This window comes from Eurypyga helias, unplaced genomic scaffold, assembly GCF_000690775.1.
Source record: "Eurypyga helias isolate BGI_N326 unplaced genomic scaffold, ASM69077v1 scaffold9459, whole genome shotgun sequence".
In the NCBI taxonomy this organism is placed as follows: Eukaryota; Metazoa; Chordata; class Aves; order Eurypygiformes; family Eurypygidae; genus Eurypyga; species Eurypyga helias.
Window position 1 is genome coordinate 20,960 of NW_010271359.1, and position 72,089 is coordinate 93,048.

Consider the following 72,089-nt stretch of genomic DNA (forward strand, 5'->3'; position numbering starts at 1 on the left):
TTCTTGAGACCGCAAAGACTTTTTAGTACTGATGTGTCCTAAGAACCACAAGGAACTCCACTGAGCAGCATCCAAATTAAACAAGATATGTTCCCTGTATGGGAAGTATCCTTGGAATCTTTGGCCTATTTGTGAGCATTATGCCAGCAGTTAAATTTCAGTGTGTTGGTTTATGTTCTGCAGAGCTGTCAGTCATAGGCAGACCCGTAGGAGGTGAAGTTTTGTCTCCATCGGTGGTATCCATTGAGGCAGTACAAATGCACATGGGCTGCTCGTAGATTTCAGGTCAGACATGTTGTTTGCCTTCTACTCCTAAGCACACCATTTTCACATCTCAGTGAATGACATTTGATTTCATGGATTGCATTAGATGATGGTAACATTTTTAATTCCCTGGTCTTCCTCTTTCTTCATGGGATGCCTCTGTGCATACCCCCCACAATTTCAGTGTCACCTAATCCTATTTTTTGTATCTCAGAGCTTTATCCTTTATTCTCTGTTCTTCTTTTATCTTTTGTTTATGCTCCTCCTTTCCCTTTCTTGTTTTGCCTGTTCCATTATCTGAATTTTCTTTAGATCTATTTCGATTCTTTCCAGAACGTAATGAGATCAAGATACGCCGATGGCGAATTGCTACACTGATTTGATATCGACTAACAATAGTAAGCTTTGAATAAGGCATTTTGTTTAAAAAGATTTACATAGCAGGATAAGATTGCTGGGTAGGACTGCAGATTTTTAACACCAAAGCGAGAGTAAGATAACTAAAATGGCAACATTCAAATGACAATCTGCACCCTGGCTCTTACGCCTCCCATTTTGTCTAACAGGACCATGTGGATGTATTAAAAAGGAACCATAGTTTTTCACGTAGTGTAGTAGTTTGAGGCTACCAAATTTTGCGGTTTTTTTGAGAGCTAATTGACTGTTGGTCTGAGTCTGCCTTCCCCAGAGTAATTTCGTGACCATGCATGTGTCCTTTCTGCTCAGATCCAGCATGTCAGTAGCTTCAGAGCTACAGAACCGCTGCATTGCATCTTCAGTGTGTAGCAGTAACTTACACTGTAGTTCCAGGAACAGTTTCAGTGGGCAGTGCAGTCAGGGAAGAAAAGAAGCAGCGGCAGCAGAGGAAGGAGGTGAATCACCCTTGCTGTGTCTGTATTCTCACTGCGAGGGGATGGAGATGAGTTGCTGCTGGTACAGGAGGGGCTAGTGTGCTGCCTGTGTAAAGTGCTTGTGGAACTGCTGGGTTACCACCGGCCCTCTCCTGACTTTCTGGGGTGGTGGGAAGACAAAAGCAGTTCTGAGGTAGTGGTCTAGACATCCAGATAACTCACCCATACGGAGGTTTGTATTAATGCTGCTTTCTGCAGCGGGTGATAAGGACAGAACAGGAAGGATCTAGGTGGTATTGGCAGCAAGAGTGCTGTGCTCTTTGGCATACATCAGAGGGATGGATTGCCAGAATAACCAAACTCCAGGGTTATACTTTTCCATTTTTATATTCCACCTCTTAAAATGCTATGCATAATTTATCTACTTAGCCAGTGGCCACAGGGGTTGTCTCGGTGTTGGTTGAAGTTGTATGTGTGTAAAATCAAATGTACTTTGAGATCTTTGAGGAAGAAAATTTTCTAATTTTCTGACAAGGGGTTGATGGAAATCTAGCAATAATAACAAGCATGGTGAAGACCATCGGAATTCTTAAAGCTTTGTTGGTACAGGCAATGTAGATGGTATGCTATGGTATATGTGCTGTTCTAAAGAGCGTATCCGAACCGGGTAATAATAATATAATCGTAAGTGTGCAATTAAATATTGTAATGACAGCTATTATAACTGCAATTTCAGGGACTACTGGTAGATTAAAACTGGCCTGTACAACAATAACTTATATTAAAGATGTTTATAGCTGTGATAGTTTTTATTAGGAACCCTTACTCATAAAGTTACTCTTCCTTTTATATGGAGATAAGAAGAAACAAATCTGTCCATCTTTGAAGCTTGAAAACTGTATGAAATCTATCTGGGGTTTTGTTCTGAGGGGAAAAAAAAAAAGGCAGGGGAGTGTGTCCCATTCTGGCTAAGGTGATAGGAAGAGATGTTTGTCTTCTTGCCTCCAGATGACCACTCTAATAACACATCAGTAATGTCAGGCTTAGGAATGCTTCCTGCCCGTACCTTTATAACTGCGTGCTTGGAATTTCAATGGAATGGCTAGCTAAGGACATTGCTGGTGAACTGTGTATTGCTGATGGTTTTAATGCAACATTTTGGAGGTGTTACTGACCCTTTATTCAAGCTGAGCTTGCACGCGCACCTATTTCTCCAAAAATTAATAGTTAGCTGTATGCATCTTGAGGAAAGGTCAGTCAGTACATTGAATGCTGTCAACTGAGGCCAGTTCTGTTGGAAAATAAATCGAACTAGTCATGAAGGCAGGCAGATAGTTTTAAAATTTTAAAACACACAGCTAAAGAGACTGCTGTTGCTTTCACAAAAGCTTCTACAAACACAAAGCTTCTGAAAATTTTATTTACCATTTCTAAGTGGTCTGGTTTAATATGCAGCACCCTAGTTAGGTCTCATTTCCAGAGTTTGGAGTGCAAGCACATGCCAGACTGTATCGAGAGATGTGGCAGAGCCCAGCTAGCTGAATGAGCAATGGTAGCGCTGAACTGAGCTCTTCTGGGGAAATAGAAAAAGGGATATATCACCAGTTTCAGTCCCGTACTGTGTCTCTCTCATCTCTGGTGGGTGTTTCTTTTTCATAAGAGACCAACAGTGGGAATAAAAATGCCAGTTTTCTGTGAAGCCCTCCTTATTGGTTTAATTCTTAATTTCATGCTCTGAAATGTTGGTGGTTAACAAATCCTTTTGAAAAATGATTGAACGTGACATGTTGTCACTTAGAACAGAGTTTGTTACAAAATGTACAAGAAAATATTTATGCTCTTTGAGTATGAAAACAGCTGGCAAACATTTTATTCATAAAATCTGTGCCTATTCTTTTACATAGTGAGGTTTGCATGATATTGTGTCCAACTCGTAAACATCCAGTGCATTTCCAAAACATGTAGGTCATTCGTAGGGATGCGTCACTTCAGTGTACGCTCTGGGTTTAAAAGCTCAGCTTGGAGTAAGCCTGTACTGCACCAGCACACTGAATAAGGGTGCTAAAGTGGGGGTATGCTTTTTAATTTTTATGTTAACATCCAGAAATCCAGAATGAATAGATTTTTGAGTCTACTCCCTGGGTAGGAGGTAGTACATATTGATGCTGTCTTCTGTGCACAGTAATGATTGTATAACCCCATAGCAATTGCAGATACTGCATATTTGAAGGTTTTTGGTTTAGAAATGTCATTTTCAATTGTACATCTTGCTTAGTTGCATGAAGTTTTTCTGGAAGGTCCTGTTGCTCTTCTTGATGTTTTTGTACCATATAGATCACAATTCTCGCTGGGTAATGGGGTTTAAAGGTTAGTGAATTCCTCTGAAAATTGGATATACCTTGATCATTCTTTTAATCACAATTAGGATTAAGGGCTTAGATATTCTTGTGATGTAGTCTAAGGTATGCTTTTCTTCTTCAAGGCACTTTGCTAACAACCAATCAATCTTCACAGCAACTCTGCTTTAGTGTCCCTAGTTTTTAGATGTGATAAAAGCGATAGGTTGTATGATATACCCAAAGTCAGGAAGAAAGTAAGTATTGCTCTGAGGACTGGCACCAGTATTTCATGACTCACAATGTTGGACCAAAATACTTTCGGTTGATTTGGCTCCAATTTTATGTCTCTCTTATTTTTAATTGTACATAGCAACAGCACTGCACAAGCGTCTTAGAGAAAAATATCTTTCTTTGGCTTTTGGTGCAACTGTTTAAAGGATTAAAGCATACTGAAAATATTTAGTTGAATACATTGCTGGTAAGTTTTTTAAAAAAAATATTTTACCACTTAAAACAATCGCTGGCATAACTGGAAGGTTAATAATCTCTAAGGTATTGCCCTGGTTTATAGATACTGCTTTTGGAGCAATAAATTTTAACCTTTGAACGTGTGCTTCTGCAAATAAAATCCAGCCTTATTTTGTGTACTTAACAGCTTCTCATTGGAAACACATAGCAACCTATGGCAAGCATGCTTTCAGCAAACTGGAACAGAAATGAGGCAGATCTTCAAAGTGGTCACTTATCTTCCTCAATAACTCTTCTGCATGTAAACAAGATAAACCAGGTCATTTTGCCAGATCCCACTCTCTTTGAATGATGTTTAAATAATTTTAAAGAGAAAGAAGTTATGTTCAGATAAATGTCTGAAAGGGCTTTCTTGAAGGACTTATCTTCTTCTTTCTTTGTAAAATTTTAATACAAAATTAGACTGTGTCATGGAAATGTGATTAAAATAGGTAGCTGTGAACTTGATCCTGCAAAACCCTGGGGCCAGTGTTCTGTGCACTTAGCTAGAACTAGGTCCTAAATTACTGTATATCAGTACAAAAGACAAGGTTTCCCTCTGTGTTCTTACCTTTTGAAAGTCTAAATCTGGAAAATATAATTGATTTTTCTCTGTGTGCAAGCACAGCACACAGTTTAATTGGCCAGTTTGAGGATGATTTTCTCCTTGAACCTTTTTCAGTCTCTATTAAGTTAAATGTATGTGTGTCTGGTAAACTGTAGGTAAAATATCTAGCATTTCCCTCTGTAGACAGAATGACTGTTCTGTGCATTTCCAATGGATTCCTCTTTGGGACACATCCAGTGGATATCTCCTTTGGGATACCAGTGTTTTGATTTGGTTGCCGTGCTCATCACGTGCTGTTTGTCCTGTTGCGCTTTTCATAATGTGTGGAAAGCAGTAGGAGTCTTTTCTGTTGCTGAATTTTGAATTGTAGTTTCTTCATCTCATTTGTATTACCTGTGCAAAGCTTCCAACTGCTGTTGCTAGCACATGGGGCAGCATTGTGAAAGGAAAGAGGGGGATTCCTACCATGTAGATAAGTGTCTATTTTTAAAGTTGGAATTTTATTTAGTAAGAGTCCTTCTCACAGTGACTAAATGATAAATGAAATTAAGAACTAGTGAAAACTGCCAGGTCCCTGAACCGTCCTGGTCTTGCCATTCTCTGCTATTTTTGGTAAGCTTTTTTACCATCATCCTGCTTTTAAGTGTAATATTACAATTCAATTACAAACTAATCATGAAAATCTACATGTTCACTTGCTTCAGTAGCTGATACCACATTGGAAAATGAATATGAAAAAAAGTCATTTATTTTAATGTTCTTTATATACAAAGTAATTTTACATTGCCAACATTTTGATGACCTAATAGTACTATATGTTATAATTAAGGAAAAAAACTCCAAGAATGTAGTGCCTAAATGACTTAATGCTCCTAAGTCTTATTTGTAACATTGAGAGAGAGATTTAGGAGGACACCTTGAAGAAAATTGGTGACGATAGGCATCCTCGATTTCTAAATTGCTTTTGACGCTGAGAGTATAAATTCCCAAATCACTTGCGTGCTTTATAGATTTTCCCTTTGCAGACAAGTTATGCACATGCAATTGCTAGTCATCTCAGGAAGTAAGTATCCGGATTATTCTTACTGATTACCCACCAAATTCTGCTTAGTATGGAAGGGATCAGCACTTCGGGAATTGAGGCCCACTTAAAAAATGCTCAAAGCTTATATTTAAGTGAAATATTTGTTTGCTTCATCTTCTATTAATTTGGCTTCTCAGATTTATGTAGTGTCACAATAGCTCTGAAAACTGGACCAATTTTAAAATTAGTTGAATGCAATTATTGCATCTTTATCCAAGAGCTATACTGTCTCATGAAATACAGTCAGTTTTTAAAACACCCACACTTTTTAAAAGGATTTCCCCCACCCCCCCTTTGCTCTTTCTTTGTGAATACAAAATTACTTTGGCATGATTAATCAGAAATTAACTTGGGCCAAGATTCTTAATTCCAAAATGCTTTTGAAACATTTATGGGAAGATTGAAGAGTGCATGTTATACCAGTGTATGGAGCATTGGAAATCATACCTGTCAAACCCCCAAAATTCCAAAAATCTCATCCCTGACCTTTGCCCTTAGCATGTAGTGAGTGCAATCACCACGGCCCAGGCTTTCCATCGAGTGGGTCAGAACATACAAGCCAGGTTTTCAGTTACCAAGATCCATGTGTGAAGTCCATGAAAGTGAGATTAGTACATGGAACCTGTGTGGAGATCAGAGGAGAAGGAATATACTCTTCCAGGGATGAGGGACAGAGCACTTGTGTACAGCTGCCATTACTGCCTCAGCCATGTTCTATTGCCTGTGGCCCACCGTGCATTTTCCTTGTCTGCCGTGCACTGCGAGAAGTGGCTGTATCTCATCCTCAGCTCGGCTCCTTTCTGGTGCCTACCCACCTTCTGCATGGCTGGGGGGATGCTTGCAGGGTGGCACAGACCGGCATGGCACAGACCTCTTTCAGAGGCTCCCTGCAACGAGGACTCCTGGCACACAGTGATTCCATTGCCCTTGGGAACTTGCGCTATCCTGCAGACCTGGCAAGTGGCTCTTGGTTTACTGTACTTGAAGCTTACGTGCACAGAACTGTGTCGTGCTGGGGACTCCTGCAAACAGCTACGGCTGACCTCTCTCTTCCATACTGTAGTGCTCCGTGTACTAGTAGTTCATAGTGTTCGTTATGCAATAGCTCTTCAGACAGCCTTACTGAGAGGCCACAACCTGCTGCAGGTTCCCGTTGTGCTGCAAACCATTCATGGGAAGTGGAGGTGGAGGAGGTGGAGGTGGGAATAAAGAACTGGACATTTCTGAATGAGTCTGTTGGTCAGGAACTGGCATCGGGCTCACTGAGCCAGAGTCACTCTGCATTGAGCCAAGATTGCTGCCATCAAAATGAGTCATTTTCTTCTTCATTAATTTTCTTTCTTTGGCTCTGCGATTCTGGAACCAGATTTTCACCTGCAGAGGAGGAAAGGAAGAATTTTTCAGTTGCTAATAGAACGCAGTGTGGTCCTTTATGTATACAGTCAAGGTTATAGGTAAGATCAATTACACGAGGACTCACAGTAAAGGCAGTGGCAAACTGAGACAAGAGAGTGATTTGCTTGGTTTTCATACAGGTAATCTTTCCTATCTGATAATAAAACATTGATTAGTAGTTTGATTAAAAGAGTTTTTCAGTGTTAGCTTTGGTTTTAGGATGTATTTTTCTATGGAATGAGCTTTGGGGATTTTTTTTTTTTTTTTAGTACAAATTCTAACAAAACAGAATCTCATGTGTCACAGTGATGGCCAAAAGAATCTGAGTATCTTTATATTGAAAACTGTGCCCTAGTCAGAGCAAGTCAAATCCTGTTACTGGCCTATAAACTGAGGCAACAAAGCTTTCCTGTTGGGATGCTGCATGTGAACTGGTTAGCTCCAGTGTCTAAGCTAATGGAAATACACTTCTGAGCAGAATTTGGCCAGTTCACTACTCAGGGTACACAACATTGCTTCAAAATATTGTATGGGTGGTGACTTAATAGCTAAGTGCCTCTTATTGCATTCATAGATAGAGACAGACCCTGCTGCTGCTTCCCGCGCAGTCCACTGCTTTATACCAGAGTTGTTGCTCTGTCACAGCAACGCAGTCATCCTTTTGAAGCAACGGTGGAAGAGAATACGGGTTTTGATTAGGACAGAACAAGTGAAGACATGAGATGAGATTGATGAGTAATGGTCAATTGAAAATACAGCAGAACTTGTTCAGGCGTGAAAGGGTGAATGTTCTGTGGCGTCTTTGGATGTGAGTCTCCAATGTTGGATTTAAAGCACTGCACAGCAGCTGTTTATCTGTAGAAGTGGCTTTGCATTATGTCTAGCCAGTGTAATGAGTCAAGCTACCTCATCCACATATGTTGTGTTTTCTTGTTGGTGCTCAGATGACAAATACCTTTGTCACCATTTTCTATAACCCAAAGAGAAATCAATGGTTTGCTGAGAAATACTGATTTGTGTTGTTATCCTTTGCTAGAAGCTAGAAAGGAAAAGAGAATGATGCAGGTAAAACAGTAAGAGGTGATAACATCTGTGGCTACTAGGTTGTGTTTTAAAAGAAAACCAGTGGTGAAATCCCCACAAAACATCTTAAGGAGTCTCTGTGACAGTCTCAGTGTACTTATCCTTAAGGCATTGCTATTCCCATTTTACAATAGGAGAATTCGGATACACACCAAGTTGTGGAAATTTGTACTAGGTCTCTGAAATCCCAGGCTATAATCTGAGACATCTGGCAGTTCATTTGTTGTCTCAGTTTCTAGAATATCATTTCAGTACCAAATTATGGTCCAGTAAACCAGTCTCAAACACTCATATCTCTTGCATTCTGATTATGCTGAGGTGATCTCATTTCATCCATGCATTTGCCAAATGCAGTCTAAAATGCAGTCTAAAAACCAAACTAACATCTGTTTCAGAATTACCCTCTGGCTTCAGTGTTCATACCTGCTTTTGAACTTAGGTTTTTGTTCTGGTTTCTGTTAAACAAGGGATGCTGATCTGCAGCGGTGATCCAGAGAGATTTTAGCAGGCACTTCAAGGTCCTATGCCAGTTGTCAAATGGCTACAAGTAACTCCAGGTCTGTAATGTCAGACTAAAAGCTAACGGAGGCAGTTTCATCTGTCTGACTTGGTTTTTACCTGTTGCCTCTTCTCCTTTTCATTTTTTTTCCCCACTGTTCAGTTGTTGTGTGAGTAACTCTTCTCCGAATGCTAATTTTCTCTCATCTTTCTTGTCCTGGTTATCTCCTTTATTTCTGTCTCCTTCTTATATTAACAATGCCTTTGCCTTTTTTTTTCTTTCTTCATTAGATACTACATCTTTCCTTCCGTGTTTAAACAATTATTCTTTTGTCCTTTTGTCTTGATATATTCCTTCCAGTGTCCTGGATGAATTTTGGCAGAGCCTGGAAAAAAGCTTTTCTGGAAAACCATTGCAGGTTTTCGGCTGAGCGCAGTGGAACTTGGGGTAGGACAGTATGTGTTCAGTCATATGCATACGATGGGGTGGTTTAATTTGTATGAAAGCATAGTAGTGTGAGTATAGATGAGGTATTTCTTTCTTAATGTTACATTTTCAAAAGTGACTTTTTGAAAGTCAGCTAGACCAAAAGATGTAGGCTTTACTGATGGAGAGCAAATATTGCAAAAACTGTTGCCATGTTTCCCCAGTGTATGCCAAAGAAATGTATTGTGTCTTTTTTGTATCACCACTTCAAATATACTAGGAAAAAGGTTTAGCTGGAATGGTCACTGAACTAGGAAGTTGCAAGTAAATATTGCTGGTCATTTACCAAAGCATGGTCATAATTTTTAAATTCAGCCTAATGAAGGCAAGTTATTAAGGTTTTAAAAGCCAGCAAAAAGACATAGTGTATTTTTTATCCCCCGTTGAAATAATTGTAATTTTCAATAAATAAATGCTAGCATTCAGCAGAAGGTTGAGAAATATTTGTAAAATGGGTATTTGCTTCTTCATTCCTATAAACTCTTCCAGGGTGTGCTATGTAAGACAAGTTCAAGTTGGAGGAACAGCGCTGCAGCTAGGTGGATTTTGCACTATCCCTGCTCAGCAGAGCCCCTAAAGCAAGAGTGAATCAGACATAATCTGCAGTGAGTGGTACTGAGTAATAATTGACTGAGAAAACAGTGCTGTCATGGTTTGCAAACAGAAAAGTCAGCAAAAGAGCATATTGTGCCCTAAAGTCTATTCAGGGAGATCTTTCAGTAAAGCTTTTAATTTTCTGTTTTGCTGCTTGCTTCAGTGTACTGCATCGAGAAACTCCCAAGTGAATGGGACTGGCTGACCACACGCTCAGCCCACGCAGTGAGTGTCCTTGTGAGGGATCAGGCTTGGCATCTTATCTCTGTGGTTTGCATGAGGCAGCTGAAGTGCTTGAGAGCCAGAGGCCATGTACCTGCTTTGCTCTGGTAGGGAGTGCGTGATTGAGGAACGAAGCACAGAGTGGTTCCAGAGCAAATTGTATGTATCTTTTGGCCAGAAAGGATTGTGTTTTGATAACCTTCTGGGAATAGAAATGGAATTTGCAGGGGGTGGGAGGAAGTAGGGGGAGGAGAAAGGAGTAGCAAGTATGTAGGAAGTCTTTAACAAAAGGTAAAAGGCAGCCAAAGGAACAAATGCCTTCAAGTGTCCTGAACATACTTGAGCACATCACTCTGCTAAGACTGACTTTGTTGAAATTGGTTATAGAATTCCCATTGACTTTAGCAGAACCAGGACGTCTTTTGAAGATTTGGCAGAAATTTCTCCCTGCTACTACTACCGAGTAAACCAGAGAGAAATCTGGGCAGGATTTTGTTGGTACTTTCAGACTCTTGTTTCCCAGAACAGGCCTGTATGTGAGACTGGTACGTGCTTTTTCTATATGCACAGCCCTCTGATGTCATCATGAGAGCTGAAGGGGTGCTGATGAGATATTTAGAAATGAGTGCAAACAGGGCTGTCAGGCCATCCAGCTGGATAGTTTTCGTTCCTACACTGCAAAGGGAACCCAATGGCATTATTTGGTTATTAGAGGCATTAGCATTTTTGTGTTCTTAACCAATACGGTTGTGTCCTCATCAGCAATAAGAAATGCAAAGGAAATCCTGAATGGGTGATCCATACTCTACCTGTCTCTCGGAAAGTCTTAGGTTTGCAGCAAGTTCAGACTTCCTCCTGATTGTAATGTATCTGTTGTAATGAAATTCCTTCTCTAATTCTAATCTCTGATGATCTGTGTAAACCACTCGGTACTTCTCTCTTGTTCTTGTTTTACCTGTTTTGAAAGAAGAACACATTGCTTCAAGCTAGAATTTTTTAACTTTAGTAACACACAATATCTGGCTTTACATTGGAAAATATGTTTGTGATTATTTTAGGCCTGATTCTCTGTGCACTTACCCAGAGTAACTCCCTTGACTGCAGTGGACTCAGTCTTGATTTACAACACAAGATGTTCATACCATCACATTTTGGGTTTGCTCCTGAGTAAATAGACGATAAACAGGTCCTCATATTCTTTATCCCCTTTGTGGCTATCATTTGGGAAAGGGAAGGCATTCTTGTTAAAAACTAGGAGCTGGGAAAACTGGGTTCTGTTCCCAGCTCTTGATGCAGGCTTGCTGCCTGGTGTTGAATTGCTCTATGTCTCTGTCCCTAAAGCTGATACACTGCTACCTGTTTCAGAGGGAAATTCTGAGGCATATTTTCTGCATAGAAAATACTGAGAGCTTCTAAAGTTCCTTGCTTCCTGTTGCTAGAAAACACCATACCATATTGTGATTGTTCCTGAAGGTTGTGTTTTTCCTTCAGGTCTGGCACAGTCTAGCCATGACTTGATAATAGCACAGGGAATAGTAACAGATTTTCAGATGACAGTTAATAAAAAAGAGGAAAAGAAAGCAATAGTACTTAACGAAGGATGTTGAACAACACTGGAACTGCAGCATCTGTTCTTTTGCAAGTGGCACTGCTGCATCCTTTCAGCTGTGGGTACAGCTGACTGGAGCAGACATGGCTCAGCAGTGTCTGAGTCGTTAAAAGGTAATGTCAGATGACATGAGCCAGTGAACACAGATGTAAGTAGCTGAAATTTTATGGATACCATACAGGATATTTTAGAGGACAGCAGATGGCAGTAGTGAAAGAGAATGAAGAATGGGAAAGGCTGCTGATGCCTCATTTCTCACCCTGCTTTCCTCTGTGTTAATGTTCATATGAGGCACTCGATATATCGGAGATCATTATCGGCTTAAAACCGCGGCCCCTGAGCCTACCGTAAGATCTTCCTAGACATTTGAAAGATTGGATCATTGTTGTGTTCAGACCAGTCCCAGTTGCCATGTTTGCTCACCACAGTCTTACTTTTTTTTTTTCTTCTTCCTTGTCCGTCTATCATTATATGGACATTTCTTCAGATGTATCTATTTAGACTGTAAATTGGGAGAGGGAATCTGTTTTTACTTGGTATTTTTTTGCAGTGTGTTCCACTGTGGTACTGTAGGTCATGAATCTTTGAGTCCTTAGTGGTCACTATGGTAGAACAGCCCACTTAGATTCAGGTTCAGATGATGTGTAAAACCCAAGGCGCATTATGGCTTGCTGCCTGGAACACTGCTATTGCTGCAGATGTAGCTTCATGCAATAGCTCATGTTTGCTTAGGGATGTTTATCTGAAACCAATGTGTGAATGCCTAATTCTTCAAAATCATGTTCCTCAAACTCCTACAATTGCACTCCTTATTAATTTTGAATAGATAGGTTTTCAGGCAGTGACATGGTAAACTTTCAGTCTCTGAGTAGATCACCAGGTCACACCGCCCCATAGCAACCAGCTTCCCCCCTGCAGGAGAGCATTGCTTGAGGTTTCCCGTATCAGTGGTGTCAAAGGCCTGATTTCTCCCCAGCCCCTCCTTCCAACTCCCCTTGCTTTTGAAGTTTAAGTAGCACCCAAAGATCAGAATTCAGGGTACAGAACTATAGTAGAATCTTGAAGTACTTTATCTCTTAATTCATGGTTTGGTTTCACAGGTTAATTTTTTTTCCCCATCTGTGGAGAGAGACATGATGTCCCTTTGTTTTCATAGCTGAACATACTTAAAGCGAACATTGCCTTCCACTTGCTGTGTACGCTGTATAGTAATGGCTTGAGAGCTGTATCCAAAATTTGACAGTCAGTACTTTAGTACTTTCAATAATTTTTGGCTCACCAAAGTATTGTTTGTGTTAGGAGGTTCTTCAGGCTCTAATCCTTTTTTGTACTGCTTGTAGAGATCCTAGATACGGAGTTGTTTAGCACTGGAAGGCCTGGTCAGTGCAACGCTGTAAACAAATATCATTACACCTCTGGTTGTGGATAATAAATGATTCACTCTACATGACAGCGTTTCTCTATGACTCTTCCCAAGCTGGTAGAACAAGGTCTAAATCAGAATTTAATCCTTCAACTTCCATGCTCCATGGGAAAGCACAATGCATTAATAGTGAGTTTACAATGCTATGGGCATTTTCCAACTGTCTTGAGGCCATGAGTCTGTTTACGTGGAATATTTCAATAGGGAAAATAGGTGTGTGCATGTTTGTGTTCCTTACGCTGGGGTTTCTGCTCTGTCCGTGCAGCCAAAACCATTTTGACTCAAACCTGTAAACTTCCCTGGGAAGGTTCTGCTGTGCTGTGCTCGGCTGGGGTAGATATATAGGACATTCTCATTTCAGTAGCATTTCCATCATTGCAAAACTGTAGTGAAAGCAGAACTAGCCCGATTATGTTTACACTGATAATCAAGTGAAAAGTGCTGTTAATTTTACAACATTATGGTAAGAATTTTAGAGTGTCTAAAGAACAGCAGTTATTCAGTTCAGTCCACATAAATACAAGGACATTTGTTTTCATTCATTCGAAATGTAAATTGTTTGTTTAACATATGGTCACCTGTGGTGCTTTAATGCCACACTTGATATTTTCAACTTTTGATCTCTCCAGACGGTGGTTTGGTTAGGTTTTTTTCCTCTTTAAATGAGAATTTGGGGTCATCCTATGGGACAAAATGTTTAAAATGTTTCCTTGGTCTCCTTTGTGTTGTTAAGATGGAGTACACAAAAGAGCAACAAGGAGATCTTATCTTGAGCCCTATTCTCATTCAGAAGCCATAGACAAATATCAAATGTTCTTCTATTGCCAAAACAAGGTGGTAAACTTCAAGATAAGCCTTCCTGTTTCTGGTTTGAAGTGCTTAAACCCTTATTATCTGAGTAAGAGAGGGTTGGGTTTTTTGCTTTTTAAACTGAAGAAGAAATTAAACGTGTGTGGAAAACAAAACCTTCTCCCGTAAAATCTTTTATTTTCATGTGGGTAGCTTTCAATTTATTTTTAGTTGGAACGATAAAATCTAGTTTCTTTTTGAAGGAAGATTGGGAGCTTTAACACCTAATTTCTTTCTTTAAAGTAAGTTAAGAGAATAATTTAAGAAGTAGAAAACCAAAAGGGAAACATTTCCTTCCTAAAAGTCAGCAACAACCTGAGAAAAATTCTCTATGATTTGTCACATAAATCTTGTCTTTAATAATTTTAATTTTTTGTGTAGGGTACTACCCTCTGTGAGAGGCAACAGGAGCTGAGATGTGCCAGGGTCTTCTGAGAGGGTGCTTTTAGCTCTGGCAGTCCTGTTTTAGTCTTAAGCCTTTCCCCAGTCTCTCACTGGTGTCAGTGAGAGTCTTCCTATTGCTTTTGTTGGATGCTGCTGCGTTGGCATTAGTCTGCATATGGCATTGCCTTTCAAAGGCAAGGTATGCTCTTCTTCTATTTCCCAGAGTTAACAAACAGCAGCAACAAAACCTATCGCTAAACAGTTTGGGACTTCGGCCTCTAAATTCCATCTGTTAGATGAGTAGATCCACTCTACTGCACTCTGAGCCAAATCTTGAGGACCTTCTACTGTTTTCATACAATGATGTGTTTTATTTCGAGGAGAAGTATTACCTGAGTAAAATTTGAGGTAGGACTAATGGATTCACCCCAGAGACAGCAGAAGGATGTTCTTCACTTCTCAGACTTCTTTAGGAAATAGTGGCAGAATTTTATGATGCAATGATAAAAGTTAATATTTTAATCTAATTCTTTAGTCAAATCCTGCATATTCTACTCATTTTGGCGAGTAAAATTACCAACACTTAACTTCGTACAATCTTAATCTTTTGTTAGTGACAGGTTATCATTATAGTCAGCAATATCGCATCAGTTTTATTGGAAATGTGTTCTGTCGTGGACAGTTACACTGTGGCATCACAAGTGGTTGGAGAGGTTATTAGTTGTGTGGAAGAAAAATGAAACAAAGAGCTTTGAAGCAGCTACCTTTGCTCTATGACGGCCTTTGCGTCGGGGGAGCGGATTTCCTGGTTGTAATGAACTATTTAAGAAAGTGAGTTTTGTCAAAACCTCTTTTGCACATAGTGGCTGTCAAAGAGTACTTTGGAGTAACACAAACTGGGGCATTTCAGACTTGGAAGACTTTCCATGAGATACAGTCTAACAATCCTGTTCTATCACACCCACTCCAGCAATTTTGGTGGCTGGCCAAGTTTTGGCTTGGGGGAAGGGAACAGCTTTCCCATTGGTCATAAAATTCACAGAGCATTTCTTCTGAAGACAATAAAGCTAGGAGAAGGCCTCTTTATTTGCTGTGAAAATCATCACCCTTTCCGGCAATATAACTCCTGAAGAAAAGAGGGAGAAGGAAGAGACAAGACTGCATATCAAAGCAAAGAGAAGTGTTAAAAGGGTCTGTTGCCTCAATATGACAGATAGGCCTCAAAACCTCAGACAATGTAGGCCAGGAAAGGAAAAAAACCCACCATCGGACCTCACAACTAGTTTACAAAGCAAAATAAATTAGCATTAGAACTAGCCCTGGCCCCTTCTTCTGTGCCTCCTCTCTTAACTTTGCAGGAATACTCTTCTTCTGCTGGAATCGGCATCATTCATAAAATCCAGAAGCTACCTGATTTAGACAGAAGATGTCACAGTATAGAATAATGTCAGATTACTGACAAAGCACTGTAATGTGGATTCCATAGTTTAACATTGTTTCAGAGGGAGTTAATGTCTGTACTTGATGACTGGAAGTTAGCTTAAGTCAGCTCTAACGTGAAACAGCTTTCTGGCCTGATGATACGCTCAATTCAAGTCTGCATCTTCATGTTAGCTCAGTATTACGAGAGGGATTGGTGTTAGGTTTTGAATTTATAAAGATACAGACTGCCAGAGATCGTGCCCCAGAGTCTTGTTTTGTTTTAAATTTTGTCTAAATATTTACGCACTTTAAAGGTGTAGGAAAAGAAAGGGGCCAATTCTCCCCAGTGTAATTTCACTGACTTAATTGAAGTTGTGAAGCAAAAGTAATTTTAAAGAAGTCTTGAAAATGGACATTGTGCTGCACATGATGTTCTGTGAAGTTAAATTAACCCTCCTCCCCTGCCCTGTCATTGTATTAGAAAATGTTACATGGATTCAGTCCTTTGTAATATGAGTAATGATATAATAATAAGTTTTAGTGTGATGAATAGGACTATTGATTATTGCAAAGTTGGATGCATAAAGGTTTGTGAAACTGAAATTCTGTTTGTATTTTCTGCTGGGGCTTGATCATTTGTTCCTGTTATACATGTTCAGATGACTCATGCTGTAAAGAACAGAACAGGATCATAGAATTGGAACCTTTCAACAGACTTGAAGAATTTTCCCTTCTGTTCTGTTGCCTTCTATTTAAAATGCTAATGTTTTCAATTGTGAGTATGGTCTGCTATTCGGTAATAAAGCTCATGGGCCAAATTCCGTCCTTCGCTTTGCTAGTGTAAACTTTTCTATTAATCTTCATCATACAGAAGTAACTTAATCCCAAGCAGAGTCATTTTTATCACCTTTAAACAGTGATTGGCCAGACTGGCCTGTATGGATTTTGTTTGGCAGAAGGACCCAACCTGCAGAACATGTAAGTGCATTTCTAAGTGGCGAGGTCAGGGGAAATCCTGTCGCCAGTGACTCTATAGACTAAACCAGGAGTGTGTAACTGCAATTCTTTCCAAGTGCTGTCTGTTCTTCAGTCATTCAGCATTTTGCAGGAATGGCTTCTTAAGGACCTTGTTTCTCTTCCTTAGGTTTGGGGGAATATAACTTCTTCCTTCTTCAAAGGGTAGATGCTAGACATTTACAGTGCCTTTGGTAATGCTATTATCAGCACCTGTCCTCAGCATCAGAAAAACTGTCTTTATGTCTTCAGGGTAAATTTTTATTTAACAAGGATGACAGGAGAGTTGTCATCTATGGGAAATGTCTCTGCTCATAATTAGTTTACCTCTGTTTGAAAACTCCCAGCTTTATGGTAACGTAAGTGCAGATCTTAAGGTGTACCTTATGCTTTGTGACCAAATTCTCATTGCTGCCAGAACTGCTGGGTAGTAAACTGTTCAAACTCATTGTTTTGGGCGCAGTTTTACCACAGGTGTGTGTTGTTTTCTCACAAAGGCAAAAAGTAAAGTCTACTTCTGTGGGAGTGATTGCATACCTCCATAAAAATATTGAAATCAACAGGAGGAGATTTGTACTTGTTCTCAGGTGATTTTACTCTACTTTCCATCAAAGATTTTGCCTGTAATTATGCTTTGTGTGTGGAGTTGCCACCTCAGATCCCTAGTTGGCATGGCTTTGTTCCATCCTCTGTTACGATACGATGGCTAGTTACCTTGGCTTTGCTCACCCTTTCAAAGTGATGGTTTAGGAGGGGGAGGCAGGAAGAGTGTAAGGGTTAGAAGAAGGGACTTTTTCATTGTTGTGTTTGTTGAAAATACAAAGTAGTCAGTGTTTCCTCCTTCATGTGTTCTGAGTCAAAACACATTTGCTTTCTCCTTTATCCTGAACATCCTCAAGAATGCAGTGACTAGGCATTGGATCCTACATACTCTGCATTTAGGATCAAGTCCCAGTCCCTCCTGTTCCAAAACAGGAGGGAGAGACATTCAGATACCCTTCAACAGGGAGAAAATGATGGATGAAAGCCTTATTTGGTCTTTTCTGTGGGAAATGCCTTCAATTAAGACTAGACCAGGATGATAGCCTTGCATTAAATACTGAGATGCTTCAGTGGTTTCCAGCAGCATAACCTCATAAACTTCACTTAGCACCAGTTAAAGACATGGGTTTATATTGGATGGTGTTTTTAAAGTTACAGAGTAAGACTTGAAATTACTTGTTCTTTGGCTCCAGGTTAGTTGTGCAGGTAACAGAGTATCAACAGACCTGAAAGCCATTTCAATAAAGCATTTTGTTTGTCATCTGTCAGGTTGTGAGGCCACAAAGCACCAATTGATGAAGCTAACAGTGAAATTGCTGGAGATGGAAATGTCATTGATTCTGGGCCTTGTTTCTGTAGCCGCTACAAGTCAGACTGCTCACTGTAAGTACACCTTTAGAAAGACTCTCCTGATCCTAAAGGGAGAAGATTACTCAAATGTCTTGTGCACTTTCAGGACTATCTTGCAACAATCACTTGCCTTAATAATTATTGTTTCCAAAGTGAAATAATATTATTATTGATAACTAGTATTTTGCAACAAGTAATGAATGAATAATAAAAATAATTTGTCTAATTATTTTCTGATCTGATAACTTCAGTAAGTCTGAGCCTCAGTTTCCCCATTTTTAAGAGTAGTGGCTCATTCACATGGAATAAGGAAAGCTAATTAACAATCGGTTTGATTCCCTCACCCATGCCTGTATAAAACCTCTAGTGAAATTCATAAAGGTTTTGCAAAGAGGCAGAAGGGTAATGCTCAGTGTATGCAACAGCTGTCAGGATGTAAAAAGCAATGGATTCCATCTAAGAAAACGCTGAGGATTTTCATCATGACCCAGCAAACAGCATTGGTACTTGCAGTTAGTCACACGTTTGAAGTCATTTTGCAACACTTGGGTGCTCAGGACCAAACTCGCTTATGTGCATTGCTGGATCTGACACTGCTGTTAGGGCGCGTTTTAAAAAATGATTTTATTTTTGGGAAATGGGGAAAAACAGAAGCACCCTTACTTTTAAAGAAAAAGAAACCACCTCCTGTGAAGCAGATCTGCTGGCACTGAGCATTCCTGGTGTAGCACAAAAAAAAAAAAAGAGGGGAAGAAGCATCAGGAGAATTACTTATGAAAGGAGTGGATAGGCTCCCACGAATTGCAGAGGGCCTCATGCTGGCCCATGGGTATTTAGGAGGAGATACTCCTATGGCATACTGATTTCTTCAGTTCTTGAGATGAAGATGCTCAATATCTTGCTGGAGCATTCCAGAATGGAGAGACTCCCAACACCTCCTGTGAATGCTCTGACCCTCACAGGCTTGCAGTCGGGAAGTTTAGAAAGCCTTAAACATGCTTCTTAAGCAGGCTGTTACAATGTTAATGTATATATAGATATAATGTATATATATAGAGAGAGAGATATAGAGATGTCCAGATGGAGATATATATATATCTATATATATATATGTCCCTCTATATCATGTTATCCCCCCTATGAAAGGGACAGCACAGACAGATCAGATCAGGTCTATCTCTCAGAGAAGCTGCAGTGTAAATCCACAGGAGCAAGAGGCAGGTAGGTAGAGAAGAGATGAGAAGCAGTGGGATTTTGAGCAAGTATTCTGCCATCTGTAAATCATACGGTTTGTGAGCAATTTCATTGCTCTTGTAAGGACTACTCCAAAGTAAGCTGTAGGTTTTTGTGGAACCAACCCTTTTTTCTTTTTTCTTGAGTAGTATTCAGTAAAGAATATGTATGCTTAAAAAAGCCCAACTACTTTTTTTTTTTTAATCTGCCAAAAATCTTATTCACCCAGAGTAACAACTTACTCTGCTTGTTCTATCAACTTCTATGGACTCTCTATGAATTAAAGTTGTGCTCAGCAGGCGTGAGGATGCCTCAGTCTGTCAATATTATTTAGATGCGTTATTTTAATAAAGACACTTCTGTATATAGTTGCTTTCATTTTTATGAAGTATGTTCTAAGTCATTACTTTCCATCAGAGGTTGATTCAGTTCGTTCTTTGAAAACTATTATTTACAGGCCTGTGCGGAACAGAGCTGGGGCGGGAGGAAGGGCTGAAAGGAAAGGAACCTTCCTGGGATATAACATGGAAATACTATGAGCATCTCTTTAGGGGACGTATTGAGCATCCTTAATTTTACTGATCTCCATCCATGTCAAAGCTGCTCAGCACCTCTGAGGATCAAATACTTTTATACAGCACATTGTGCCTCTGTTCTTTTCAGGCAGTTTTCCCTCTTTTTCTTCTCCTTCTTCCCTTTCTTCTTTCATAGGTTTTTTCTGTTCATACAAGGTACAGATTTTTGTTTTAGAGATGGTCAATATTTATGTTTTTGTCTATTGTTCCTTATCTCAATCAGACAGAACCATTTCCTTGAGTTTCATGACATATTTTTACTGGTTAAATACAATTGTTTTGTACTCATGGACTATTATGCATCAGAGACTGCTCTGTTGCTGTATTAACTGATGTGTTACCATGGATCTTTGTATTCCTGCTTGTTCTGGGGCTACGGCTGCATAGTGAAGCAAGCCTTTCCCTATCATTCCTGATTTTAAAGCATTGGCTCATTCATCTTACAGATCTCATTTCATTTCAGTGTTTAGAGAGGTTGTTTCTAACACAAAGCCTTATTTCCAGCCCCCCCTACTGTATATATTTTACTTGAACTTTTCACATGTACTCTAAAACTTGAGGAAAATAAGCAGAGTGTAGGTGGTACTGAAATACAGTACTTCCATCAGGATTTCTTTCTGCAGGCATGCTTCTTCATTCCCATCTCTAGGACTCCTATTAAAAGCAATTATTGGATATCACAATATTTTTAACATATCTGAAGTGAAAGTACTTCACTGTCAAAGGACATGGCTTTTCATTTGCCTCAGCATTAAAGGTCAAGAAATATAAGAAATAGCCTGCTGATCAAAACAGCATCCAACAATCAAACCACTATTTTACTACTAGCAAGACAATCCTTCAGGGAAATTAGGATCTTTCTTTGTTAAACTGTACACTGCCCTCTAAACAGGGAACCTGGCAAAAAGAACCCCCAACAACTGAAAAAAATGGTGAAATCTCTTCTCAGCATAAAACTTCTGTGCCCTCGTACCTGTAGAAGTGGATTGCACCGTTTTCCTCATCCATTCGTAAGAGCTGTGCCTTTGGCTGTTGGGAGAGATTTGCTGTGCATTAATTGTTTCTGCGGGAGGTAACCCCCCAGATCCAGCGGCATGGAGGGAGCTGTAATCAGCAGAACTGTAGGAGACCTGTCCAGGGGACGAGCCACTGATCTGTGCAGCAGCCACCGTGCTGGAAGGTCCTGGGCCGTAAGCATTCCAGTCCTCCCTCTGTGGGCCATAGTGAGATCCCCAGGTTCCCGCGGGCTGTCCATGGCTGTCCAGAGCTGGCACATGATGATATCCCATGTAATCGGAATAGGGTGGAGTAGACACAAAGTTTTGCACCGGCAGGTTGTTGCTGCTGCACCTTGCAGATCCTGGATACATGCTGGTTTCTTTATCCAAAAGATAACTCACATACATGATGCTCACAGCCTGGCTTTGTCTTGCTGGGACATCCTGCTCCTCACAGTGTGTGTTTGATCCCTCTTCCCCTCCTCTTTCTTTCTCTCTCTTTTCTAGCCCTGCCTGGCTCTATAAATGACTCATGCTAGCCCTGATGTCCCTTTACTACACATGATTAACAATGGTTTTACCAGGTGCTGGTGGTAACAGTTTACTAAGGTCCTGCCTGATGTCACAGATAACTGCCTGCCCCAAAATTACATTTGCATTCAAATGAAGGGCTGACCATGCAGGCAACCCCACCTTGCTGCTAGTTCTAGTGCTTCCTTTCTCACAGCCCCTTTATGTATTACCATCCCGGTTCTATACTTTCTGAATGTAGTTTGAAATGTCGTGGTCTTCAAGCAAAGTCGCCTGCATGGTTAACCAGTAACTGTTCACACAGCAGCAGTAGTATTTCACTTGATCAATACGTGTCAGAATCTAACTTCAGGCACTAGGTTATAGTTAAATCTTGGTATCTGCTAGTCCGGTCGCTCTTTTCTTAGAATGTGCTATACTATTTTTTTAAAAAACTGCAAACAAAGGACCAGTTCAGTCTTTAACTGCAGCTCTTACATAGTTTCTCACATGAGCACTCTTCTTGACTTCAGCTCTTACTCCATGTGGGACAGCACTTACAAACCACAGTAACCCTACTGATTTTAACATTACAAAGGATATACAAGAAGTCTCATAGTCATTTTGAGCATTTGTTCATACGAATAGTCTTGTTGATGTTAGCAAGCCTATTCATGAGCTGGCTGCTTGCCACAGCGATTGAAGTTTCTCCATTCTAACTTAGAATGTTAACAGAAAGAGAATCTCTTATTGAGAGAATGCAAAATTTGTCACTTTCCCTATGCTTACGTCTGGTTTGTGATATTGAAATGAGTCGTAGTTTTCCCTAAAGGTTTTTCTGTTCTCATTGCTGTGCTTGTTCACAATAAGTAACACCTTTTCTTAGAAATATGGGAACAACAACTAGCTTTTTAGCTCAAAATAGCAGTTTCAGGAGCAATCCTGTGCTTGTAAGTAACAAATTCCTATGGGATTATCTTATAAGCAGGAGTGAGGAGAGAAAGTGGTGATTTCTTTTTTTTTGTAATGAGGTAGGTACCTTAGCATTGTCCCTTAATGAGAATTTACTCTGCTTTCATTCCTGTTCCTTTAATGATGTGATACTTAATTGCACCTTTATTAATGAACCAACTTGTTAAAAGGATTTTTTTCTTAAACAGGTGCAAAGTATAATGAGTTTTTTCTTTGTTCAGAGGTGTATTTTTTCTTTGAGGGTCTTTTACACTTAAACACCATTACACTTAGAGGTTCCTCCTGGTTCTCAGGAGGAAGGAATAGTTTCGCACACCTGACAACACCGTTGTTTCCGTTTGTGGGAGAATGGGGACCTTAGGCTCCGTTGACTAGATGGTTTGTAGCTGTAGCTGTGGAAAAACCTTTTTTGAGAGATAATTTCAGGGTATGAGAAGCACAGGATGCCTGCTGTGGGTATTTAAGATTTTCCTACTGTGCACTTTGGTAAAACTTGTGCTCTTTCACATCTTGTTTCTTGGGCGTTTTTGGAGGATGATGTTTTGCTGGCATTATTGTTGAAAGGTATTTTAAAAATAATTGGGTGGAGGGAAGCTGGCAGAAACTTTCTGCTGCTTGCATATGTGATCTTACTCAGTTGCAATTTACACATCTGTGACAGCCGGCTGTTCAGAATGACCCTAGAGCTGCTGGTACAGGCTCCTCAAATCCAGGGCAGTCAGTACTAAGTACATCATGTGTCTGAACAGCTTCGTTCTCCTCTACCAGCAAAATAAATCCTATTCGTCTAATAGGGAATTAGGTGTCTCGCCAGCCAGTGTCTGTAGTTACCAATGCAATGGGATTTAAATGTAGCACGATCTGTTTATACCTCTTTTTTACTGGAGTGTTTCACTGCCTTTCTCAGTCACCTGGAGCAGTGTGGTTGCTTGGTAGCTCTCAAGTTCAGGCTGTAATGAAATAGTTTCAAAGAAAGATTCTTCACAGCTTTTTGTTGTAACTTGATTTCTATTTCATTTCCTCCCTTCAAAACAGTTGAAGGCTCATCCTTTAAGTAGTTCTGTGTCTCTCCTGAAGGCAGGTGTACCAATAAATTAGCCAGAGGAAGAAGCAGCATTTGCTCATTTCCAGTAGCATTAGTTGTAGCCCTCCAGCAGTCTGGAAAATGTTCTAATTATGCTCATCCAACAAAACTTCTCCTGCAGGCCTTAGCTACCTAACACACCAGTGCACAGAACACTGCAGAGGGCTGGCTCTCGCGGCACAGTTTGGATCTTGACCTGCCCTTCTTCAGTGCTGAGGAATGTTGGATACACCAGGCTACAGCCCTGCATCCGTGCTTTAGCCTCATGCAACACTGTCACATGAGAAATGGTTTGATTAATTTTTTTATAATGGTATAATTTAGTTCATGAAGCTACTGAAAGTAGTAAAATAGTGTCTAGTCATGTTTATGAAAAAAAATTAGTAATTACAACATAAAAATACCTTTTTGAAGCTTTCAAGTAGTATGTGTCTATCCTGACATGGATGGAGGCTGGTTTTTTTGTTCCATGCTGCTCAAAGAAAGTACTTTACAATATATGGTTGTTAAACTGACAATACTTCTCTCCTCTGGCCACATGCTGTGGGCGCTAATCAGGATTCCCAAGTACCCTAAGTTGGTCTGATTTCAGCAAGCTGTGTTTTGTTTTCAGTTAGACCAAGGTTTTTATAATTGATTTCACTTGAATCTAACCTATTAGTTGAACCACAGTCTCTAGACTTAGGTTGGTTTTTTTTAAATTGTGGGGGTATGTGAGTAATCACATACTGATACAGTTCATTTGAAAGGGAACAATTCCATAGGTTCTCAAACACAAAGTATGAAGGGATTTGGATTTGCGTTGCTTTTCATACTTTCTAGCAAGAATATGTATTAGTAACAGGTGTGGTCTTGGGGAGATCAGTCTGTATGTATGGCCAATCCTTTATAAATGTGACATTCTTCAGGCAAAGCTGCTTCTGGGAAAAAAAGCCAGTAGTTTCTCCAGCCAGTTGATGCATCTGTGAAGCGTTTGTACATAGTACTGTATGCACTGTACTTGGAGCTACTTATTTTGGTGAATAAAGCTTGAGGTCTGTTAGAATGCACTAACACAGTGCATTCGTATGTGAAAAACAATCACAGTTCACCCATGCATTCAGTAGGTAACCTTTTTGTGAACATTGATATTGCATACAGCAACGTTCAGAATGTGGAACTAAATTGTAGATTTCAAACCGAGAAGAGTTTTGGGTCTGGATTTTAGCCCATTTTAAAGAAAATTGCTAATATATTTTTATATTCTGAACTTTTCCTCTCCAAGTAGGAGAAATTTAGAACTCACATTTTACTTCTTATATAATTTTGCTAATAATCCTGCACTGACAATTCTGAATTTAATTTGCTGTTCTGAATGAAGCCCTCTGCACACATTTTGGTTTAGTGCGTTATGCTTTGACGTGCAGCACTTATAGCTGCCGAGCAGAAGTGAGGACCTTCCACAGCAGAAACTTGAGCTGACAGAGCAGGAATCTGTCACTCAGTTTTCCCTATAACTATATTTTGAAGGATATAGTAATCTGAACTTTTGCTACCCTTCTCATCTTTGCTTGACTGTACCGTAGCAAAGAAGACGGGTAGATTCTGATTTAAATAGCTGACTTGAGTGACAGCTGCCCTTGTGTGATGTACTAGCAGATTCACTGGCTAGAGGGGTGTACTGGGGGCCTGGCACGTAAGAAATGACCTTGCTTAGTCTGATTTTTTAATGAGCAAGTATTATAGAGCAAATAATGGGCCTGATTTACAGAGGCTGAACAAAAAGCAATAAATAGCATCCAAATTCATAACGTACATTTTATTAAGCATGTGCAGACCTTAATCATTCTTCTGTGCGTAGCAACATTAAGGCTAAAAAAGCAATTAAGGTAGAATTAATTGCCTTGTAAAATATTATTCTTCCTTAATAGCATCTATCATGTGATAATAAATCCCAACTATTATCAATATGAAATGAGATTTCTCCAAGTTGATTTGTGAAGAGATCAAACTTGAGATCTTGTAGATCTAACAAATACAGTGACAGTTCTGTTTTCTGGGCTTATGTTGAGAAGACAAATGCTGAATGGGAATGAGAAATTGTCCTGAATTCTCACGAGAGGAAAGAACTTGATGGTTTCGAGGTGAGCCTAAAACACCTTCACCTTATGGTCTCTCTGATATGCATTTTTCCAGTTCTAAATTGGAATAGTTTGTATGTTTGGAGGCTGTAGGAAGTAGCATCCACCATAGGTACTGGTTTGGAAAAATCTCTTAAGGTGGTTTTGCCAGTTACTGCAGATGATGCTGTCGTGGCTGTGGTCAGAGACTGGACAGGAACTTTGGAATACTCCAGTCAACTTTGATTATTCCTATTCTGCTGCATAAATGTGTCTCCAGGGTTTTCTTTTGTCATGTCATAAAGCCGTAGATCTGCTTAGATTGTATCTGTAGCTTTCCATACTGATCTGTCTCAGATGGTAACCACAGCACTGTCCTGGAGTGTAGGCCTTCTTCTACACATCCATTTTCATATCTACAGACTTACAGAACTGTAGTAGCTCGTTTTAATTTCTCTCTGCTTTTCCCCCCTATTTTGGAGGCATGTTTCGTTCCAGTTCCACCACCGATCCTTACTCCTGTGAAGCAATGGGGACAGCTAGTGGTCAGCTGGCTGAATGGCAGGAGAGGTTAAAGCCACATTTTTCAGCCATATGGCCTTACTCAGATTTCAAAGTTTCTGGTCTGTTCTGTTCATTATGGAATAGGAGTGCCGTACGTGATGTGAACCGTGATCATCACATGCCCAGATGCAGGAAGCAGCAAAGCTGGTGAAGACTCCTGGCTTACAGTTTTGGTTATGTTGCTGGGAATTTTGCTATGCTATTCTGTAACGGTAACATCGGTCTTTTGAACCCTGAATACTATTATGGAATATGCCAGGCTTCTTACAGTTAACTTTTACAAGTAGTTTTCTGTTTAATAGAATGTTTAAAGGTCTAAAACGTGCTGCACTACAGAGTTGAGTGAGTGTACCGGGCTGGTCTCTGTTCCACTGGTACCTTGCGGCCCATGTAATCTAATAAGGCACCTAGTCAGAAGGCTCGTGTTTCACACCCACTTCGCACTAGTAGCAATGTCTTACAAGGTGATGACAGTGAAGAGCAAGAGCAGGGCTGTGGTGGTTTAATCTTGTATTCTGTAAGGAGTAGCTGTGTTTCTAATGCATTTTCTTTGTTAATCGGTATACATACTTCTAAAAGAAAGATACCAACTTCCAGGATGGCACTGCGTAGCGCTCTGTTGCGTAGAGAACTGACATACCGGAGTAGCTTGTAAGGTGTAGAGGTGAGGTAGAATGAACGCCGAGACAGGTGATGCTCAGAGCCACCAGTTTGTTTGGCTCAGAGCCACCTTGGGTTAACCAGATAGTGTGTTCCGTATTGATCTGTAAAATAGAAGTAACACTCCTGACCTCATGTGATATGATGGAGTTTAATAAATGCCACAAAAAAGATCTGTATGAGGAGTGCAAAACATGAATTCTCTTTCATCACTTGTGGAGTGCATTAACTAACATGTTGACATGTGTTCAGCCTTTAGGATGGCTGAAGTAAGTGGCGCTCTCATAATCACACTGAAAATGTTGCTAGTTCTGAAGAGAGTATCTCTTCTCCTAACTGTTATTTTCAGGATGCTCTATGCTCTGGATTTTTAACACCTTGCAATGCTCTGGATCTCCTTGTGCTATGTGAGTCATGCCGCTTACGCAGTGTGATTGCAAGTGGTGAAATGCTTGCAGCCAACCTGATAATTCACACCCAACCATAGGAATTCACCAAAGGGGGCTGCTCAATAAGCTTCCCAGAACAAAGTCCAAACAGATCTGACGTTCCTGTTCACTGCTTGCACACTGACATTGTTGTAGGACCTCAGCTCATCATTCGGCTGCCCACAGGGGCGGAAGGGAAAACTTCTCCCATAGGTAAGAAGCTGTCTTTGGTCAGTTCATACCTGACATGGCAGCAGACCTGATGTGTAACAGAAGGTTTTCAGTGCTTTATATCAACTGTAAGATGAATGTTTGGTATGAACTGAGTGGCAAGGAACTTAACTAAAATGATCCCTGGCATTCCAGTATTCTGGTTTTTGTGTGTGTCTTCGGCTGGTGGAAACTCACATGTCTGCAGCTCTTTAAAATTTAGAAAAAACTGTGTTATTTTTAATATATGGTGACACTAAATTAGGGCTGCTTAAATCCTATCTGGTGAAATCCTTTTATGTTAGATAATGGTTTTGAGAGCTGTATGAACACAGGTGTCCAGGAGCAAGTTCTGTTCTTTGCACTGCAGGTACTACTAGGCAGTTAGCTGCTGCCAGAGACTGTATGTGCATTGTTTTAGTCTAATTCTAACTATCATAAAGGATTTTTTTTTTTCTCTTGGGGGATAGTTGCATGCTCTGCCTCCCTTCCCCCCCAGCTTTCTCCTTTAGTAGGGAAAATATCCCTGGATATGACAGAGTGTCTCAGTGTGGGTGACTGAGTGATCTACAGCTACATTTCACATAGCTATATAGTCACTCATGAATTAAAAATGGTCACAGAAATAGCCTCCCATTAAAGTGGAATTTTCCACTAGGTGGCACTTTCAATACATAGCACAGACAAAGCCTACATGGCTGATTAGGTCCCCCTGTTAACTGCTATTCAAATTTGTAGTTAGTAATTGACCAAGCTAAAAAAGGATCAACATAGTGCTGCCTGCAGCAAGTTTCACAGCTCCTCTTAATACCAACATTGATTAAATCCCCAACCCCAACTCGGTGTAAAAGAGAATTACCTCAGAAATTATCCCCTCTCCAAATCCCTGCATCCAGCCTTCTCCACTGCCCCACCAATCCCCCTGCCTCCAATAACCCAACTAATCTTTTCTCCCCCTGGAAATTAAATGTAATGGTGTTGTTAAAAAATACAGATTTATTTCAAGTTGCCAGCTACCACCAAAATGAAGTACTGCTGTATTTCCCCACTGCTAATAAACATGAGCGGGCATCAACCATCATTGTTTTGCTCCATGCTTCCTCCTACCTAACTCACCAAGCTCCATTCCCGTTGCCATTCACTGCGCTACTCAGTGGCACAGGAGGTTGGAGTACACACAAATAAAATAGGCCAGTACGCAAGGACATAGGGGACACTGGAAGTCAAGGGCAAAGAAATAAGTGACTTGGAGAAAAATGGGAGTTGCAAAGGGAAAACTGCTTAAGGACACGAGTAGCACTGGTTTTTGTATTTAGAGAACAGTTGTTTGAACTTCCCTAATGTTTAATTTCTGGTTTTGGAGCACTTTACAAAAATGGGTATACCAGATGCCCTTTCTATACGTGAGACAGGTGACCAAAAATGACACAGTGTAGAATTTAGTTATGCTAATGCTTTGTTCTCCAGCTCTTGTAGTTTCCAGGAACTGTTGGAAATGCCTGGGAACTTCCAAGAAAAAATTGAGGCAAACACAGGTATTGTTGCTCTGTTTGTTTTGACGTGAGCAGTTGTAATCTAGTCAGGATGGAGTATAGTCAAGACCTGAGACTGGGAAGATCCTCAGTGAAGTGACTGCCCAGGCTGAAGGCTGCTGGGGAAGGGAAAGCGGCACTGAAAGGCTTTAAACATACATGTCCATAGCAGAGTTGTGTTGATATGAGCGCAGTGGTGATCACACATCAGTTTACTACCAATAAGTACACTACGCACTGTTCCTGATCATGCTTATTATCCTAAATTTTTGGATGTACAGCTGTTTGGTGAGGGCAGAAACACTAAAGATACAAGCCTAGATTCAATTTTCTGCTTAGATCACTAAGTTCAGTTTAGCAGTTGGCACATTTTTAGTCTATTTAATTCATGGCCATGCAATGAGTCTTGGACTGTTCTGGGTTGCAGTGGTGAAATCCTGTTCTTCACCGTGAGTTCTGTACAGATGAGCTCAACTCACTGAGAGAACTGAACTGAATTGCATCTCTTCCAACGGTTCTTGTTAAGGATGCAAGTGCATCCTCCACAGCTGAGATACGTGTTTTTGAGTATTTAGCTTGCACATGGTCTTCTGAGTGGTTTATAGGGTTCAAAATTATTCAGTAAACTCAAAAAGAGCCTTTAAGCTATTTATGTTGACTGTGCCCTTTTGAGGGAAGCTACTCTAAGTAGTAGGCTTGCAATTAGCATCATTAAAAATTCATTATGAACCAGATGAGATTATTAAAAATAAATCAAATACTTTTGGTTCACTTGTTCTGATTAGCTGAATGTATTTCTGCAAATCCCAGTATAAACCCTGAGTTGGAAACATTCGAGTCTGGTGTTAAAAGCAAAGCTTCCAATGTCACCCTGCAAGCAGCTCTGAAGTGTCTGATGTGGGAGGTTTGTGACTCTACAGCTGTTGCTCAGAGTGCACAGCATCTGCAACGCTGAAGCAAAAGATGGGTTTAAAAATAGAGATGTGTGGGCTCTGTGTCTGCTTGTTTGGGAAGGTGCCATACCTGTCGTTGCCCAGTGAGTGACCTTTTTTGTTGTAGCCTTAATATGCTATAGAATCTGTAGCTGGGAAGCTGCTACTCAGGTCTGTACCTCAGAACCTGGGGGGAGTTACGCAGGCAGAGATACAGTGGCAGCTGTTTTCTAAACGGGAAATTGCATAGATGCTCCCCTCTTCTGTTCTTCAAAGGGTGCTGAGTGGGAGTGGCTCTAGTTTTTATACAAAGACAAATGGCATGTGCGATTCACTGCTGCAAGGTATTATTCAGAACAAAGAGCTCAGAAAGGTCTGGATAAAGATGTGGTAATTACATGAGTCATAGGAAATACAATGTTTAAAGAATATCAATCCGTGTGCCTCAAGGTACGGATTGTCAGGGGTAGTTTTCCAGGGCTGTGTGGTGTGTAGTTTACTGCAGTGTTCTGTGAAGTATCCGAGTTTCAGTTCTGATTATTTGAAAGGTGGTATGCTAGAATAAATGCAGCATTCCATTTGTTTTTCATAACAGTCCTTGTTTCCACTATTACAGCTGTATAATAGTATTTCATACATTTTGTAGTGCCTTAAGTTCATGAAGATCAAAGTATTTTGCAGATATTTTCCATCTTTACACTTCTAGCAGCCGGATAAGTATGCTCAAATCTAATCTGTTACACTGCCACTTCTATGGCTGCTAAACTGAGCATGAGATAGTCTGGGGGTAGATGATTATCTGCACAGATACTTCTATGAACTATTTATAAATCACTTGGCACAATTATATGCAGTAAGGACATTTTGAGAATAAAGCATCATAACTAACAATGTTTGTTTGCATGGTTGCTGAGCTTAATATCCTACATACGCTTTTCCTCAATATCTAGTGGTTTACACAGCTAGTGGAACACAGGATCTTCTCACAACTAGGTTAGCCTCAAATAAATATTTGAGGTAAAAAATAGGTAGGTACGTAAAAAATCACTTTCTATAGATTGAGAAATGAGGCAGAGAGAATTCATCCGACCAGAACTCAACAGTACAGCAAGAACTTTAGGTACAAATGGAATATATCTCTTAAAGCAGAACCCAATGTCTTACCTGCTGTGCTATTCCTTCTCCTCCTTTATACTTGTGAAATTATCACTGAGCTCACGACCTGGTGCGTGTGATGTGTTGAAGCAGGGAAACTCGGATTTTGAAGTCAGTGGCAATGTCAGAACTGGAGGAAAAAAAAACCCAAAGGCATGTCAGAACTCATTCCACTTTGTTTTGCAAATAAGCCTTTTGAAGAGACACACACTGTTCTAGTCTATGGATTCTGGAAAAATAACTGAAGGATACCCTTTTGATATATATTTGTTTTTAATTACTCCTTGGATTGCACAAGTGGTGAGTCTCCAAAAGATACAGGCACTAAAATGAGAAGTAAATCTCAGGAGGTATAAATCTTCCTTCGGGCCTGTCCAGGTCTTTCAACACTTCGGTGCAGAGAGGAAGGCAGTATTCCATTCGGCTCACTGGACTGAACTGCAAAGTTGATGAGGGAGTCTCAGCTGGCATAGTTTACATGCAGAAATGCTAAATGAAGGTGAAAATTACATCAGTTTATTCTCTTATTTCAATCTCTGTAGATGTTGATGGACACGTGAGTTTAGGTTTGGGAAGACGCTGCTTGTGTATTAACAAGATAGCGTAACATAACTTTGCAGTAGGTTGTTTCTTTCCTAGTGTGTCTGCAGTAATTCCTCCTGCCTCAAAAGGCTTTAAAATGAAACATTACGACTCCAGCCAGGCACAGTGCTGTGCCCAGTGAGGCAGAGATACCTTTCAGTTTTGAATCCAGCACAACGGGGCTGTTGCCAGTGTGGAAGGAGATCAGAAGGTGCCGCGTGACTCAGCAGTGCTTGATGTTGCTATGGCAGAGACTTCTCAGTAGCCATCAGTCACGCAGAGGAAACCTCCCAAAAGCAGAGTAAAGAGGGTTGTGGTACCAGCACTGTTAGTTCCACACAGGCTGTAGGACGGAAAGGGTGTTTGGAAGTGCCTGGCTGTCTTGGTTCTCTGGTTGTCCTTAACTGAGTCCTCTGAGCAGAGATCCATATACAGGGATCCACAAAGGGGTGGAGTGAAAAGTCCTATGGGGGTTGGAGTGGAGGCGTACAGTGAGGTTTAAAATCAAGGTGATGTTTAAAGGTGAGGTTTAAAGATGCTAGCATATCACTATGCTAGCAAAGCTTTTTCCAAAACCAAGCTTGGAGGCCACAATGAAAACCTCCGAGTATCCCACTGACATTCTCCACTCATTCTTAGGTGTTTATTGTTCCGAGCTGTTGGTGACAGTGACAGAGAGAGGAAAATGCATGTAGGTAATTGCTCTATGGTTGCTATGCAAATACACAGATCCCTCCTGGTATTTTTGGAGTCTAAGGCATTGGTAGTCTGTCTGCCAAAGAACATGTGCTACCTTTGGAGATTAAAAAACCTTTCCCACACAGGTAATAATTTTATTAAATGATTTAGAGAGCTGCTCAAGTAATGCTGCAAGTCCAAGTATCTCTGGCTGCTTGATGGCTAAGTGAAGGGTGATATTGGCCTCCAGTGTGTAAAGTACCTACTGTACTGTATCCAAGAGCTTCCAAAGAGCTTTCGAATAAGCATCATAAGTCTAAGTGTTAGCTTCTTTTTTCATATGGGAAGATGGGGTGCTTAGATTGGCCTGTGGTCACACTGTGACTCTGGAGCAGAACCAGGAATTTTCCCAGGAGTTTTGATTCTTCTTCGTAAACTGGCTGTATTTTTTTTCCCGCATCATTTCTTTCTGCTGTTTTTCAGATTGACACAATTCTCAAACGTTCACCCATCTCCCTCTGAGTCATGTCCTAGTTGTTCTTCTCTTTAGCATTTTGCAGGATCCAGCTGTGAATGTCACCCAGTATCTTATTCTGCTTTCCTCAGAAATACAAAACAGTATGTAGCAGAATAGTTTTAGTTGCATACAGTACATCAAAATGTCATTCTCATTCTTGCATCAGCACTCTGAATCTTCACAGCTAGCCAGGCTGGACTAGGGAGATACTTTGTGTGTGTTTATGGCTTAAATAGCCTGGATAGATTGACCCTGCGGCATGGGGCGTGCTTACAGAGTTATTTTTCCTTTCACATTATAAATAACCATGGAGTTTTTGATTTTCTTTATATCTCGGGGTCCAGGTAATAAAGGATAGCAGCATTAGTGTTCTCTTGTTCTCATCCTTTGCAAGCAATCTGTGTCTTTTCAGTTACTATGAAGATTTTGGAAGGGGGGAGTGGGAGGTGGGCGTGGGGGATTCTGATTATTGAAAAAGAAATTGTGACTTTTTTTCTTAGGGAGATGAGAATTTCTTCCAGTTCCACGTAAGCCTTGCACAAAGTGGCTGCTCAAAAGAACATTAGGACAAATGGATGATGATTATCCTAGTTTTGTGTTAAAATTCAACTGGTCTCTGATTTATTTTTTTTTAAACTGGCTAAATTAAAATAACTCTTTCATTAACATCAGGGGTTCTGTCTTAGTCTGAATTCCCACATTCTGATATACTGGGCATTCTTGAGTCTTTAAGCTGCAAACCTAATATCACTCCAACATATTTTATCTTTTTAAAACAGAGTTTAAAAGATATTAAGGTGCAGTTTTAGTAGTTATAATGCACTGATTTAATTACATATAATATTAGAAGACATGGCAGTAGAGGCCCATGTTCAGGCAACTGGATCTCACTCTGAAAGACGAGCATAACCTTACAATTTCATTTTTCCTGTCATTATTTCACCCACTGCCTTGCTGTATAAGGCTAATGCGGAAGCTGCTTTGACTATTAGAAGTGCAGAAAAATACTACTGCAATAAAAATTAAGGGCCCTGTGTGGGATATGACTATAGAGATGGCTGTCTGGAGCAGGCCCACTTATATTTAGTGGAGGTTCAAAAACTTTCTAACTGATACAGCGAAAGGATGCTCTGTTTGTTCTGCTCCTGCTAAAGAACAATATGTAGTACGTAGTAAAGAACAATGTCTAGTCCATGAATGGGGCTAATACGGTTCCTGTCAAAGTGTTTTACTCCAGGTTTACAGTGTTGAAAGGGGGCTTTATACACACTGTGCAGGAACTTCTGTGTAAAAATAACCATTTATATAATTGTAATTATTTCTGTGCTCTTTATTCCTGAAGTATTGCTCTGGCAATAACTCCCAAGTGTTTTTTCCTGCCATATTCCCCTTTTTGGCTACAACTATTTCTTTATTTCTCTTAGGGTACAGGAAGGAGTACTTGAGGTCCCAGGCTCAGTATGTTCTTTCTTTTTTTCTCAAAGCCTTCTAACAGGATATCCCATTTTCAAAATAAATACAGCATTTTGTTTTTGGAAAACAGGAAGGGCAGGCCATGGAATGGATGGCAATAAAGATTGTTGCTGAGATTTCCAAACTTGGATCCCAAATTTTAGCAGAAAGCATACATGAAAAAAATTCATGTACCTTCCCTTCTGAAGGTTTTTAAGGAAAAAAATCCTAGCAGGAAATGCTAGATGAAATCTGTTTTCAGTCTTTTGTCTAAAGATATATCTTATCTGCCAGCAATGCCACTCGAAACAGAGACCTGCTTGTAACCCTGAGCAGAATTCTTTTGTAAACTCCGTTTAGATACTGTCTGCTCATCACTGTGAATACAAACTGAAAAAAGCTTGTATTACACAGCAAGCAGCCCATGAATCTTATTGCTATTTGTGGTGTGGGCTTGGTTTTGAGTTTTTTTTTCTTCTCCTACAGTCATGGTGCAAAAATTTAATGAGCCATCTGCTGAAATACAGTTTTGCTCTGTAAATCAACAGGGAGAAATAGCAGCCCCTTCCTAAGAAAAGCTACTTCTTAAACATGTTCCAAGTGGTACCTTCTCACTTTTGTGACAAATCTTTTCTTTTTGAATTCCTTTTAGATTCATAGAGCCTGAGAAATAGCTCTTGAATGATTGGTTTTCTTTATAAGTGAAACTGTTGAGCATCCTGTTATACAGACAGATCCTGTCTTCAGTCATACCTGTGAGAAACCCTGTCAAGGTTACGTCCCTGGCCAGCTCCCATGAGAAACAGCAGATTTCTCAGAGGAAGTTTGTGGTAGTGGTGGTGCTCAGATGTTACTGATGATTTTGTTTAATGACATTTTAATGTAATCACTTTTCAAAATATAGCAATAATTTTAACATTCAAAGGAATTGAAAATGCCAGACTTAGGTTAAGCCCTTGTTTGATTGTATGTAATGGGTAGGAGTTTTTCTATGACGCAATAGTAGATATGGCATTACAAGGACGTATTTTCAAAGTCTTTTCTGAGGTTTTAGTAATTACTCCATTGTCAAATGTTACCAGTGTCATCAAATCAGTGGCAAAGGATGACATTTCATAACAGTTAGTTACTTCTTCATTAGCATAGATATATTATGCTTATGCCATACCTGCAGACTGAGATGGAAACTTGCTTCTCTCATAGTCTGCACAGAAATATATCGCAGTACAGCTACATGGATCTTGATATATCAACAGTTGCATACGTGTAGGTGTTTTCTTGCCTTGAGGTAATGATGGTCTTTATCAGCAGCCTTGTTTCTCAGGGATTTATGATGAGGATACTGCTACATAGCAGAATGCCTCCATTTGGTCTATCATTTTAAATCCCAAAACCTCATCTTATGTAAAAAAGTTTACTACAACTAGGATTTTATCCTATCTCATCCAGAAAGTTTACATTTTATAAAATCTGGGCTTAGATACTGCCTCGGCTGATTGATCCACTAATACATCACCTCCTCCCCCACCCCCCAAACAAGAAGGGTGTGATATCGAAATATCTCTGTGGGCCTGGCTCTGTGTGTGAGACCCTTTTGTCTGTTTGATGGACAGAATACAACACCAGTCCAGTATGGTGAGGTCTTTCTTCCTCCAGAAATTGTTGGGAAGAAACAGTAAAGCTGCTTTAATATGTTTAGGTAGTCCTGAGAAAGACTAATTAGGAACTGCAGCTTCTACTTCTGGATCAGTGTAATGACTATCGCTAATTATATTACTAATATCACTGTTGTGAATGCTAAGAGTTGCATCTTTCTCCAGTTTGTAGCTGCTAACTGATTTATGAATCCATTAACTACAGGGGATGCCATTTGGTTTCAAGGGATGTCAAAGTGATATTCCAGATCCACTGAACGCATCTGATCTTGCCTAATGAATTGGCAAGAACAAAAAATGCTCCAGCTGGTGATCAATGCTGCTTTTTCAGCAAATGATCCTGTTGCTATGAGACAGCGGGGAATCTCAGCTAGCTGCAGTGGCGTGGTTTGATCCAAACCCAATATAGAAGGCTTGTTCCTGCCAGATGATGCAGTCTAAGTGAGTCTGAGTATTTACAGGACCTGCTGAAGACTTGGTAATATAGTATTTTTTCTATTGGGATCTCTCTAGAAATAGAAAGACATGGACTTATTTTTGATGTAGATTTACAAAGAATTAAGGATTGCCTTTAAAATGAGAAGATTATGGATAAGAGAGGATCCCTGAAGTTTTGCATATCCTGGAAGCCTCATGGATCAGGGGGGAGAAACGGGCACAAAGACCTGCAGATCTGTACAAAGATCCAGTGAAACATCAAAGGGAGAGGCTTTTACTTATAAATTATTCCATAAAATGTCAGTATGCAATAGGAAGCGATAAAGGAGAAGCTCTGTTTGCCTCCATGTGTAGGCATTAGGCCAGAGAATACTATAAGAGGTCTGGGAGTCTTTGAGCCCGGTGTACTCTGAATCTCTGGTTCTAAACACCAAATGCTTTGAAGATAATGATAAACCCAGCATATGTATCAAATCACGATGCCTTTAAATGAGGAAGGTGAGCATGTATTGTAGTTTTTAGTGTCACTAGAACTAAAGTATTTTTTCTGCTTTCCAGTTCCATCAGTTGAAGGTCTAAGCAAACACTGCTTTGTGACAGGGTCTCTGAGCTTGTAATACACAATTTTAGAACTGTTGCACCTTTACTCTAGAATAATCAGCATGAGCTACTTCAGATGCTTCTTTGGCCATGGCTTTGTATGGTGGAATTATAAAATAATGTTGTGCATAAATGTGATGAGATAGGTATTCTGCACAAACAGTTCCTGGGTGGTATTCATGTCAAAGGAAGATGCTTTATAGCTTTGAAACACAACTTGAGTGCTCAACTCAGGAAAAGGCTCCCTTGTGCTTCTCTGTTTGTAGTCAGATTGAAATTCAGAGAAAAGCTGGACTGATTTAATATAATCATTTGGCTATTTTCAGCCGGCACATCTATAGATGTTACACTATCAACAGAAATGCTGTGGGAAATCAGCAAGTCTGTGGCAAGGCGAGCTTTTGAAAAAGAGACCCAAGTTGTCCTCTTGGTAGCGTCTCCAGCCCCAGCTCACCCGCACAGTGCAACTGCTCAGACACAGGCTGGCGGTTGGGGCGGGGAAAGGAACTCTTATGGAGATGTTCCTTTCCCATTTCAGCTAATGCAAATGCAGCTTAGGGTGTGCGAGAGGAGGTGAGACCTTTGCAGACTGCTTTTTTCTTTTCCTCCTTTTTTTTCTTTTTTTTTTTTCCCCCCCTCAAGGATGGCATAAATATTAGCAAAGGAAAAAAAAAGGCACGTTATTTTGAACGGATCTTCATTTGACATTAATTAGCAACATCTTAAGACAACTCTAGTGCCCTTTTGGAAAAAAACCCTTTCCATTCTGTGTGATTAGAGGAGCTCAACGGTAGGATGAAGAGAGAACAGAATTGCTTTCCTTGCACATTTACTATATCACAGAGGAGCTGGGAGCTATTTTTGCTCCCTTCTGGTGATACTGTAAGAAATAACAGAAGCAGAGTGGATCTTGCAGGTCCCATATTGCAGCGCAGTATATAGAAAATACAGCTTCTAGCTCAGAGCTTAGTGATCCTTGAAAGGTCTGTAAGGATAGCTGTAGTCTACACCAAGCTCCCAGTAGCCTTCTGGAAATGCAGCTTATAAGAGTTATTTTTTAGGTATAATCTGAACCAGTGTTCAAACCAGTTCTGCTTTACTGGCAAAAAAATAATATGCTATTATATTTCAAGTTACACTAGGTTTGTGTGGGGTTTTTTTGGGGTCAGTCTCCTGACAATTTGTTTGGTAGATCAGAAAAGTCTAAGCCTCACAGGTTCTTGATGCAGCTCCCACTGGACAGCAGTTGCGATCAGGTCCTGACACGTAGCACCATGTGATGGGAGGGAGCGTGCAGGTTTCACCGTGCTGCTTTGCAGTGACAGGGTGGGCAGTGAGAAATGTCTACAAGGAGATCTGGTCCACTTCCGGGTCAGAGGAGGGCTCGTTGTCTGGTTTGAGCCATGACATCTTCCAAGTCAGTAAGGAGTTCAGAGCAGTGCTTTGCAGAGCAAAGCCTGACTTGAAGTAGCCAGCAAAGCCCAAGCAATGGGGTTGAGGGCTGGTGTTATCTGTTACAAATACTTGCCAAAGCAAGTTCCTTAGGTTGTATTTTCACATCATGGGAATGTTCCTGTAAAAAACGGAATCAGACTGTTCTAAGCTCAGTAGGATTCAAGTTCAGCTGAGCTACTTGCTTTTCTCAGCTGAGTCACCTCCATATCCACCCTCTCCTTTTCCTGCAACTAGAGGGCAGATGGCTGTTGCTGGAATTAGCCAGGCACTCTACCACCTGCTGCAAGTTTCAGTATGTTCGTATCTCTGCAGCCATTTTTTCACAAATGAGGGGGAGGAAAGGCTAGAGATTTCTTTCCTGGTGCATCGCACTACGTAGTGTCTCTGAGGAGTGGAGTTCCCTTCCTTGGATTCAGCAGGCACCATGCTTTCCCCACTGAAGAATGCACCAGAAAACAGGCAAGAACAGAGGGCCGCCTTTAACCCCATACTGAATTCCACAGGAGCATCAATGTAATGGAAAATAACGGTGCTCCAGAGCACCAGCCACTGCTGCGGTATCAGATCCCTTTGCAGTATCCCCTCTGTTACTACCCAGGTGGAACTGACAGTCATGGGCAGTGCCTGGGGACTCATCTCTCCCCTTGTCTGGAAGCACGGTCTTCCATTCCATTCCTGTCATTACAAGGCACGAGGAGCCAGGAGGGATCCTGCTGATCATCAGAAGGACAGAGGTGCCATACACCATAGATAACTCCATGTCATTGTAATCCTCAATCTACTAGATCCTCCTCTGCTAGGAAATAAGGATACATGACTGTATCACTCTCTTTTGTTCACGTTTACCAAGTGGACTGGGAGTGTTTTCTTTTCAAAGGGAGAACTTGTGGCTGTGGTGTGATCATTTGACTTGCAGGAGTAGTTTCTAGATGCTGCTTTGTAGAGCAAATATATTAATCTAGCCTATTTTTTATGTACTGAGTAGTTGTTTGCCGCTCTTTACAGTGAGCCAACTTTTCTGATACTCACATGTACCTTATCAATTAGATTTTATTCCCTTTTTTCAAGTAGAATAAATTTAGGTGCAGAAAAGCTGATTGTCTCTTTCAGAAATTAGGAACTGCAGTCTTGCAAGCCTGCTCCAAGTCCACAAGATTTCATTGCCTGGTTACACAGCTAGATGGGAACAGTGCTAATTCTAGGTGTGGTTCCTTTGAAAAGAAAGCATTACGCTGCTGCTGTTCCTTCCCTCTCTCTTTTCACCTATAAGGACAGTATGTGTCCTAGCTGAAGGGGACTGCTGTTTTATCAAATCATAGACATCTATGTTTGAGCAGCTGCCATCATCATTCCAAAATTTCTAATCGCAGATTGTTAACGAATAATGTACAAACCCTGTTGTGACCAGTATCCCCTGCTCCTGATGCCTCGACTGAGCTCAGAAAAGCAATAGCTAATCTGTATTATTATCATTATCTTCTGTTCTGATGACTTGTTATTTTGGGCCATGCAAAAAAGAATGAACCTGATTGCCGACTGTCTGAATCTCTGCAGCTATTTCTTGGTAGTAAAATGTTTTATTCTGTGCTAATGGCGTGCAGAGATGCTTAGTAACACCCTCACACTGACAGATAGCAGGAGACACAGCTTGTATTATATATTATAGCTTTCAATATTTTATCCAGTGCTCTTGTTTAACTGGAACTTTTACATTCGTGGTTTGTGGCTTTGGGGTTACAAATTATATGGCTTAAGCTTGCCGTAGATTGCTGAGAAGTGTTTGTAGCTTTTGTTGTATGGAGTAGAGGTTCTGCTAAACATTTATTATGTAATTATGGAGGTAATTGGCTACAGCGATTCAAGTGATGTTTCTCAATTGTACCTTTGTGTTCGTCTCTCTCAGCCTTTCCACAGAGGAACCAGCTTCTCTCGCAGTGATTAGCCATTATAGTGAGAGGTTAACAAATTTGCAGTCGCAGCTCGAACAGTTGGCAGTTTCAAGTAGGGGACCCAGTAATTCAGTAATTTGTCTGATGAAAGTGGAATTCAAAGCTGGGACAAGTTTGGAAATCCCTGACTTAAGTGTTTTCTGCCTGAACATTAATTGATCTTTTCCTTTGATGTAGCTATCATAAGCATTTCTTCTTTGTATCTCGGAGTGCTGCTCACTGCACACGCAGATGGTAACTTTCCTTCCTTTTGCCAGAGCGTTTACAGTCTAATAGATAATGCAGCCAAAAAGTGGGAGGAAAAAGGAGAGAACATTATTTACTGAGTATCACTTATCAGGGTAGCAGAAGAGTTAGAACAGAAACATCACCTAGGACATCACCAGCTGGCGGGTATACAGAGAATGTGCCAGGCCAGGGTAGAACTCAGGCCTTCAACGTCTTGGAATGAAATCCTCTTTTATCTCCAAAGAAAATCAAAGGAAAAACAATCATTTGTTTAAGGTTAAGGATACTCAGCCTTTTCAATAGAAAATCGAATCTAACCAGCCTCCCTTTGGAATAAGATGGACTGCTGGTTTCTGACCTCTTGTGGTCAACTATGACACTGTGGGATTCTTTTGTAAGAGTGGAGCTTGTTATCTTACTTTAATTTGAAGGCCTGGCTGAAATTCAAGAGTAGATAACATAGGCTTTTATTTACCTATATTCAGTCTCAAGAGAGAAAGTTACTCCTAAATGGTTATTGAGTGCTGTGAGCTTGTTTATGTGGCTTCCTTCCTCTCTTGCTACCCGGGCTATAACCTTTGTAAAATACTGGTACCACTCCTATAAATGCTTATACCTAACCCTCCTTTGCATTAAAAGTTTTGGGTTTTTTTCCCACCAGGACAGTAGATGATAACCGTATAGGCCAACCGTATCCTGGGCTGTATCCAGAGAAGTGTGGCTAGCAGGTCGAGGGAGGTGATTCTGCCCCTCTACTCTGCTCTGGTGAGACCCCACCTGGAGTACTGCGTCCAGCTGTGGAGCCCTCAATATCAGAAGGATATTGTCCACTTGGAGCGAGTCCAGAGGAGGGCCACGAAGATGATCAGAGGGCTGGAGCACCTCTCCTATGACGAAAGGCTGCGAGAACTGGACTTGTTCAGCCTGGAGAAGAGGAGGCTCCGAGGAGACCTCATTGCACCTTCCCAGTATCTGAAGGGGGCCTACAAGGGTGCTGGGAGAGGACTTTTTACAAGAGCCTGTAGCGATAGGACAAGGGGTAATGGGTACAAATTGAAATCAGGGAGGTTTAGATTAGATGTCAGGAAGAAATTCTTCACAGAGCGGGTGGTGAGGCACTGGAACAGGTTGCCCAGAGAAGCTGTGGATGCCCCATCCCTGGAAGTGTCCAAGGCCAGGCTGGATGTGGCTTTGAGCAACCTGGTCTAGTGGAAGGTGTCCCTGCCCATGGCAGGGGGGTTGGAACTAGATGATCTTTAAGGTCCCTTCCAACCCAAACCATTCTGTGATTCTATGATTCTATAACCCCAATGAATCCTCTAAGTTTGTATGTGATGAGACGGATGTTCACCTACATGAGGAATATTATGTTTTTTTCCCAGATGGGATGGGAGCATGGTTGCAGTCATCCTCTTTTGGGCAGAATACATGTGTTCATGAAATATTTTCAGATTCTAGAAAAACAAATTCTGGTCTCACTACAGGGAATTTTCTATTTTGCACAATCTTCTGCACAGTCTGTTCTGTTCTTCATGTTGTCACCATGAACTTGGTGAACAGAAGTAAGCACTGATCCCAAAGCGTTGTCATCAGGAGGAATCCCTGAATCTGAAAACAGTCCTTAGCCTGATGCTTGCCTACGTCAGGCTGTCTTGGAGTTCAGGTGAAGAGAAGTCAAACTGTAGGAAGGACTGTACCCAAGCATTGATTGCAAGTACAAAGTATGTTTATTTGGAGATTTTATAAACTTAAAACTAAAACTGAAGGTCTGGCTAGGTATCTTTTAATTTACTTTTTTTGGATAACATTGTATTTGAGATTACCTGTAACAAAGAAACAATGATTAAGCAAAGTCCACTACTTATTTTGATTAATATCTTCTTTTTATCTAGAGTAAGGTGCTTTCTTCTTGCATACTGAAACACCTTCCCACTTTGCATCTGTTATTCTTAACACAACTACAGTGGATATAAAAAATAATGTAGAAAAATAATAAGATTTAAAAAACCCTCAATTTTTCAGACTTGAATTATTTCAAAATTAATGTTTTAAGATCTTTAAAGAAGCAGTGGATTACATTGATATAAAGCAATAAAGAACATCCATTCAAAACAATTTTTCATGCAAAATTATTCTGATCAATTCTGAGTCTTCAGAACAAAAAGAAAAGTTGTGAAGTAGATTCTTCATGCTTGTTACCTTTTGGCACCATCACCCACCAAAGAGCTTATGCCATTCCCCAAAATCATCTTCTCTCATCCATGTCCTCCTGGAAAGCCTGCAAGGCTCCACAGAGAGAACAGCCAGGAATGGTGGTGTGGCTGTGTGGAAGCTACTGAGCGTACAGAAACGCTTTGACCAGTCTGTGTAGAAACCTCTTCAGCTGAAACGATGGAGACAGAGACAAAGAGGATCAGCAATAAAGACCTGCAGGGTTGTTTTTCCATTTAGGCAGGTGGTTTTTTGGGAGACAGTACCGTTTCCCTGAATTGCTCACAGGACTTGTTTCAGAGGCAGGACAGCCTCAGCATTCACCTGTTCAGAGGGGTGGGCAATGAGGTACATCTTGGGTTGGATAAGGGTCCAGAACAGGCATTCAGGAGGAGCAGCAGAGGCAAACACTGTACCTAGGCTTAAATTAAAGCTTGATTAACTTGTTAACAGGATTATGTACAGGGGACTGCACTCAGTGAACCAATGATGTCCTTTCCAATCGTGTGTCCCCAAATCCTGGAGCATGTGTCACCAGTAATTGCCAAGTGCTTACAGGGGGCACAAAAATGCTTGTAAAAATAAACTTGTGATGGTACACAGATTACATAATGACAATGTCCATGTCAGGGGCTGTAAAGACCTGTGTCACTCATGACTCTGCTGCTTCAAAGTCAGATGTCATAGCAGTATAACAGTACTTTCATCTCTCTCTGGGAGAGAGGGAGCGGGAATTGCCAAGAGCATTATGCCTGAAGAATTCAGTTTGTATCTTTACACAGTTTGACAAGGCCCAGGCTCCCTTTTTTTGGGGTTTCCCCAGTGAGTTGCCTTCCTTCTCCCTTGTGTAGTATTGTAAGTGTGGACCCGACTTCCCACAGCCACTCGCCGCATTCACAAGCTGTGCTATTACAAGCCTAAGATGTTTTGAGAGGAGTGAATGGGGAAATTGTGGGTGTGCTGCAGTTAATTGCTGGCAGTGGAGCTGACCTAATGTGGCAGCAAAGCTACTGTAAGGCTTCTGAGAGTAATACTGTGGCTTGAGGAACATCACAGTGGGGGGATGTCAGATTGGTATCTTCGGACTGCAGGAGACATGCTGATGGCCCATCAGACACAGAGAACACATTAGATATTTTCATACCTGATTTGTTCCCCAGTACTATGGTGGTGCATAGGATCACGGCAATCGAGGACATACCAAAGCCTCTCTTGGTGCATCTGTGACTTACAGCGGATGTCATCTTCCAGATGCAGGTATAGCTCCAGGATACACATATGTAAGCCACAAACTCAGTGCTCCTCTGTCCCAACAGACGACTTGATGGAAAAGCTTGGTTCAGACAGTGATATTTAGTGAACTTTGATACCTGTAAAAGGACATGAAGGCATTTAGGAAGCAAAGGTGAAGTCCTCCAGCAAGGATTTGGTCTTGTTGAGTGCATGTACTTCACAGTGCTACGGAAGTGCCAGAGGCTTTCCAGGACTGGCTACTCTATCACCTCATATTTTCGAAGCAGTATGCAAACAGTTAGCCACCTACTTGCTTCTGCTCTGTGTTGGCTTTAGTATGTGAAGAGCCTCAGTGATTGACAGTGCAGAAGTCCATGCATTCAAGTCCTCTGGTAAAACCATCTGCCATCTTTTCTGCTCTTCAGGGTCTTGGTGTGGTAACTCCAGGTACTAAATAGTTTGGGCATTAAAGAGTTCAGAACTCATTCACAGCCCGAACCATGCTTAAACACACAGTTCTGAGGGGGCCCCACTAGAGACAAGCACAGCTCTGAAAGTCACATCTGACACAAAAGGAAAAGCGTTTTATTTCAGCATGTTCAATACATTTTTAAAGCATACCCAAGATTTCATCTCAGTTTTTAGCAGAAAGGCATCAGCACTGCAAAAGTCATCTGCATGGAACACCAGGTACATCTTCATTACAAGACTAAACGAGATCACTAGGCCTGGAGAAGTTTTTCTTATGGTGACTGACGGGTGGTATTTCTCAGCCAAGTCTGTACCTGCCGGCTTCCTGAGCTGAATGCATTTGGCAGGCAAACATAACCATTGCAAGAGAAACAGCAGATCCATTGTGGGAAGTACAGGTCAAAAATATTGCTGGATGTATCTGTGCAACACAACAAAAGCTCTGAGCTAGTTCATTTTCCAGTGTTTACTTTTTCCTAGTACAATTAGTTGCTTAAGCTTATTTTGAACTAGTCCTAATCAAATGCTGACCCTGCCTGAAAGAAATATTTTTTCTATCAGCTACATGAGCATTTTGAAGCTAATTTTGGTCACTAATTTAAGCCTCTGTATGCATGCTGATATATGCATAATGTCTTTTGGAGAAGCATTTGTTAAGGCTGACAATAGTAACTGCCAGATATGTTGTAGGTGGAGTTGTTTGGAGCGTTTGACATCCTTCCTAGGGAAAATAGCTTATATACTGCTCCAGACTAAGAACTTCATTAATAACCTTCATTTAGAAACTACATAGCAAGAACAGGAATACAATAGAGAACAGAATTCCCAAAGCGCAAAATCCTAATCCATTGGCCTAGCCAGCAAATCGCCTTAGCAGAACAGGGCTTGCAGAGGTCTGCAACAGTTCTTACTCCTCTCAGCAGGAACAAACACACTAGGCAGGACACTGGGTGATTTTAGAGGTGAGAACTGAATATTTGCATGACTTTTCTTTTTTATCTGCTTCCTGAGGGTATCTGAATAAATTCTATTAAATTATTGACATTTCTTCTCTCTTCCATCCTCAATTCTTAAATTTCGTCTAACAAACTTGCCACAGCCAATTTGTGTCCATTGATCTAACACTCCCTCATCTGCCTCCACTTCCCTTTTAATTGCTACAGAATGCCAGTGCTTTTAACCATCTTAAAAAAAATAAACCTTTCCTTTAGAGCATTTTACAGCCTAGGACCTGGATATTGCTGGTTTACTAGTACATTCATTTGATGATAACTATTTTTCTTTTGCGTTGACAGAAGGTACAGTCTGGGTGGTTTCATAGGGTGGCCTGGCTGATTCAGCAGGCATCGGCCCTGCCTTGCTTGTCTTTTATCAGCTGCCCCCTCGTTGAGACTACTCAGGCAATAGAAAAGCCAGCAGGCTGCTCTGCTTGAGAGATGCCAGGAAAACTCTGAATCAAGGACTCTAGGAAACAAATGATTACCCACGGCTGGCACAGCGGCAAAGCACAGAACTTAAAAGTCAGCTGAGGAGAAAAGGCTATTTGCAATGAGGATCACTTGTTTACTTTTTTCTGTGTTTAAGTAAGAAACGAAGCACTGAGGTTAAAGAACTTAAAGTCAGCCTTTCCTGGGACAGAGGTGCTGGCAGCTGCATTCCTGTGGTGTGAATTGTAGCCTCAAACCCACCAACATGCTGTGCACAGGCTACACAGCCACCCATACTCAGGACTCGGTCACTGCTGAGCTGACACTGCACTGCCCCGATGAAAGAGGTTGCTGGCCCAAACACCTGCTGAAGGCAGTTTGAGCTCCTGGATGAGGGGGGAAGAAATACAGGTCTGCAGGCATTTTTAAACTCCTGTTTCATTCTTCAGCTTGAAATCTTCTATCGTTGCCCCATAGCTGAATGAGGCATGAAGCTGAACCAAGAGAACTGTTCACAAATACAAAGTGAAGGGTGTGGAGACAGAGCTTATCGGACTCTCAGCGTGCCGTGTAGGTAAAATGCATCCACATGTGTGACCAAGTGACATTAACTTGAGCTAAATATAGTGCTTCAGCAGGTAGCTTGGTGTGCTGGTGGTGCTGAACGAACTAAAGAAAAAACAGTGGTATCTCCCAGGGTTATCTGAACTGCCGTGTCTAATTCTGGCCTCCCCAGGTTTCTGGTGGTTGCTGTTGGCAAGAGGCAGCCACGCAGTGGTGGGGTGGAGGTTCCCTTGGCAGATCAGCCAGAGAAGCCCGTGACCACGCACGTCATCTCCCAGCTCTAGGGCTGCCGCTCAGGTGAGCCAGCTGGATGCCACACAGGAGGAAATTCCTGCAACCTTGGCTGGGGAGAACCTTTAAATAACTTTCCCTTTTCCTGTTATGCCTTCAGTGTTTACATGATGCAAGGACAAATCCTACTAATCCTGGGGGGTCTTTAGGTGCCATTTGGAAATACCTCAGCAGTCTTGGCGTCAGATGACCTTTAACTTGCACAGTGCTGTGCAGTTGCTGAGTGGTAGAAGTGAAGCTTCAACTATTCCAAATCTGGCCGTGCAAGGGAAATGTGAAACATTGAGTTTTCTTAGCCCTAAGAAGTTCATCTCGATGTCCTCTCATTTTCCTCCCTCCTAGTTCGCGGCGGTAGGGAAAATGGGTGGATGGGGAAAGGTGGGATTAGCTAAAGAGAGAAGGGGGGTGTACCTGAAGGGGTGGGTACATACAGGTCTGTGCTGACACACTTGATGAGTTTATTATATCCACTGAACTGGTTTGACAGTTAATGTGATTTTGGTCTCAGAAGCTGTCAACTTCCTAAATTTTTAAAGTTGTTTCTTATTTCCACAAGTTCTCCCCTATTGTTTTAAAGGGGAAGGCAAGGGCTGCCTTGGAATTGTCAAATAAGTGGTGATTTCTGGTAATTTAAGATCCCAAATAGTTTTACGAGTTCATTTAAAAAAAAGGTAAATTGTTTTATGTTAAAAACTCTAAAGAACTGTTGCCAATCTTGCCAGGTATTACAGTGTTGTACTCTGCTGGGACCGTTAGAAATAAGAATGACATAAAATAGCCTCCTTTAAAATCAGTTTAGGTTTTACATCATACATTGTGGTCAAAGACACAGGATTTAGGTATTAATGTTGTGTTGTTAACAAACAGGATTGTGAGGAGTTAGCAGATGTCTTACATTTAAACTGAAGCAGTTCATTCCATGGCTAAATATTTTAAAAACATTTTCCCTTACTTGAGGAAGAGTCTGGAGCCTGGAGTTGAAGAAGTGGGAATGTGAGCACAGTTATAGTCACAGAGTTTCTTTATGTTCCAATACAGAATAAAAATATATTTCCAAACCTCAAAAGGTATTTGTGAATCAAGTTAATGTTCCAGCAGCTCTGTCATGCTCCTTTGGTCAGTGTTATTTGTAAAGCTTCTCATTTTCATGGGGCATCCCTTCACCCCAAAATAAACCCTGTACTGCAGTAACCAGAGGGGCCCAAGTAGAGGAACTTCGATTTCTGTTTTGTAGAAATTACCCATGTCCTCTGCTTTAGGATCTCCCGGATCCTTTCTGGGTGTCTGCACTTGAGAAGGTTGCTTTTGTCCTTCCATCTCTCTTTATGAGACTTGAACCCAAAACTCAGAGTGCAGTTCAGAGACCCGACAAACAATCTTCCTTGCTTATCAGCTTAGCAACGTGAGGCACAAACAAAGCACTCCAAAGATGTTTTCGTAGCCCAGCATGACTCAGTGCATTGCTAAAGTCTCTACTACATCAGAGCCTCAAGCTAACCCATGGAAAACAAAGTGTATCTTAGAAGGTTCATTTCAGAAGCTGATAGAGTCTGGGAGCATTCCAGAATTGGTTTAGTTTGCCTCTGGGAAGGCTTCAGTACCAGTAGCTAGGGAACAATTCAGCTACAGCAACAGCTTGTTGCTCAAAGATTTAACTCTCTATTTGTGGTGCTTGCAGGGATAAGGAAATAGCTTCTCCTGATCACTTTGAATAAATGTTTCATGAACACATAAATAGGTAATGGAAAAGGAATTTAAATGTGTTATCCAGAAACAATTCACTCTTACCGAGTCTGAAATAGTAAGCAAAAGGCAACAAAGCCACTCTGTAGTTAAAAATACTGCAAGCAGTGATGTGCCTCTGCACAGAAGATGCTACAGGTGCTTGTGCTGGCCAAGCACAAACATCCATCTATTAACATTTGGTGCCACGAGCGTTGTCCAATCAGTTGAGTTGCCTTTTAAAATTAGACTGTTACCATTAGAATTCTGATTTATTCTCTCCTATTCACATTCTCCAGCCTCAGATGAACGATACCTCTCATGCATCAGGCCTCTTTCTCTCCAGGATGCAAAGTACCACACCTGCTTCAGCCAGCAATACAGAGGGAGCAAACCCAAGATAAATACACTGATAATCTGTTAGTACGTGAAGGCTGGGGCCTTTTGAGAAGACATTTAGGACTTAAACGTAGCAATTGTATCAGCCCGTGAAGAAACCACTGTTGCTTGCTGTCTCCGAGAGGGAATTTGCTCTGTTGTCTGGCACTGCATCTTCTGATGGGGACCTTAAGCTTATTCAGTGGAGAAGAGGACCTTTCTGATTCTTACTGAGTTTTACCTTATACGGCAGCATTTATTTAATTGTGAGCGATATGGTAGGGTCAGACAGGGGAACACGAAGTTAACAGTACAGCTAAGTGATGCTAATCAAGTCAATTAGTTTAAGTATTCTGGGATCATAGGTAAAAACTGATACCCCAAATTTAAGTTTTCCTCCCTGGTGTAGGACTATTCTTTCTTTGTGGACATAACCAGGAAGAGAACAGTACCAGTACCCAGTATATAACTACTGCTTTTGCACCTTGCTCAGTCTGAAGGACAAACGATCTGAAGAGAGTACTGGTAGGATGTTAAATCTGTCAGATCACTTAAATGTACATCTTTTTAACTGGGGAAGTAATTCAGATCATTAAGGGGAGTAATAGTAAAAAACCTCCAGACAGACCAACTTTTCTCAGGAAGACGTTTATCTTGAAATAGGGAAACTGTGGAACTGATGAATTATATCATTGACAAAGACCTTGTTGAACTCGGTGCCTGGAAACATTCAGGAATTAGGCGAGTGACCCATTTTGATTTCACCAGCGGATGAAGTAGCTGCCTAGTCAGTCACCTCTGTACAGAACTTGTCCTGATTAACAGGCATCGCAGTGGGGGCAGCTGGAACTACTGCTAAACTTACTGCACTAGTGGAGCTGCTTTTTCAGTGGCAGCATTTGCCTTCCAACGAGAAAGTCAGACAGCTGAATGGCTGCAGTGCTTCCCAAGTACAAAGACAGCATTAATCACTGACAAGAGAAAACAGCAATGCCTCCCCAGTTCTACAGCCACGCCTGGAATATTCACCTCTATGAGATAGGCCCTCTTGTTACTTGAACTGTAATCCATACAGCCTCAAAATATGACTCAGTTCCTGTACAAGAGACCTTGCCTTCCTACTCAAGCAACAAAATTTTAAGCTCCTCTTCTTAATTTTGTTAATTGTTAAATGACAGGAGACCAGTTTCAGACAGAAAATCTTCAGCATCTCAAAGATTATTTTTAAAGAATAAATAAGCAAGTTCTGATGGGTGACCAAGTACTCAAACAGTGACCCTTTAAACTGCATATACCCAAGCATTCCCAAGTATAGTACCTGACATGTAAGGCCTGCAGAAGCACTGCTGTCTTTTTGTCTGTTTACTCCTGTTTATTCATGATCACCATGTGGAGATCACTTGACTTGAAACCTTCAGAAGAGTGTCAGCATCAAAGTATTAAAGTGCTGGTGCCATATACTGCCTTTGCAAATGCTTAAACCCTTTGCCTTCTCCCTTAGGGACAGATGATGTGTAATGTAGTTGCATACTTAGAGATGAAAGGCTAACCAGTGATTTATTTAACAGTCTAGATAGTACAATGAACCCAACTGTTGGGGTTTTTTTCTTCTAAGAACTTGGCTCAGCTGTAACTCCACATCACTCTAATATAAAAGTTACTCTAAGGTGATCATGGCAGCTTTTCTAAGTAGATTAGGGTTTAACTTGACAAGCATTCTCTAGTTTGTGCTCAAGAAAGCTAAATGACAAAGCCAGGAATATTTCTACCTAGACAGATTAAAGTAGTTTTGAACTCTAATGGGGAGGAGGGAGGAGCAAAGGGAAGAGTGCTGAGATGGCACCTGCCTACTTCCCATGACCTAAGATAGTGCCCTTAACACGAAGACCATGTCCTCCAACAGCTTTGAAGACTCTTTTTTTGGAATGGCTTCATATAAATCTTACCTTTGAAGAGCCTCCATTTGGGATCTACTCTGAAAGCAGAAGTGGTACACTCAGTACTAAAATAGCACCTGCCACCTGGATGCTGCAGGTATGTGGAATATACAGTTTGGATGGCAATTAGTGTTTAGTTCTACACCAAACTGAAAACTGTGCTCAGTCAGCTGGCAGACATGTCTGAAGGAACACAGGCTAACAGTATGGCGTTCAAATCCAAACCCAGAGGAAATCAGATAGCATCAGCTTGTATAGATTCAATAGGGCTTTGTGTAATTAACTGTTCCAGAAGGGAATGGAAAAACCTGATTGTTTGCAGAAGTAATTTCACACATCTTAGACGGCATTGGCTTCTCCCAGAGATGGAGAGAAATTTCTGCAACTTCAGTAAGGAGTCACTTCAGCAGATAGCTTTAACACTCACGTCAGGAATGGATGAGGCTACAACACACATTGTCCTCTCTAGAGGGAGGAAGTTGATTTCCAGTGTCTGAGGCACATTATAGTTCAAAATTCCAGATGGCCTGTACTTATCTCAGTCAGCTTCAGTTTCTCTGCTTTGCTCAAAGTCTATTTTAAGTCATTCCATCTTTGAGGAAAAATTTCCTCCGGAGTTTCAGAGAGGTTAGACCCAACGAGCTGCTGTTGGAACAACTCTACCTGTTGCATGAGTGGATTCCCCAGGATTGTAAAATCTTGTAACTTATTACAAGGAGATAAAATAGAAAAAGACAGCATATGTATTACTATGATGACTGGAGAAAATGCTAGAATAGCCAAAAGAAAGCAACAGCTATTCTATAGAGAGGCACTGAGTATTAGCCATATTCATCGGGCCATTTTGGTTTAATTACATTTCATTTTACTGGTTAACATTCTGATGAAGTAAATTTAGGGGTGACTTTATATTTTTTCAAAACCCACAGAACTCAATTAACAGGCTTTGCCAAGACTTGGACTTCGAAGTCCTGGACGGAGTCGTTCAGAAGCTGAAATAAAGCAGCGCATTGTAACCTATGGAAAGTTGCAGCTTCCTTGGCCAGCTTAGCAGGTGTTCGGGTCGTTTGCATTACCTTGACTATTCTGGTATTAAACTGCATTGGTCAGCTGAAGGGTGCACTTTTAAATCCCGTCCCAGAACATACAAATAAGATGTTATACATCAGTTTTCTGCAAACCACACTCCGAAACAGAAAGATCTTCTGAATTAAAAAAATATTTCCTCCTAGCTCAGACTTCTCTTTCCTCTCTGCCTCTCCATAGGCAAGGCCAGAGGTTAACGAAAGTTCAGGGGTGAGGTTGCCTTTTCAAGTTTTTTGTCCATGGTAGCATAAGCACATGCAATCTTGACGACAGACATTTAGCCATAGAAATGAAGGAATTATTGAAGTTACTGACGTGGATAATACAACCTTTTGTTACACCCAGGACACTACATCCACAGGCTAGTTCTGTACCAAAAAGGCAAGGCCCTCGACCCTGGGGAATGGGGTTGTTGGCTCTTCCTCCCCTTAAAGCCGCCTTGCCGCAGCATGCTCATGCAGGAAGAGAGCTGGATTTTCTGACTGAGTCAGCAAAAACATGGCAAAGAAAATATTTCTAAACCTATAATTTCGTTCCTACTTGTTTTCACAAAAGTTTTGAAAGAAACAGTTTAAGTAGAGAACTTCTAAAAGGCACAAAGCTCCAGCAGCAATTAAGTCTGTGGTGTCAGTTGCCTGTGCTGTGCAGAACTGTGGGAGGAGCAGGCTATAAAGCTTCTGTACCAGGTGGGTGGAATTTGTTTGAATGAGGGCTCAGAAACAAGCTTGGGCTATGTCGTATCGGGCTAGAATTCTTAATCCTAGCTTTCTTTCCTTTTGTAAATTTTATTTTTACTTTTTCCATTTAAAATCAGTGTCTGGAATAGATCAGCGCTTGGAAGAAAGGTAGAATGGATAACCTGCTAGGCTTCTTCCCTCTGATTTCTCAACAGTTTTTCTTTGCTTATTTAAAACACTTCTGTCTATCACGAAGGGCTGTCATCTGTCAGCTCTTTCTTTTGAACTGCTAGACACTAATCTCACGTCTGGATTGCACTGACTCTTGAAGAGAGATAAAATTATCACCTTCGAATCACTTGACTGAGCAGTGACCTAGTGGGCTAGGGGCACGAATTAAAAGGGGGCTGAGTGCCTGTTGTTGAGAAGCCTACGTGGGCTGATGCAAACACACAGGTTACAAGAGGCATGGAAATCTAGCCCCAGCATTCAGAGAGGAGTCATTCTGGTGGGGATGGGACATTCCCGTGTGTTTGTTCAGGCTGAGCCAAGCACCTGGAAGCCTACTATAAAAAACGTTATATATAACTGTGCTTTTTATTTTGCCTTTTTTTTTTGACCTGTGCGATGCTCCCCTGAACTGGCAGTACCGGTTTGCAGCTCTGCCTCCCACCTCGAAATAGCTAAGCGAGTCTCCCATCTGAAGACCCGTGCTCGGAAGCTCTCCTCCATAAGAGCTCTGCCAGAGATGCAGAAATACCTTCACTTCACGAATTTCACCATTAGATGTCTCTGACCGATCATCATTACTCCAGCCAGTGCTGCCTTCGTGGTGCGGACAGCACTGCGTCAGGCCGGCATTCCGTGTCCCGCAGCTCTGGAGAACTGCTGGGAGGTTACGTGGGGTGCAGCAGAGGTGGCCAAGACAGAGGGTTGCTGGTTTCTTTCCCTGCTGTGCAGTTGGGAAGCAAAGGGGCAGTTCAGGACAGCGGCAAACTTCTTTGCCAGTCTGTGTTACCAAAATCTTACCCTAGGAGCATAGCATTTGGGCCTCTTGTGAATACGTGCCGCTTGGCTTAATTTTGTCTACTTAATGCCCTGACCATAAGAAGTGCTAAATGTGACTGGTTTTAAATAGTACCCACCCACCTTTTGAGTATGAGTTTTAGTATGCTCGGATTGTTTGCGGCATATAGTGATTGCCCTGAGTACAGGGAGAAGCAGAAAGAACATGCTTATTGGTGAGGGAAAAAAAAGGGGTTCCAGGCAGGATTACAGACTGCATTTTTCAGAGATTTGCTGTTATCTAGAGATGGGAGCTGATGCAGGGCTGCTTCCTCCACACCTCAAATCTTTGGGGAGACATCACTGTGCTGTTGGGGCATGAGGCCTCTGGTTACTCTTGCTGTTTGCTAGTTGCAGGCTGCTGGATGCCATTCTGGGTGGCTGTAGATGTAAGGACTTCTGAGAAAATGAGATATTCCCTTTAAACCTGTAATGACATGAGCATTTACCTTTCACTGTTGAGACTCTGGCTTGTCAAAATTACTTAAGCCATAACAGAGTCCTGACTGGTGAATACTGTTAGTCCAGTGGCAGATTTTGGAATACAGCTTCACATCCCTGCATTACATTTGTTGTCTTCCCGCTGAAACAAATCAGGTTTAACTGTTTCTATATATGTTGTGAACCTGTCTGCATTTGTTTCTGTAATGATCTATTAGCTGCGTAGTGCTGTGCATATTAATAACAAGACATTGGTTACAGGTCAGCATTCATTTTAGCAACAACATGGGTTATTTTCTAGAGAGCTGAGTGACAATTTTGACAAATTTTTATTCTATGAGCAAACAGAGAACAAATTCAAATTCAACTTTTGAAATGAAAGAAAATGGGAGGAAATGTCTATTAATAAGTGTTAACATAAATGCACATTCTGAGTGAATGTTGCCCTTATGGTAATGTTGCTGTTTGCCTTTGTAATCAGGGCTATTTTTATATAGCCCACTTCATTTTTTTTACTCTTTGGTTTTTCAAATATTGCTCTCACTTATTGCTTAAATTTGTATGTATGAGACCATGTATATGGCTACACACATAGTAATGTAGAATAAAGGGTTGAGAGATTTGCTGTGCAGAAGTTAAGAAATTTACTATTATTCATCTGTTAAAATAAGATGATTAAATAATCCTAAAGAAGGCAAATTCATTTTATTCCACATGCGTTTGAGCCTTTCACCTTGGGGAAAATGAAATGGTCTGTTCTTATGATTATAAAAATAGCAGAGGAGTAGGATTACTGTGGTAGAACTTAAACTTATGCCAATGTAACTCGAACCTCTTCTTTTCCCTTTTTATCTGATATTTCTAATTTACAGTCCAAGTAGGCTATAAACACTTGGAATTGTTTATCAGTGAAGTCATCACCAGAATGGCCACCTCATGGAATTAGTTCCTAATGAGATTATTAGGCCTATGTTTATTTTGTGGGCTCTGAATAGCTGACATAAACTTAGACATTGTTATTTTGCTGTCAAGATTATGTCTGAAGGTCATTTTCTTTTCCAAGACTTTAAACCTAATACAGCAGAGCTTCCAGCAAGTAACAGGCCTATCTGTCTTGTAGAAATCTTCATTATGCACCAAGGAAAAATGATCTTGACCAAGTTGCCAGCCAACTGCGTGCTTTGCACTAATCAGACAAGTAAAATACAACACAAAAATCAAGGAGAGAAGTGGTTTTTCTTTTTTGATGGATTTTCATAGAGCCTTGTTCTAAATGTGCTGATTTCACCTAGAAGAGTAAGTTACTTCACCAGGGAGGTGGTCTTCTATGGATGAACAGGGTTATGCAGGAATTGTGCATTATGATGACGATGACACAGTAGTGTTTGAAAAAATCTGACAATGGCACTGTTCAGCAGTTTAGATAAAGAAGTGATGAAAGATGCTGTCTCTGTGTAAAATCACAGGGGAAATTTTGCAAAGCCAATGTGTAATACACAAACAGCAATTTTCAGTGCCGCTTGCCCTTAATGCATTTGACTTGTCTATGGAATTTTTTAAATGCAGTTGATCAGAATGCTATTTAGGCTGAATCTGAACAATTGCATACACCTCAAGCTCTGTGATATGACACTGGGACATTACAGGCTGTGTGGAATATTGGAATTGCCATGCTGTGTAAAACCTCTGCGTCTGACTTCCATTAAAGTGTCTCTGACCGGTCAGGACTAGGTACCTCAGAAATCACAAGATCATACTTGACCAGAGAGATTGTTTTATCAAATAAAGTACCAACTCTCTGTGGTTATGTTCTAGAGATTGCATATTTAGTTATCTCTTAACTTTATCCTTACTAACACAATAGTTCTTGATTCCTGAGAAAGTTTGGCCCTCAGTATTGCTGAGAGGCATTGAGTTCTGCAGGCTTCCATATGAAGCTATTACCTTTTCTTGGAGCTAAATTTACTTTGTACTGCACCCCTGAATTGTAGAAGAGCAAGTAAATATTGATACTTCTTTTACATGCTTCCGACCCTGTTCCCATCTCACACACCTCCTTAAACCAGGCAGTGTACTTGAATAAAATGTGCTGGTAAAGAACAATCCTTCAGAACTTCCTGTGCTAACTGTTGGAGCGTGCTGTTTCAGAAGTATTTCAGTTCCTATCAGCGCTGTTACCTGCCTGCTCATAGCAGATGTACGGTATCGTCCCCAGGGTTGAGCTTTAACCAGGATTGATTTGGTCCATTAGTTACTAATTTGTGTTGCGGAGCATTTCCTTAGCCAGATGTCCTTGAAGGAGGTCTCGCTGACAGTGCAGGGTAGGCAGATATTTGTGCCTAACCAAAAATTCCCTTGATTATGTTATTCTGTCCTGATGTGGGAAAGCTCTTTGAACTGTTTCTCAGTGGAGCAGAGTTACTGGAGAATCAAATTCACGTCAACAAAAAACCATGGATGTCTTTTGTTCCATTTTTTTCCAGGATATGTTCCACTTACCTAGGCCTTGGGCATGCAAAGAGCAAAGTTAAAGGAAGTCCTCAGTGCAGTGTGAATGTCAAGTAATTTATTCAAGATGGGAATCCATCTCTTTCCAGACACGGATTAATGGTCATACTGGTGTAACACCACATCTTCCAGTGATGTTTATATTGGTGTAAAATGAACCCCTTGATTTCAAAGACATCCTGTTTCTACCACTTGTTGATTGGTTTTGTATCGTTTTGTGTTATTGTTTCCTTGAAGAATGAACTTGGGAATAATCATTGCCCTTTAGCATTGAGTTTCCTAGTAGATTTTTTCTTTATTTTTTAAAAAAAGAGAAGCATTTAGTGTAATTGTTGTGAGACCGACAGGCAGGAAAAGCAGATACAATAAGAGATAACGTGTTCATATTTATAAAATCTTTAGACAAGCTTGAATGAGTTCTCTAATTAACCACAGGAAGACAATATGACTGCTGAATGAGTTAGCAAGGAAAAAAAAATCCAAAACATAGTTGATTAGAATGCCTGAAACCAGGTAATCTATTGTTGGTCTCGCTAAAAGTGTTCACACTGGATGAATGGTCAGGAGAATGTAAAATGAAGGTCTGACTCCTTTTTGCTTGTGTGAGCATACTGCCCCGCTGTGATTTACAGTGCTGTAAGAGGAAATCAGGTCTACGCTTTTGGCAAACTGAAGGCAGTCCATTAACTCTCTTTTAGCTCAGTAAATATGTTCTGTTTAATGATATTTTAAGTCAGTTTTAGAAATAGGAAAACCCCCCAGGGAATCACTCTTTAATGAAGGCAGTATGAGAATTTTTGGAGACTGAATTGCCCCATTATGTGTGCTGCATTTAGAGGCCACTACCTAAAAAGCACCCACATTGCCATTTCTGGTATAGAGATTTGCTGAGTTGCGTTTATGGACCCCTTACTCAAAATTCTGTGTCCAGACCTTATAGATATGGCAACTTCCTTAACGGCCTCTTGTCCCCTGGGAAAAAATTAGAACTTGAAACCCATCAAGAAGGTGATTTGTAGTACAGTTCCCGAGCCATCAGTACGTTGCAGTTATAACACACACAGCTGTGGTAGTTACTGCATCAAGTGTTCCTGGGAAGCTGCCCAAATTAATATTCAAAATGGCCACTGTAGTCAAATGTCTCAAGATGCTGCTGCCTTTGCTGGCCTTTGGATGCGGAAAAGGACTTTTACTAGGCAGCTAGGAGAGGCGTGCACATGTCGTAAGAGCAGGACTGTCTGTCTGAATTGCTTACCTGCATTTTGGGAGAAAATCTGAGCTAGAGAAATATTCCTGTTTGGAGCCAAGCCCTAGAAATGCCACAGAGTCGATATTAGAATGGCTTTGTGAAACTGAGTCTTTACTAAGTAGATGAGATTTTCTCATCACAGCGTAGCTCTTGTATGCTTGATTTGAACAGAGGGGAAGAACAAAGTGAATCACAGAAACGTTGTCATTAGAGGTGAGATACATAGCATCATGCCCCGTGCTCTACCTCTTCCATGACCAAAAAGGTGGCCTCCAGTTTTAAGAGCTGTTAGTGAAGTGGCTTTGAGGCAATATGGTTAAGGAATTGTGTATCTCTGTGCCATAACAGGGAAAATTAAGTGTGTAATGCTGGGCTTCTGAAAACCTGTTTGGTGTTACAGATCAGTGGGACTGGGAACGTGTCTGGATTATTACATGCTTTGCAGATGCCTCCCAGATACTCTACAGGGCAGGGAACTCACAGTTGCTTCTGAGAAAGGTTTGTCTCTGAAATCTGTTTGTACAGATGACGAACTCTTAGTTCTCATTTCACAGGAATCTGTTTGAAGTAATTGGTTGCATGAGAACACAGGGTGCCATCTATGAGATGGTGGCTGCTGCTACATTTAGTACCCAGCATTTTGTAGTACCAGAGATTTTGGAGAAAGGTGCAGAAAGTTGCAGAGAGGATGAAAATGTAATAAGCAATTTTTGGGAAAGTTTCTCTCGCGTATTCTGACTTTGAACCCCAAGGGCTTTCTATTTCTCCTTTAATATTGTATTTCTTTGACCCCTTCTAAATATGGCTATTTTAATTATCCACGCAAATGTTCAGTTCTCTTTTGGCTCTTACTGAATTCCTGCAGGTCACCAGGCCTGGCTCATAATTTCATGAGTCACTGCTGAGTGTGCACAACCGTTGGTAGTTAGGACAGTCTGACCCTTAGCTTCCAGCACAACAATGTTCCAGTCACTCTTTTATGAGATTACTTCAAAGAATCCCTTTCTGTTGGATATCCCATGCAGTTTTGCCATTACTTGAAATTATAAATGTATTTACCTTTCAAAAATGGTTTGGTGATGCAGTGAGTTTACTCTTGGAGCTGTGGAAGGGCAGTTGACATTTCCGGGCTTGCTCGGTAGAAGCAGCAACAAGCGATGGAGCTGTACCTCTCATCATCCTTTGCCTTTCCCCAGAGGAGCCGGAGTCACCACATTTCACAGGATCTTTGGAAAGGAGGGCTGGCTCTTCAATACTCTTCAAGCATGACCAGACTGTTCTGGAAGGCTGTTCTGCTCAGGTGCATAGTAAAAGTGTTGATCTGTATCAGCATTGTTGATATTATTAGTGATGGGACAGTGGGAACCTTATACTGGTATCTGTATCACGTGGGGCTGTAGATGGAGGGTGTAAACCCTGCTGGACGACCAGCTACACTCTGTCAGCAGTCATAGCTTCCACTAGAAGCTTCTAATTTCAAAGCATTTCAAACACTGTTTAAGAAATGCTCTTGGTTATTCAGGGACACAGAGGGGTTTTTGGACAGGTTTGGATCCTGTGCCTGGTCAAAGGACTGTCTGACCTCAGACCATTTAATTTCTCTTTCTTTTGTTTATGACAACGGATTCCCAAAGGCAAAGCCATTGTTTGTATTATGTTGCCGAGTAGTTCTAGGAGACACGTAACAAAGCTGAAATACCAGAATCGCCGTATATATTTAGTGTATTGCTATAAGGTTTCAGTCAAATGGATTCACTTGCTGAGCAGCATTGAAAGTGTTTCTAACCTGTGGCCTTCTAGGTATTAGAGGTATGTGGAATTAAGGTGACAGTCACTCAGGTATTGCCCTTCAAGAGTACTTTCAATTAAGTCTTTGAAAATAAAGGATTTTTCCAGTGCTTTTCAGACTGACGCACTCTTCTCTCCAAAGTTCCTTATAGAAAAAATGGTAATTTGCCCTGCTCAGGAATGCAGCCTCTTCTAGAGTGCAACATGGCTTCAATGACTTACTACGTGGCAGTTTTTTGAGGAGAGTAGGTGAAGAAAGTGGTTTTAACAAGAAGCGTAGGAGGAGAATGTAGTCACAAGTGTGGCTGATTCTAGAATCATCTGGACTGCCATGGTGTATCACAGACCCTGGAATTTGCAGGTGCAGTGATCTGCCATGTGGAGTTAGTTGGACGAGCTGGGCTTCAGACAAGAAATGGCCAGGACCCAAGATGAGTGATGGTATTTAGACAAGGCGCGTGCGAAGTAATGGCCCGAGGCAGAACCTGTCACTGTCATCCCTCAGCAGGAGATTTGCTGTGTGGAGCGAACACCCATCTTTCCTTCTCAGTCCCAGGCAGCGGCAGTGAAGTTTGCCGGGAGAACTGCCATTCTGGGTAGTTGCTGTGGATCTTGGTAAAAGCCAAGGCCACCTGGGTGTTGGTGGTTTAGTGGGGTTTTTAATCCCCTCGCCCGCTGTGAAGGGAATGTAGCTGGCAGTGCTGTTTGGAATTTAGTAGTGAGCTCATTTTACTCTGCATTTTATGAGCTTATAACCTTAACAAATCTGTAGGAGCCATTTACTGTCAGAAAGAGATAAAATTATCACTCGTGGACTTAATGTTTCAAAAAAGTGCTTTTTTTGGTCCCCTTTGCTACCTTTTTATGGCTCATAAAGAATGATTTGGTTTTCCTCCTTTGTTTCTGTTGTAGTTTATGAACCTGCCAGCTAATAACATTTCAGGAAAATCCAATTCTATTGAAAAGTTCAATTCAATTTTTTTTAAATAGGATTTTTATTTGAACACCCTTGTTTTAACATAGCTGCCAGCAACTTGAGCAGTTTTAGGGTTTGCTGGAGAACACATTTCATTTCTCATTCCAAAGATGTGCTGGATTTTAATAATTTCCAAGGGCAGGAGTTGATACTAAAATGGCATACTGCTGTTGCTTGCACAAAAGCCTCTAGGCACCCTAACAAAAGCATTGCCAGCAATAAGATTGCAAGCAAGGACACTGTGCTTTTGAGTCTCTGTGCTGTGGAACCAAAGAAAAATAATGGAATTCCCTCACACCCATTCTTGCTCAGTGTACACCAGCCTTCTCAGTGTGAATAGAAGGTATTTTTCCATTGCAGAAAGACCCTTATGAAAAACAGGATTCCCCGGCACAGACTCATCTCAACATTTACTGTCAATTTGGGTGTCCTGAGAGGGCCGTAATGCGCTGTGTGCTTCACGCTCGCCGTTCTTGTGGATTATCTTCTGCTGGCCACTGTTTTCAGAGTGAAGTTGCAACAGCCCTGAGGCTGACAGCTCCCGGGTAAATCAGAAGTCATAGAATCATAGAATGGTTTGGGTTGGAAGGGACCTTAAAGATCATCTAGTCCCACCCCCCCTGCCATGGGCAGGGACACCTTCCACTAGAAGTCATGGGTTTGTCTGAACTGATGAACAATGCAAAAGTGACTTACAGCTTTTTTTGCTTTCCCTTTCCCCTTGCCCCATTCCAACTGTGATCTTGAACTGATTAGTGCTTTTGGTCCAAGATTTTCAAAGAATACTCAGCTGAACATTTTAAAAAATATTTTTGGTTCCATATGTGTGTGCTGAGGGTGGTATCCTGACACCTGGCAGAGGACTGCACATTTCAACAGAAGATCAGAAATGGTGACGTAATTAACAAAATTATAAAAATACTGCACATTTTCACTCAAGTTCCTCCTATTTCCAAATGCTTAAAAGAAACGAATAGTTTTAAGATACTTTGGACTTTCAGAATATATATGGTCCCATCTATAGACTAATCAGGGGTTTGTTCATTCTTTACTCTAGTGCAATCTTACCTCCAGTTTCCTTTACGCATCCCTCCTGGCTCTCTAGAGTAGTCTGGCTGGCTCACCACGCTGATGGCTTGGTGCTTTGGTAGTCAAGTTTGCATTTGGAATAAAACTTTATGTTAGAGTAAATTAGTAACAGAATTTGCCTTGTCCAGTGGTTGGTAGAAAAATCAGCTTATTCCATGTGCTGATGTCACCAGTGACATCTACAGCATCGGTGTAAGAAGATCCGCGAGTGCTGCCCTCATAGACATGGGGAGTTGGGATATGCAGCTTCTTTTATGGAAAAATATGGAAAAGGTTAATCTTTTGGGATTAACTTCTGCCTTAGGAACAAAGCACAGTTAAATGGTGCTTTCTCTAGTGCTGGGTGAAAAAAAGAATTCTCTGTATACCCCACCCTCAGTAAGCTCAGAAACCCCCAAAACCTCCAGGCTGTGTCCCAGAACCCTGCCTGGTCCTTGTTTCGCTGTGGTGCATGAGCTGTGTCTGAGGATAGAGACCGTTGGCTGTGGTGACAGCCACGGTGGATGTCTCTGGTGTCATTCGCGTTGTTCCTTCCAGGGCACAGTACTTGGACATACACACCAACCTGGTGTCATGTGTTTTTTCTGTACAATGCACATGGAGTAGGAAATGGATATTTCTTGTTTCTCTTTTTGCATCCTGATCTCTCTTTTCCACCTCATAAATCACGGAAACTTTCAACAATCACTTCTGTATTGACTTCTGGCACGATGTCAGGGTGTTCCCACAGTTGGCTGTATCGCTTTCTGGTTTCCCTGGGGGTTGTGCTAGATGCGCAGACATCAATTTGTGGGCCTTCTTGGAGGGGGGCTGAAATGAACCTTAGCATTGACTGCCTTGAATCCTGGAGGATGTTGCAGCATCTTAATGCAGAATCAATGATACGCTGCTTCTCAGGTCTTTCTGCCAATACTTTCATATCTGGGATCGGGGAATTAAGAGCTGTCAGTGAACCACTGAACCTGCTGTATCTGCCAAGATCCTTGCGCTATGCACTCCCACAACCTGAGCCTGTCTTGCAATCTTAAACAATATTCAATGCCCTTTAAATAATCTCCCTGAAAGATCTGGATCAGCTCCTTCTTTGCGGTCTGCGTCACCCACATGCCCACGGTGCAAGATCTGAAAGTACATTCTTACTCTTGATATGCCACAGATTACCAAAAGCTCCTGAAATTAAACTTTTACAGGGTGGTACATGTTTCTGAGCCATATTAGCTGTGCTCGTACAACAGGGATGTGGTGCAACACTGGTCAAACTTCCAGCATTGCATTTTAATACTGTGAAAACTAGGAGTAATTACTTGTTGGAGGGTAAACTTCTTCTTTGGCTTTTGCATGCTGTAGGTGGGGGGATGAATTTTGGCATCCCTGCTAATGGATACTTCTGATATGCCAGCTCTCTTTTTTTCTTAGGGCATTGACAATGAGAACAGTGATACCGTGTTTCCTTTTATCCCTCAAGTGTGTGGTTTCTTCGTTTGTTTGTTTTAAATAATACATTGCAAATCTGCCAGGGCAAATATCCTTATTGGTGCCACAGCTTGCATATGTGCATCAAAATAAAACAAGCTGATATAGGTAATCTGAAGAAAACCCCTTGCCACCGGATCATACGGGAGTGACAGCGCTGTGCCAGGAACCATGCTTCCTCCTCACAGGAGTGTCTCATATTCCTCTTCGATTTTCCATTTGACTGGCAGGTAGCAGCAATAGATTCAGGCCATGAACGGTGTTTAGACCTGGTTCAATCAAACCAACTGTTGAAATCACAGGTATTTCTCAAAATACCTATCCAGCACACCCTGTTGGTGCTAGCAGGAAATCCTGGAGTTGAACAAAGTTACCCTGATTACGTGACATAATGCCAGATTTCCCTGTCCGTCAGCACACCCGGTGTGGTTCAGCTACTGAGCTACGGGGTTCCGGACTCTTGTTGGTATGTCAGAGCTCTGCATGTCACATGTAGGGGGGGGAATGAAATCCAGTGCAAAATCTGTAGCTCCTTGTGTGTAGGAACTAGAAAGATGTGTTCTCTTGAGAATAAATTTGTCATGTTTTGCAGAGCAGGTCAGTTTTATTTTCTTTCATAGTTACATAAGTATTCAGCAATCTCTGCCTAAAAGAATGGAAGTAAAAGGTAAATGGGATGAATGTCTAGTGCTACTTCATTCTCTGAACAAGTATTGCTGGTAAAATGTCTAAAACTAGAGTGATAGGTAGTTCTTCACTGTAATTAGCACAAAATAATTGTGATCAGGATATTATGGTGGTGGCTTGGTGGAGTTTTGAAATATTCTTTTACACTGTAGTTGGCTCTTGGATGCATCTTTGCCACAGCCTTGTTGCAAAGAAGATCAGTCAGCAGTAAGTGTTTATAAATGACCAAAATCTGTTCAAATATTAAAAACCACGATACTAGAGTTGAGGACAAAACTGTTTTAAGGAAGGAACTTCCAGAATGGTGGCATGTCCTGGATCAAGGGCATTCTATACAGAGTTGAGGAATTTGCCCCAGTCTGAACTGATTTCTTTAGTTCCAACTGTAAATCCGGGGAGTAATTGTCAACATTTGGGGCAGAAGCTGTGGGGAAGAAAAGCAACACAAGATCACAGGGTTCTTCAATGCCTTAAATTCTTTACATCAACACTCAAATGAGTCTAACAGAAAGGGAATTGTAGTGCATTAGTTCTCACAGTTTACATCTCTGGTAGTATAATTTCTCAGCTGTTGTAAATGAAGTGGTCCGAGCCATTGTGTGGCACATTTTTGAGTCTTTCTTGTCCGAAAGCAGTTAATATTTAACTGAGTGTATACAAAAGGACTATCTTTCTCTTGAGATGTGCATTGAAGTGGTTGAGATGAAACCTCACACATATTTTAAAAACTACGAAAGTCTTAGATATTTAATAAATCCACATCCAAAAACTTGTCCAGTAAAGACTTGTGATCATTATTCTGTCTTGTGAAGATGAGTGCTGCATCTTTTCAAGCAGTCTCTACTCTGAATTGATCAAAGTTGCCCGTTTACTAATTTTTATAGTTTCTTCACATTTTCTCAGCTCTGTAAGACACACGAACCTGTGATGATAGATTGAAATGATTTTGCAAATGTATACACATTTTTATCTGTGTGGCAAAACAAAAATATTAAAATATGAAGTGTCATTATTACATTTCCAATCTTTCTGTGAGCGAATTATGTTCACCAGTAAATGTAAATATTGAAGCTGTGTTAAAATTTCATTGACTATCTTTGCAATCCCTTTCATCCTCTTTAAAATAGAGTCCTAACAAGCCTTTTTTGCAGGCATATGTGCAAACTTCTTTTAGTTGTCTGGGAAATGTTTTTCTTTCATTTTCATACTGGAAATATTTCACATGATGCTTCCATGTCACTTTTTGGGACTCAAATTTTTAAATAAAAGTGCAATACTAAGGAGTTCTTCCTTTTATGGGAGTTTTTCTTTATCTGGAATATGCCTTATGCTCATTTCATCCTAAGTATATAACCATTCTGGAAAAAGAACACTTTCCTTTACGGCTTTGTCATCCCATGCCAAAAATTCTAGTTTAGAGCTTTTGCTTTCTATATATAAGAATTGGGTTTGCCAACCTGATTCCAATCGTCTATCCACAGTATTGTTTTCATAATTTCATTTTGGTAGGACTTCATAATGACATGTTGATGGTGGTGGAAAGAATTAACTAGCTGCAAAACTGCCTGGGACTTTGCTAGAAGCCTGCTGATAGCCTCAGAACAAACCTGGAGGCAGATGGGGACCCGGATGGGCTCTGCTCTGGCTCCTTGTCCTGCTTGCCTTGCTTTGGAGCAGTAGCACTGCTCAAGTGTGATTTCACCTTCTGTCTCCCCAACTTGGGGCTTTTTTAGTCTAAAAGGTTTTTTGGTGGTTCATTGCTTCTGTGAGAGCCCTCCAGGCATTTTAACTTCCTTGCACATCAGAAGTGACAGTATTTAGAAAGTTTGGTTTGTACCTGTTCCAAAGGCCACCTGTGCCATGGATGGACTGTCCTTGGTCTAGGTCTTCCCATACCTCCTAAACTTTTCTGTGCCTGGTTTTGTTTGTTTTCATTTGGGGTTTAGTTTGGTTTTTTTTTTTTTTTTTTTTTTGTTTGTTTTGTGTGTGGGGTGGTTTTGGGGGTTCTTTTTGTGTGAATACAGATTATGTATTAAGCATAGTTTATATGCTTGGAATGTCAGCACAGACCAGGAGAGAATCTTTTAGCTGTTAGTAATAACCAAAAATATGCCTGATCCCTCCAGAGCAAGAGCTAAGACCTAATCCAACCCAAATGGGGTAACTGGGAATGGTGAGATGACATCTAAGTGTGGGGCTGTAAACACCAGCAAATGAACTCCCAGTATTTCTTCCCAGATTTCAGGTTCCCATCGTAGAGTCTTCAAAACCAAAGGGATTTATGCTATCCTTTGCTGGGCATTTTTCACATATTTTGACATAACTTGTACTGTGCTTACAAAATGATTTGCAGCCTTTCTCTGCCTTTAGAACAAGTCAAGCATGCTCCTTACATAGTCATTTGGTTTGAATTTCCTAAATCCCCAGATACATGGCAGGGAACTAGACTGATGAAATGGGCTAACGGTCTGCTTCATTTTGATGTCTCTATTCTTCCTCCAGTCGTGATCTTTACCATATACTTTAGAAAAAGTGGTGACCTCCCAGAACTGGTAACAGCACTAGCAAGAAGATCTAGGAACCGAGTGACACGCTGCCTCAGTTTGCGTTTTCCAGGGTTAGGCTGGCAATTTCAAAGACCAAAACATCTGTAGAATTGGTTTTGTATTCACATTTTGGAGGTAGAGATATGCTCAACGGGTGCTCATCAGGTACTTGCCCTCAGGTACTTGGTCTTCCATGATTTGATCTTACGAAGTACAGAGATGGAGTTTAAGTTTTCTTGTTTTGAAGTGTTATGCTACATAACAGGAATGCGGTTTAGTTTGTGCATGACAGCGTCCATCCCCATCAGACCTTTATAAATCTCATTTAAACCTTTCTTTGTTGTTTTGTCCTAGTAGTGGCATGCTGTGGTGGTATTTTCTGGTTTTAGGAGAACAATATTCTACAGAACAAAACAAAAATTAGTTATTCAAGAATGTTTATGTTGTATGTTGGAAAACAGACAAAAGGCCTGTATAGTCTTCCCCCATATGTCTTGTTGCACTGAGAATGCTGTCAAATGTTTAAATGTCATTTAAAAAAACTGTGCTCAACAAAATCCTATGGAAACTTCATACAGTCTGTGACTAACGGCAATATATAATGCACCAGCAAGTACCCCTTAGCAGGGCTTTCACTGACCATCTCCAAGCTTGCAGAGGTGGGCATGGGAGGACTTGGATTGGAAATAAAACAGGGCCTGTAGAGAAAATTTCAAGGCCCTTAACGAGCAAATGGCCTTCTTGTTTTCTGATGTACAACAGACTACACCATCTCATCTTCTTAATGTTGTCTTGACATTGAATACCCTATAGTGTTTTGGGTTTGTACGTTGTCCCCCAGACCTCTGTTGTGCCCTACTTTCACATACATGCACAATTCTGCTGTAGAATTGTTCATAGTTCATAGACATCCCCACCACTATGAAGCTTTAGTCACCACTTGCTCATAAATATGTTTACATGAATGTGGTGGGGTTTTGTTTTGTTTATTTGTTTTTGTAGTTTAGTTGCTGGTCTTCTAGTTTCCCACAGTCCAACAGGAACACAGCTCTGGTACTGTTTATGTGTACTCTCATCTGAACCACTCTTCAGTACTTTCCACTCTCCTTGGCAAGCACTGAGAAACGGCTGCCATCAGTTTAAGTAGGAAGTCCTGCTATTGGAAAAGGAGGACCAAAATGGATGGGAATACTCAGCTGAGGAAGCAGTCGGGAGATGTTTCTGAGTTTCACTTTAGATGACATCACTTCTTCTGCAGCACTGTTGCAGCACTTTGCATAGGAACAGCAACGGAGGGAATTTTCTGAAGGGCCAATCTTTTTCCATTATATCAGATTGGGATAGAGTAGTATGAGCAGGGTTTGCACCCGCCATTCCTTTTCTCTTTTTACTTACGGACTGCTCAGTCAGTAGTTAGTTATTTAAGCCTATTATAAATATCACTCTTTACTGAATGGGGTTAAAACAGAAAAGAAGATGGACATGAGTCTTGCTTAAATGAAAACCTTCTTTATATCTAAATACTAACTGAACTCTTAGGAACTAGATTATTGTTAATTGTGCCACTCTTGGGATAGTGTTAGGAGAAGGGAACTACTTAGCATGATTTAGGGCAGCATTACATTGCATTTTTTGCTTAAAGAGCTGTGGTTCATTCAAGTCTGGGGAGAATTTTGGTCTGTACTTTGAATAAGTAAAATTTGTTCTTGGGTACATCTGGAATCTAGGTTTCTGTCTCTATCAGCTGGGGTTATTCTTTCTTCCCTTGCCTCAGATGTTTGTAAGGCTATCAGAGCCACAGAACAGAGAACTGCAAAATCAGTGCTTCTCTGTTTGAGTGGAAGTTCCTGCTTGATGCAGCAGTGCAGGACGTGGCACCAGTAAGAAGCAGGCACTCACAGAACCAGGAGAAGCAATGCATCATGGCCAGCTCCAAAGCTGTCCTTACCATCATGTGAAGAAAAGCACATGTTTTCTTCTCAATTCCTAGCTTTTCCTTTCTGGAAGGAAATAATGGTACAAAGGGAAAGAATGATGATGAAGTTGACTTCAATTCTTCTTTGCAATCTGTTGGCATGTCCTGTTTATTACAAAATCCTGAAGGCAGCTGGGATCTCACAAATTCAAAGATTGGCATCAAGGCAAAACAGTGTCTCATCAACAGAGACAAAAATATTCTTCAGCAGTGGAGGGATGCTGAGTCAATAGGTGTCAGTGCAATGGTCTGATCCATTTATAAGTCAACACGACAATAACAGGAATTATTGATGTAACCTCCAGCGCAGCTCGGAGCTCAGAAACAATCCATCAGATAGACAAGAAGTCATTTGTGACGTTCAGATTTTGATCTAGCTGTTTTAGTGCTTGGGGAGATAACGTTTTGGCTTCAGTCCACCATCCTATCCTTCTTTCATGGGGTTGTAAAGTCATGTTACACTTGTATCTTGACATCATATCATGAGGGTGGTTTGTTGCTTGTTTCAGAAGCTTTGGAGAAAGACAGGAAAGTAATTCTGTACATCCCAGATGTTTAGTAGACATGATTAAGGAAGCCCATTACCTTGATCCACTACATTCATGATTCTCACCCCCTTCCACCTGCTCTCCTTGCTTTACCCCTGCTTGTCTTTGTAGTTCTGCTCCCTGCTAAGATGGCTTGTGACATTCTAGCTTGGGGCGTAAACAGTGAACGACAGGATTTGAAAAATATACATGAATAAAAGGTCAAAACTCTCCCAGGAAAGAATAAAGTTCTGTGTGGATGTTTTTTTTTTTTTAATGCATAGTTATGAAAAGCAAATTAACCTTTGGGTTTTTGAGGAATTCACTGTGACAATGGTCCAGCTTAAAAATAAACAACTGCTACTCCAAGTGGTGTGTCCAGAATGCCCAGGTCTGTTCTGTTGGCCCTGAGGATCACCAAGCGTGTAGGCCTGCTTTAAAAAGTCATGCTAATATTGCTCGTCTAGCAGCCTGGAAGGGCAGAAGGCACAGACCTACGTGTTGGAGTTGCAGGGCTAAATTTTTAGTTCAGCGGGAAAACATGGACTTCATTGTGCCGTTGGTCTCTTTGATCTTATCTGCTGCCAGGTTTGAATTTTTCTTTAGCAATGTTACAGTGGAATAAAAAAGGCAAAGGAGAAAAACTGTAAATTACAAAGTTTTTGCAGTAACAACTGTGAAAAGAAAAATTGTGGAAAAAGGAGAAACACTCTTGGCAGATCCAACTCAGTCAAGGAACAGTGTGTTAGTGACAGATGCATGGTCTTATTTCCCCCACGTGTCCTGGAGGAAATAAAATTCCCGCTTAATTCGCAAAGGAGGATACTGTCTCCTTAGGTTTTGAAAATCTTTTTGTGATGATTTTTAGAAATTTGATTTGATTTTGGAGACCTGCCCTTCCAGAGGATTGTGGCAAGAGTGCAACCCTGAAAGAAGTTCAGGGAAATGGGCAGTTCACAATTAGTATAGTGGAGGTGATTAGCTAGTGACTAGTGTCCCCGTTTAGGTGTGATAAATGGATAAATTACAGTATGAAAGCCCACTGAGTACAGTCTGTTTTCTGACAAGTGGAGTAGAGTAGCATTATGAAAAAATAAAAGGCAGATGTCTATATATGAAGCCATGAAATAAAATTGCCTGTAAATTTTCTTAGAGTAGCCAACTTATGCTTTTACACAAGAAGAATGCCATCTGTATGTGAGATCAGTGTTGCCACATCTTCTATTTTGATGCAGACAAAAAAGTCGTAACTATTAGCCGATGCCACTTTGTGCCTGATTCCCAGAGCTCTGCTGCAGCTCAAGGTGAACCACTGACCTGACCAGTAACTAATCACTGGTACTCTGGAAGGATAGACCTCTTGGTGGGGAGGTTTGATGCTGGTAAGTTGACTGCGTAGACAAATATAATTTACATGCAAAGAGGCTGTATTAGAATGAAACAATGAGTCAGACTTGAGGGCAGGATAATTCAGGTTGGAATGGACCTCCAGAGGCCTGTACTCAACCCTCCTGCACAGAACAGGCTCTGGAACTCTCTGGGCAACCTGCTCCACTCCTGGAGTGTTGTCATGGAGAAAAAGTCCCCCTGTATGTCCATATCTGCACCTCTCTTGTTTCAATTTATCTTTGACTTCTCTTCCTCCTGCCATGTACTACTGTGAAGAGTCAGGGTGCTCCTTGACAGCCTCATCATAGGTGTGTGTACAGAGCCTATAAAAATCACGGTATTTTCCACTCCTGCAGAGCCGTTGCGCTTTACAAACCCTCAGAAGTTAAGTCTCATTATGGGAGGAAGAAAAAAGACCTCACTAGAAATCAACTGGATTCTCTTCTCAGCTTTCTTATGTGACCACCACAAAACCTGTTTATCTTAATCTTAAATCTTTCTCTTCCTAGTCCATGTTTTCTTGTTGGATTTTTATCACCTCAAACCACCAAGTTTCAGTACTTTAGACTGAGATTTTTCTAGATGCTGCTATGGTAAAACTGAAAATCTTTTACATCATGAATGCCAGATGTAAGGGACAGAGAAGTTACATACCCTGGCCCAAAGCTAAGAGAAAACCTTACATTTCTTGATTCCTAGTGTTCTTTTTTTCCCCAAGTTCTTGTCCAAGGCATGCCATGACAAAGTACCTTCCACAAGTGTAACTCAAACGGTATGGGATTAATAATTCACATTTTGTTCTAAAAGCAAATCAGAGTTAATTTTGTATATTTTCCTTCCACCATTAATACATTAGTTTCCCCACAAAGGAGACTCTCTGTTGCCTAGCATGCAATGACTCATGTGTTATATAAGTAACGGAATCATTTTATAGTTTACAGCGAAGAATGTTCTTGCTCATTATGTGGATGAAAGGAGATTGCTGCATTTCAAATGACATGTATAATTTAGACACTTATTTCTAGGACTGTTTGGAACGAGGAATGAAGAGAAACTGAAATGTTTGAAGTGACTTGAGTGCTTCATAGTTTTTAATGTGGCCAGCAAAATACACAGACCAATAACTGTTGACTCTGCTAATGGAAGAATGGCTCTGAAACTTTAACACACTTCTTTTGTCTAATTATTTTAAGACATAAGTAGAAACTAGTATTTGACAGTCAGTAAAAACCTGCAAGGATCTCATATTATTTTCTGTCAGTAGTTACCTGCTGTGCCACCAAAATGGAAAGAGAAATGGGAAGTAGTGTTTCAGAAAGGTTAGCCAGCTGGAATGGAAAACGGCATGCCTGCGGCACTGGCTCTTGCTGGGAGGTGTTCTTCCTCACCTTTCTTAACGTTACACCTTAACTACAGAGTAAGAGCATGGACTATTCTGTCCTTCAGCAGTGCAGAGTTTATTCCAGTGAGAATTCAACCTCATCATTGTGGCTGTGTATTGAGAATTATTTAGTTAATTGTGTTCTTTTTAGAGTATTATGTTCAGCTAAATGAAACACGATTTCTGGCATTTTGAATCTGAACTTTTGAATCTTACCCCCAGATGCTACCATCTTCTGCAGATTATCTTCACAGACTTAGATGATTTGGGGAACACGGGTCTTCTTTAGAAAGCAGAAATCAGAATTTCTGATTCTATCTTCTCTCTCAGCCCCATTTATTGATCTATTTACAGTTTAACAAGACAGCAGTCTCCGTGCCTCATGGACTGTTCTTGGCGGCAGCTAAATGTGTGTATTTCTCCAGCAAACTGGGCCAGCGTTTTTTGAGATCTATGAATCTTTTAAGCAAATGTAGTGGTCAGATACCTCTGAGCAGTGAGAGTGTG

At 40.9% G+C, this 72,089-nt stretch overlaps 1 protein-coding gene across 1 annotated transcript; it reads right to left on the bottom strand.

Moving 5' to 3' along the window:
- Window positions 1-6,732: 6,732 nt before the first annotated feature.
- On the bottom strand, window positions 6,733-21,347 carry LOC104514955 (homeobox protein CDX-1-like). Its single transcript, XM_010158776.1, has 3 exons — window positions 20,767-21,347; window positions 10,702-10,847; window positions 6,733-6,987 (listed from the first exon to the last, which is right to left on the bottom strand). Exons 1-3 carry the CDS (start codon window positions 21,197-21,199, stop codon window positions 6,733-6,735), a joined length of 834 nt encoding a protein of 277 aa, XP_010157078.1. The 5' UTR covers window positions 21,200-21,347.
- Window positions 21,348-72,089: the final 50,742 nt, after the last annotated feature.

Excerpts from the sequence above, each read along its gene's own strand:
- LOC104514955 (XM_010158776.1), bottom strand. The coding sequence starts at position 21,199 with ATGTATGTGAGTTATCTTTTGGATAAAGAAACCAGCATGTATCCAGGA. Across the intron at positions 10,848-20,766 it reads GGTGCAATCCACTTCTACAG|GTAAAACAAGAACAAGAGAG; the intron begins GTACGAGGGCAC and ends CTTTCAAAACAG. Across the intron at positions 6,988-10,701 it reads TAAGACTTTCCGAGAGACAG|GTGAAAATCTGGTTCCAGAA; the intron begins GTAGAGTATGGA and ends CCTCCTCTGCAG.